Genomic DNA, 72,089 nt, shown 5'->3' with positions numbered 1-72,089 from the left:
ACTGGTAGAAGGGACAAAATTCTGGGACTTTCCTTCCTGTTTTGGTGGATTGGTTAGTTTGTCAGCTTTGTTGTTGTATTATGCCTCTTACATGTCTTGCTTAGTATGAGCCAAGATATGGTGCACCCAGCTTGGTAGAATGGGAACCAGTGTAGCTATTTTTCCCTCATATCTCTTTACCCCAAATGTCTTGGCCTTGTATTTTCCAGCCCTGATTTTGTCAAAGTCCCAATCAAGTACTTAGCCTGTTAGCCACCAACCAGGAACATATCTGTGAAAATACAAACCTTAAGAAAGTTTTTGTCAAGGGAATACTCCATTGCTAGGAGTATTGCATATATGGAAATTGGAGTATTTGAATAGGGGAGATAGGCTGCAGCTGCCATTGTGTGGCTCCCTTAAACCCACTGTTCACTCCACTGGTAAAGAATGACTATTGGTTTTCTTGTTTTAAGAGTGCTGACCATCTTCCCTTTAGCACCCCCTTGGGCAAAGGGTGGAGGCATTTCTGCAGTTTCATCAAGTTAACCTGAGTGGCAGGATATGTGGCTGTTTCCTCGTAGAGCATAACACTACAGTAGGTATGAGTTCTGCCCAATGCTGTAGATACCATTTCCATTTTAACAAGGAGACTTCTGATTCAGATCCACTTCTACAGGGAGCTTTTACCATTACCCAGGTCATAACAGAAATCTTGGTTCATAGGGTAATTTTCTCTGCCCCAGTAAGAACTTCAGCTTTGATCACTGAAAAGTGAAAAACTTACAGGTAACTTGATAAGACAGGGGACAGTGACTACTGGGGGAAATAATGTGCTGGTGCCAGAATGAACGTTCCTACCAAATGTTAGTTGGATCCCTTTAGCAATGTGAGAAATTAAAGTGCTAGGAGCTTGTCTCTTACTGGATTGGGGATAGTTCACTCTTCTGAATTGTAAACGTAACCTAACATTTTAATAGACTAGGAGGGGCCTTGTACTTTAGGGGGATACTTGTCCATCCCCTGTCAGTGAGTTGTTCACTCATGGCTGTACTGGCCTATGAGACATAGTCTTGGGCAAGTTCAATGAGGAGGATGTCATCCATATAACGCCAAAGCTGAGTTTCTGATGGAAGTGTCGGGCAGGCATCCAAGCCCTGGCTGCAAAGCCCTTGTGTAATTGCAGGGCTATTTAAGAACTCAATAGGTAATCAGGTAAAGGTATATTCTTGAGCCTCAAAGGAGAAGGTGAATTGTGGTTGGCTGCAAAATTTGTACTGAATAGATCATGTTACCCAAGTCTATAATTCCAAACAATTTACCCATGTTGTTATGAATGTCATCCATCAAGGCAAGGATGGTAGAGGTACCCTAATAAAGAAAATAGCCTTGTTCAACTTTCTATAATCTATACTTCACCTCCAGTCATCAGTAGTGGCTTTAAGCACAGGAAATACAAGGTAACTGAAAAGTGAGATGGTGGGAATCAATATCCCTTCTTACCTAGGTCAGCTCTGATAGCCCCTTATCCTTCAGTGCCTTACCTTAGCTAGCTAGTACTATGACATATTTATCACCTGTACTGGTAGGGAAGATTAATTTGTTCCCACTGAATGATACCAACCAATAGCATAAAAGCCTTAGGCTTGTTTCCTGAGGTTACCTGCTGCTGAGTAATAAATGGAATATTTATAAATGGAATGGAATATTTATAAACGGAATATTTCCTGCCATATCAATAAACAAAGGATGTCACAGTGATCAAAGACTGCAACCCTCCAATGTGAGCTGGTGAGCCCTGAGGAAACTCAGGGCTGAAAAGAATACCTGCCATCTAGCAGCCATCAGACTGCAGCCACTCCCTGCGATGAGCCCTGAGGAAACTCAGGATGTGAAAATACAGGATACTGGCCCCAGATAGCTGAGGTGCATGTCAAAGGAATGATTTCAGTGAGCCCAGATTCTTGCATCTTCCCATACATAGAAAAGCGCTAAATTCCTTAACTTGAGATATCTGGTTTTCTTTAATTAACAATAATCTTTTGATGTTCCTGACTACCTGCCCTTTGTTGCCAAACTCCTATTGATCCTGGCTCCTCCCCTCGCCTCCTTGGAGCAGTTTCTCAGAGTTATCTGAAACACTGTCTCCCGAGCTGCAGTCCTCATTTTCCCCCAAATAAAACTTAACTCGCAACTCTCACGTTGTGCATTTTTTTAAGTCAGCATGAGGGAGGTGTATTCTAATAATGGAAAAATAGGGCGTCTTGGAGGAAACAAGAATAGAAACATCTTTTTAGCAAAACTGGGCCAATTTTAATAAAGTTGGTAATTAACCATTATCAATCCTGCTCCCAAGGCTGTCACCTCCTCGAGGTGTCCCTTTAGGGAAAGAGTGCTTCCTGGGAATAGGGAGATTTGGGCATCTGTGTCCAACAGAGCCACCAGCATTGTTCATTTTTGAGCCCAAACCACGGTTAATGTAGGTGGTTGTTTGCCAGAAGGGGACTGCTTCCATGATGGTGGGATTCCCTATGTGGTGTAGGTCCCTGCCACTGGTAGAGATCAGGGTTAGGCACAGAAGGTGGGGATGACCCCAAAGGTGATGCCTGTCATCAACTGTAACTTAACCTTAGTATTGTAACTGCTTACTGATTTTCTAGAGGCCATCCAAACTGGCACCCCCTGTCCCTTAGGTTCCAACACAATATCTCTTGTCATCTTGGGGTTGATATTTAGGTATGGTTGTAGGTGGCTTGTTTGGCCTACAATGGGGGCAGCCTCACTGTTGGTGTAATTTTTAGGCCGGGCAGGATATTGCTGTAGAATTAACAGGAACTTGACTCTGAGTTTGTCTCTCAAGAGCTTCTTTTAAGTGTAGGGCTGGTACGGCCTCTTGAATTGTTTCAGCATTCACCGTCATTGTCAGTAAAGAGGACTTTTATTTGTGAGGGGGCACCCCTGAGAAACAACTGGGTGGACTCAGGACTCAATTCAGCCTCCTTCAACTTGCCAAGTCATCATGATGCACATCATCTGTTGCCTGACAGGCCCACTCCAATGTCCCCAACTGGCAGAGGCGATCTTTGGCCTCAGCTAACATTTTCCATTGACAATCTGCCGGGCTGTTATGAGGCCTAATGTAGGGCAGGTGGCCTTACAAGCCATGAAACTCCACACCCACAAAATACATATGGACCAGGGTCCAAAGCCACCTCTGGGGGTCATTCCCACCTTCCACACTAATTGTGTGGGATCCTTTACTGGGATACCATTTTACATCCCATACTATGGCAGCCCCTGTTAGGTGAATCTTGCTCCCCACCAGATACATTCTAGACAGCCAGGAAGCCCTTTTTCATTTGGTTCCTGGGCAGGGTCTTTCAAAGGAGAGACTGGGCCTCAGGACAAGGGAGTGAATGTGTCTCCTCCTTCAAACAAGGGAAGGCCCCCCTTGGCCCTTCCCTTTTGTCTTCTCTGTCTGTATTACTTTGCAGGTGATTACCAACAAAGCAGAGGGTAAATTATCCCAGTCACTATCAGGAGGACACTGTGCTGCATCTTCCTCCCCAGGGCTCCAGTCAGTCTCCCCAGGGTCCTCCCCTCCATTGGGTCTGCCCTGGGACTTTGGGATCTTGCCTCCTCTCCAGGCAGTGCCTGGGTGAGAAGCAGCGGTGAGCAAGCCCTAACACATATCTTGTGGTTTGGATCATCTGCTCAGCAAGGTGTCCACCTCCTTCAGTGTCCTGGGAAGGGCTGGGCTATAAACTTCCTTGACTTTGGTCCTTTGAGTAATGCTTTAGCCAGCTCAGCCCAAGCACTGGGGAGGGGCTAGAATGACAACATCCATAACAGCATGATAGATTATCACAAGAGAAGAGGCATGCTAGCTGCTTGCAAAGGTGTCTCCCCACCTGACATCCAGCATCCACCTCTGCCTTATCAGTTTCTTTACCTGCCATAGCAGTCACCAGGGATGAAGACATTCTCTTATCTCAGAGTACTCCAAACTACCAACACACTATGGGAAGCTTCTACTGTGATGGGGCCAGGGTTAGGGGAGCCCACCCTCAGTCCAGAGGGGTGCATCCCTCCCCTTTTTTCTATCCAAGCCTATAGGTCTTACAGTGTCCCCTGCCTGCCCAGTGGGGGACCCAGGCAGATGGGTTAACCATCTGTCTCTGGATGACTCAGTGTTTCTAACCCCCAAAGTCAGTTCTAATAGTGTGGGTGCACTCAGATACTGGTGCTACCTCTTGGCCAGGCTAATGAAACAGAGGAGGAGACTGTGAAAAATGTAGAGAGCAGTACACAGGAGTGATTCCAACCAAATTGTTGCAGAGGCATTCCAAATTTTGAGTCCCAACCACTTAAGACTATTCAGGATCAAATTGCCAATTGATTGTCCTACTGACTGGGTAGACCCCATACCAATTCCTTGATCATAACCAAATTTTTGTATTCAGTGCCACTTGTTATGAGTTCGAAGTTTGGTGGGGGGAGTGGTGATCAAGGAAAAGACAAAACCATGGGATGGCAGTAGCACATGGCAAGCTTTCTTTGGGCATTACTTTGAGAGGTTGCCCGAGAGAGAAAGTCCCTCGCAACAGGAGACCTTCCAGAGACAGCACCACCAGCACCCAGAAGGGGAAGAGGGCAAGGAAACTCGTGGGGGAGAGAGAAATTAGAGAGGTGTTTAGGTGATGTTGCTTAGCAGCAAGATGGAGAGTCTCTGGTTCAGAGAGCTCCAAAGAGCAGCAGCAGCTTGGGGCTTTTTATATCCCAGGATTCATCTTATCTATGGCTAGCTAATGTTGGGTGCAGTTTCATGGGGCATGCAAAGCAGGCAGTCTCTAAAAGGTGAAAGTAAACTTATTTTGGCTATATTTAAGGCAATTGTATATGTAAAAATTTGAGTTTGGTGCTGCTGGACCTTCAGCTAAAAGTCAGCCTGCTATGTTGAAAAAGACTATTGAAGGACCGATATACAGGGGTATCTTTAGCTAATTTATATTTTGTGTGTGTGTGTTTTAATAATAGGAACAAAGCCTCCTTGGAATAGTGGCTGATTCCGTACTGGGGGAGTTCAAGTAAAAAATGAGCTGGAACATACTATAGTGCCAGAAAGTAATGAAATGATTATTGATGGGAACATAGTGAAAGGACACAGGAGAATGAGTGATATCAATGAAAATGGAAGAGTAAGAATGTCAGAAAACTCCCTTTTCTGTAAAAGAACAGAGAAAACTGGCCCCCAAATTTGTCACAATCATGTTTTCTCAGAACTCTGGAAATTAAGCAAAGATCTGCAGAAAGCCAAGGACTGTCTATTCAAGGAAGATTACTGAATCTCAGTAAAAATACTTTGTTATCTTTTTTTTCATTCCAACAGTTTATTTTTTTTCTTTTCCATTATAGTTTATTACAAGATATTGCATATAGTTCCCTGTGCTATACAGTAGGACCTTGTTATTTATCTATTTCACATATAGTAGTTTGTATCTGCTAATCCCAAACTCCTAATTTATCCCTCCCCACCCCCCACTTTCACCTTTGGTAACCATAAGTTTGTTTTCTATGTCTGTGAGTCTATTTCTGTTTCGTAAATAAGTTTACTTGTATCATATTTTAGACTACACATATAAGTGATTGCATATGATATTTGTCTTTCTCTTGTCTGACTTATTTCACTTAGTATGATAATCTCTAGGCCCATACATGTTGATGCAAATGGTATTATTTCACTCTTTTTTATGGCTGAGTGATATTCCATTATAGGTATGTATATGTGTATATATATATATATATATATACATATATATATATATACACATATACACACATACATATACATACATACCACATCTTTATCCATTCATCTGTCGATGGGCCTTTAGGTCGCTCCCATGTCTCGGCTATTGTAAATAGTACTGGTATGAACATTGAGGTGCATGCATCTTTTTGAATTAGAGTTTTCTCTGTATATATGTCCAAGAATGGGATTGCTGGATCATATGGTAACTCTATTTTTAGTATTTTAAGGAACCTCCATATTGTTTTACATAGTGGCTGTACCAATTTACATTCCCACCAGCAGTGTAGGAGGTTTCCCTTTTCTTCAAAACCTTTCCAGCATTTATATTGGTAGACTTTTTAATGATGGCTATTCTGACTGGTGTGACGTGATTGTAGTTTTGATTTGCATTTCTCTAATAATTAATGATGTTGAGCATCTTTTCATGTGCCTGTTGGCCATCTGTATGTCTTCTTTGGAGAAATATCTAGTTAGATCTTCTGCCCAGTTTTTGATTGGGTTGCTTGTTTTTTTGTTATTGACTTGTAGGAGCTGTTTGTATATTTTGGAAATTAAGCCCTTGTCAGTCTCATCATTTGCAAATATTTTCTCCCAGTCCATAGCTTGTCTTTTTGTTCTGTTTATGTTTTCCTTTGCTGTGCAAAAACTTTTAAGTTTGTTTTGTTGTGTTTTAACTTGCACGAGTTCCATCCTCCACTCTCCATGGTAGAGAGCTTTGAAAACTAACAACCCCCAATTACAGTGAAAACCAGCAGCCTGCCAGCCACTGGAAGGATCAGAACAAATTTGGAGATTTTTCAAAGCTCCATTACCAGAGAATTATCATTACTTGATCTGACCAGTGGTTCCCTGGAAACCCTGCTTTGAGGACTAAGTTTATTTGACCTTAGAGCTCAGTGTGAAAAGCCTTCTTTGGGGGTGTTTGTCAAGAACAATTACAGGCAATTGCTTACATTTGCAGTGACCTGAGGCAGTGAATAATAGTGGGGGCCAAAAATAGACCAGCCAAATAGTGTAAAAGGAAAAACTGGGTAATGAGATGTTCATAAGGGTTTGAAAAGTTGCTAGGAAGCTAAAAGTCCCCTAATGCCTAAGAATAAAAAAAGGAAAATAAAAACTTCTCCCAGTTTTCTCAGATTGATTCTGTGTTTAGGCACTCCTTTATTGCATAGCCAGGCCAATTACAACTCTGCCTTCACCTTCACTTCTTGTTTGTGCTGAGCCTAGAGATCAGCCAGAGATGAAAGCTCAGAATCTTCTCAGGTCTTTTCTGAGCATGTGTCATGCCTAGGTTATATGCATGTCTTTCCAAATTACCCACTATACACAGGCACTTATGAAAGCCCTAATTTCCCAAAGGAAGTCTTTCCCTAGCTTTTCTTCCCAGGCTTTTGCGTATTTATTATTTTCCTCAACTGTAATCCTTTGCCCTGGGCTGAAGAAGTTTGTTCATTTGCCTTACAATGTTTCTGAGGAATGCCATCTGTGTAGCCAATTTTTTGGCCTGAGAGAATTCCAAATTAGATGAAACAGACAGGCACCTTCTATCAGTCTTTCAGGTCGTATCCAAGACAGGTCAAAGCAGACAAACACAATTCTTTGCAAATAAGGGCTTCTCTGCTCCCTCTAGAACCAGGGACCAGGGTCCCATGCTGGGAATGAAAGCTTCTTTTCTCAAGACCACTGCCAAGCTGATGAAGGGTGTAGGTCAAGTACAAGTAAAAATGTTGCAATGCTTTCCTACCATTTTAAAGTTGACCTTTTCTTGATTCAGCCTTCTCTTGGTTGCTATGAACCTCTGTTTTCAACAATTCTAACTAAGTTGATTCTTATCATTTTTACTCGATTTTTCAGTGTTTCTATTGAGGGGTAGGCCCCTGGAACTATCTACTCTGACATTTTTGCTAATGTCACCCCTTTAGTGAGGTAGGTCTGTTACCAATGAATTCTTTGTTTTTGTATAGCTCAAAATATGTTAATTTTTCTTCATTTTTGAAGAATAGTTTTGTTGGATATAGAATACTTCATTTGACAAGCTTTCTTTCCTCTCAGCACTTGAATATATCCTCATACTGAGACAAGATGGAAGGAGGCAGGGCACAACCATTAAAAGAATGACATAGCCACTGAGAAGAATGGGATACGACAAAAAATGGTTAGAACTGATTAGGTCCAAGATGGCAGAAGGTTCAACTTCCAGTAGACCTTGAGCCTCATTATATGCTCATTGTAATACATTAGCATGCTAAGTGACACACCCACAGGTGCCATGACAGTTTCAAGGCTGACCATAAAAGGCCAAAAAGTGGGCAGTGGCCCATGTCATGGAAATCCCTGCCTCTTCCCCAAAACAGTTGGAATAATCCTCCCACTTGTTAGTCTATGAAATTACCCAGCCCATAAAACTAACAACCCCATACCTCGGGGCCACTCTCACTTTCTTAGATGGCCTGCGTTCTGTCTGTTGAAGGTGTATCACTTTAGATAAACTCACTTTCACTTTACTATGGCTTGCTCTTGAATTCTTTCCTGCGTGAAGCCAGGCACCCTTTCTTGGCAGCCCATCCCAGGAACTCACCTGAGACCTGAGACATGACCATCCTCTTATGCCGCATTTTCCTGCAATACTACTGCATCTGACCTCCATGGTTTCCAATGAGAAATTAGCTGTTAATATTATTGAGGATGAAAAAATTGAACTTCATCAAAATTAAAAACCTTTGTGCACCAAATGAGATTATCAAAAGGTGAAAAGATAACCTTATAGAATAGAAGAAAATATTTGCAAATCACATAACTGATAAGTGTTTGGTATCCAGAATATATAAATAACTTTCATAACTCAACAACAAAAAGCAACTCTATTAAAAAATGGGCAAAAGACTTGAATAGACATTTCTCCAACATGAAAACTGTTCAACATCATTAGTCATTAGGAAAATGAAAATCAAAACCACAATGAGATACCACTTCACACCCACTAGGATGGCTAAAATTTTTAAAAAAAGAAAGAAAAAAATAACAAGTGTTGTTAAGGATGTGCAGAAATTGGAACCTTTGTACATTGCTGTAGGCAGTATAAAATGGTTCAGTCATTGTGTAAAAACAGTTTGACAGTTCCTTGAAAAGTTAAAAACAGAACTCCATACAACCCAGCAATTCCATTCCTAACTATAGACTCAAACTAATTGTAGACAGGGGTTCAAACAAAAACCTGAGCACAGATCTTTACAGCAGTATTATTTATAATAGCCAAAAGATGGAAACAACCCAAATGTCCATCAACAGATAAGTGGATAAACAAATTGTAATATATACATACAATGAAATGTTATTCAGCCATAAAAAGGAATGAAGTACTCATAAATGCTACAATGTGGGTGAATAGTTAAAAGCTAGCTAGGGCCTTCCCTGGTGGTGCAGTGGTTAAGAATCCACCTGCCGATGCAGGGACACGGGTTCGAGCCCTGGTGCAGGAAGATCCCACATGCCATGGATGCAACTAAGCCTGTGCACCACAACTACTGAAGCCCGCATGCCTAGAGCCCATGCTCCACAACAAGAGAAGCCACCACAATGAGAAGCCCGTGCATTGCAACGAAGAGTAGCCCCCACTCGCCACAACTAGAGAAAAGCCCATGCACAACAACAAAGACCCAATGCAGCCAAAAATAAAAATAAACAAAATAAATAAATAAATAAAAATAAAAGCTATGCTAAATGAAAGAAGTCATACACAAAAGATGATGTAGTTTACAATTCCATTTATATGAAATAGCCATAGGTAAACATATAGACACAGAAGACGGATGGTTATGAGGAGTGAGAATAGGGGAGAATGGAAGTGACTGTGCAGTGGGTATGTGGTGTTTTTTGAGGTGATGAAAATGTTTTGGAACTTATAGGTACTGGTTGCACAATATTGTGAATGTACTAAAGGAAACTGACACATGAGACCACATAGACTTAATTGATATTTATAGAGCATTCCATCCAAAAGCAGCAGGATACACATTCTTTTCAAGTGCACATGAAACATTCTCCAGGATAGATCACATGCTGGGCCACCAAGCAAGCCTTGGTAAATTTAAGAAAACTGAAATCTTATCAAGCATCTTTACTGACCACAACACTATGAGGCTAGAAATCAACTATAAGCAAAAAAACTGCAAAAAACACAAACATGTGAAGGCTAAATGACATGCTAATAAACAACCAATGGATCACTGAAGAAATCAAAGTGGAAGTCAAAAAATACCTAGAGACAAATGAAAATGAAAACATGATGATCCAAAACCTATGGGACACAAAAAAGCAGTTCTAAGAGGGAAGCTTATAGTGATACAAACTTACCACAGGAAACAAGAAAAATGTCAAATAAACAACCTTATGTTACAACTAAAGCAACTAGAGAAAGAACAAACAAAACCCAAAGTTAGTACAAAGAGAGAAATCATAAAGGTCAGAGCAGATATAAATGAGACTAAAAAAACAATAGAAAAGATTAATAAAACTAAAAGCTGGTTCTTTGAAAAGTTAAACACACTGACAAATCTTTAGCCAGACCTATCAGGAATAAAAAGGGAGAGGGCCCAAATCCTTAAAATTAGAAATGAAAAACACACAGAAGTACAAAGGACCATAAGACACTACTACAGGCAACTATTCAATATATGCCAATAAAATGGACAACCTAGAAGAAATGGACACATTCTTAGAAAGGTACAATCTCCCAAGACTGAACCAGGAAGAAAGAGAAAATATGAACAGAGCAATCACCAGTAATAAAATTAAATCAGTAATTTAAAAACTCCCACCAAGCAAAAGTTCAGGACTAGATGGCTTCACAGGTGAATTTTACCAAACATTTAGAGAAGACTTCACAGATATCCTTCTGAAACTATTCCAAAAAATTGCAGAGGAAGAAACACTTCCTAACTCATTGTATGAGGCTACCATCACCCTGATTGCAAAACCAGACAACGATATCACAAAAAAAGAAAATTACAAGCCCATATCACTGATGAACATAGATGCAAAAATCCTCAATGGAATACTAGCAAACCAACTCCAGCAATACATTAAAATGATGATACATCATGATCAAGTGGGATTTATCCCAGAGATTCAAAGATTTTTCAATATCCACAAATCAATCAATGTGATACACCACATTAACAAATTCAAGAATAAAACCCATATGATCATCTCAAAAGATGCAGAAAAAAATTGACAAAATTCAACAACCATTTATGATAAAAAACTCTTCAGAAAGTGGGCATAGAGGGAATATACATCAACATAATAAAGGTCATATATGACAAACCCACAGCTAACATCATACTCACAGTGACAAACTGAAAGCATTCCCTCTAAGTTCAGGAACAAGACAAGGATGCCCACTCTCGCCAATTTTATTCAATATAGTATTGGAAGTCCTAGTCCCAGCAATCAGAGAAGAAAAAGAAATAAAAGGAATCCAAATTGGAAAAGAAAAAGTAAAACTGTCACTGTTTGCAGATGACATGATGCTATACATAAAAAATCCTAAAGATGCTGCCAGAAAACTCCTAGACCTCAGCGATAAAGTGCTGGATACAAAATTAATATACAAAAATCTGTTGCATTCCTATACACTAACAATAAAATACCAGAAAGAGAAATTAAGGAAACAATCCCATTTACTATTGCATCAAAAAGAATAAAATACCTAGGAATAAACCTACCTAAGGAGGCAAAAGACCTGTACTCCAAAAACTATAAGATGCTGATGAAAGAAATTGAAGATGACACAAACAAATGGAAAGATCTACTGTTCTTGGATTGGAAGAATCAATATTGTTAAAATGACCATACTACCCAAGGAAAGCTACAGATTCAATGCAATCCCTATCACATTACCAATGGCATTTTTCACACAACTAGAACAAAAAAATTTTTAACTTCTATGGAAACACAAAAGATCCTGAATAGCCAAAGCAATCTTGAGAAAGAAGAACAGAGCTGGAGGAATGACACTACCTGACTTCAGAAAAGCTACAGCAATCAAACAGTATGGTAGTGGCACAAAAAACAGACATATAGATCAATGGAACAGTATAGAAAGCCCGGAAATAAACCCATGCACTTATGATCAATTAATCTATGACATGGGAGGCAAGAATATACAGTGGAGAAAAGGCAGTCTGTTCAACAAGAGGTGCTGGGAAAACTGGACAGCTACATGTAAAAGAATGAAATTAGAACATTCTCTAACACCATATACAAAAATAAGCTCAAAACAGATCAAAAACCTAAACATAAGACTGGATACTATAAAAGTCCTAGAGGAAAACATAGGCAGAACACTCTTTGACATAAATCACAGCAATAATTTTTTAGATCCCTCTCCTAGAGGAATGGAAATAAAAGCAAAAAGAAATAAATGGGACCTAATTAAACTTAAAAGTTTTGCACAGCAAAGGAAACCATTAAATAAGTTCAGTGAAGTTGCAGGATAAAAAATCAACACAAAAATCAGATTTCTCTGCACTAACAATGAACAATTTGAAAGATAATTGAGAAACAATTCCACTTACAATAAATAGCACCAAAAATAGTAAAATATTTAGAAATACACCTAATTAAGGAGGTGAAGGTCTAGTACACTGAAAACTATAAAATATTGATGAAAGAAATTAAAGAAGACACAAATAAATGGAAAGACATGCTATGTTCATGAATTGAAAAATTTAATGTTGTTAATAGGTAAATGCTTGTCAAAGAGATCTATAGATTTTATGCAATCCCTGTCAAAAACCCAACAGAGGTTTTTGCAGAAATAAAATTCATATGAAATCTCAAGGGACCCCAAATAGCCAAAAAAATCTTGAAAAAAGAAGACCAAAACTAGAGAAATCACCATCCCTGATTTCAAAATATACTAAACAGTTACAATAATCAAAACAGTGTGGGGCTTCACTGGTGGCGCAGTGGTTGAGAATCTGCCTGCCAATGCAGGGGACATGGGTTCGAGCCCTGGTCTGGGAAGATCCCACATGCCGCGGAGCAACTGGGCCCATGATCCACGATTACTGAGCCTGCGCGTCTGGAGCCTGTGCTCTGCAACAAGAGAGGCCGCGATAGTGAGAGGCCCGCGCACCACGATGAAGAGTGGCCCCCGCTTGCCACAACTAGAAGAAAGCCCTTGCACAGTAACGAAGACCCAACACAGCCATAAATAAATTAATTAATTAAAAAACAAACAAACAAAAACAGTGTGGTACTGGCATAAAGATATATATATATATATATATATATATATATATATATATATATATATATATATATATATATATATATATGGAACAGAATAGACAACCCAGAAATAAACCCTCACATATAGGATCAAATGATTTTTGACAAGAGTGCTGAGACCATTCAGTGAGGAAGGGCCAGTCTCAAGGACCCAAAAAGTTGGAGGACTCCACATTACCACATTTCAAAATATACCATAAAGCTACAGTAATGAAGATTCTGTGGTACTGGCATAAGAATAGACATAGAGATAAATGAAATAGAATTACGTGTCCAGAAAAAATTCATACATTTATGGTCAATTGGTTTTCAACAAGGGTGCCAAGAAAATTCAATGGGCAAATAGTGCTAAGAACAATTGAATAGCCACATGCAAACGAATGAAGTTGGACCCTTATCTCACAGCATACACACAAATTAATAGATCATAGGCATAAATGTAAGAAGTAAAACTATAAAGCTTTGAGAAAACAGATGTAAATCTTCAGATTGGGCAATGTTTTCTTAAATATGCCAACTAAAGCACAAGCAACCAAAGAAAAAAATTGATAAATTGTACTTCATCAAATAAAAGTAAAAGCTTTGGGTTTCAAAAGACACTATCAAGAAAGATAAAAGGAAATGTACACAATAGGAATTTTTTTCAAATCCTGTATCTTAGGGATGTGTATCTGGAATATATAAAGAACTCTCTTACAAATCAATAACAAATAAATAATCCAATTTAAAATGGGCTAAGGATCTGAGTAGATATTTCTCCAAAGAAGGTATATAAATGGCCAATAAGCACATGAAAAGATTCTCAACAACAGCAGACATTACGGAAATACAAATTTTATTCACATATTATTTATTTATTTATTTATTTATTTTTGGCTGCATTGTGTCTTCGTTGCTGTGTGCAGGCTTTCTCTAGTTGCGGCGAGCGGGGGCTACGCTTGGTTGAGGTGCACGGGCTTCTCATTGTGGTGGCTTCTCGTTGCAGAGCACAGGCTCTAGGCACGCAGGCTTCAGTAGTTGTGGCACACAGGCTCAGTAGTTGTGGCTCACAGCCTCCAGAGTGCAGGTTTAGTAGTTGTGGTGCACAGGCTTAGTTGCTCTGCGGCATGTGGGATCTTCCCAGACCAGGGCTCGAACCCATGTCCCCTGCATTGGCAGGCAGATTCTTAACCACTCTGCCACCAGGGAAGTCCCAAGGAAATAAAAAATTTAAAAACCAATATGACACTGATGAACATAGATGCAAAAATCCTCAACAAAATACTAGCAAACAGGGCTTCCATGGTGGCACAGTGGTTGAGAATCTGCCTGCCAGTGCAGGAGACGCGGGTTCGAGCCCTGGTCCGGGAAGATCCCACATGATGGACAGCAACTAAGCCCATGTGCCACAACTAGTGAGCCTGCACTCTAGAGCCCGCGAGCCACAACTACTGAAGCCTGCACACCTAGAGCCTGTGCTCCGCAACAAAAGAAGCCACCACACTGAGAAGCCCGCGCACCACAGCGAAAAGTAGACCCCCTCGCCACAACTAGAGAAAAGCCTGAGCACAGCAACAAAGACCCAACGCATCCAAAAATAAATAAATAAATTTATTTTAAAAAAAATACTAGCAAACAGAATCCAACAGCACATTAAAAGGATCATACAGCATGATCAAGTGGGGTTTATCCCAGGAATGCAAGGATTCTTCAATATATGCAAATCAATCAATGTGATAAACCATATTAACAAATTGAAGGAGAAAAACCATGTGATCACCTCAATAGATGCAGAAAAAGCTTTTGACAAAATTCAACACCCATTTATGATAAAAACCCTCCAGAAAGTAGGCATACAGGGAACTGACTTCAACATAATAAAGGCCATATATGACAAACCCACAGCCAACATCATTCTCAATGGTGAAAAACTGAAACCATTTCCTCTAAGATCAGGAACAAGACAAGGTTGTCCACTCTCACCACTATTATTCAACATAGTTTTGGAAGATTTAGCCACAGCAATCAGATACAAAAAAGAAATAAAAAGAATCCAAATCGGAAAAGAAGTAAAGCTGTCACTGTTTGCAGATGACATGATACTATACACAGAGAATCCTAAAGATGCTACCAGAAAACTACTAGAGCTAATCAATGAATTTGGTAAAGTAGCAGGATACAAAATGAATGCACAGAAATCTCTTGCATTCCTATACACTAATGATGAAAAATCTGAAAGACAAATTAAGGAAACATCCCCATTTACCATTGCAACAAAAAGAATAAAATACCTAGTAATAAACCTACCTAAGGAGACAAAAGACCTGTATGCAGAAAACTATAAGACACTGATTAAAGATGATACAAACAGATGGAGAGATATACCATGTTCTTGAAATGGAAGAATCAACATTGTGAAAATGACTATAATAACCAAAGCAATCTACAGATGCAAAGCAATCCCTATCAAACTACCAATGGCATTTTTCACAGAACTAGAACAAAAAATTGCACAATTTGTATAAAAACACAAAAGACCCCAAATAGCCAAAGCAATCTTGAGAAAGAAAAACGGAGCTGGAGGAATCAGACTCCTGGACTTCAGACTATACTACAAAGCTACAGTAATCAAGACAGTATGATACTGGAACAAAAACAGAAATATAGATCATTGGAACAGGATAAAAAGCCCAGAGATAAACCCACACACCTATGGTCACCTTATTTTTGATAAAGGAGGCAAGAATATAAATGGAGAAGAGACAGCCTCTTCAATAAGTGGTGCTGGGAAAAATGGACAGCTACATGGAAAAGAATGAAATTAGAACACTCCCTAACACCATACACAAAAATAAACTCAAAATGGATTAAAGACCTAAATGTAAGGCCAGACACTATCAAACTCTTAGAGGAAAACATAGGCAGAACACTCTATGACATAAATGACAGCAAGATCCTTTTTGACCCACCTCCTAGAGAAATGGAAATAAAAACCAAAATAAACAAATGGGACCTAATGAAACTTAAAAACTTTTGCACAGCAAAGGAGACCATAAAGAAGACGAAAAGACAACCCTCAGAATGGCAGAAAATATTTGCAAATGAAGCAACTGACAAAGGATTAATCTCCAAAATACACAAGCAGCTCATGCAGCTCAATAACAAAAAAACAAACAACCCAATCCAAAAATGGGCAGAAGACCTAAATAGACATTTCTCCAAAGAAGATATACAGATTGCTAACAAACACATGAAAGGATGCTCAACATCACTAATCATTAGAGAAATGCAAATCAAAACTACAATGAGGTATCACCTCACACTGGTCAGAATGGCCATCATCAAAATATCTACAAACAATAAATGCTGGAGAGGGTGTGGAGACAAGGGAACCCTCTTGCACTATTGGTGGGAATGTTAATTGATACAGCCACTATGGAAAACAATATGGAGGTTCCTTAAAAAACTAACAATAGAACTACCATATGACTCAGCAATCCCACTACTGGGCATATACCCTGAGAAAACTATAATTCAAAAAGAGTCATGTACCACAATGTTCATTGCAGCTCCATTTACAATAGCCAGGACATGGAAGCAACCTAAGTGTCCATCGACAGATGAATGGATAAAGATGTGGCACATATATACAATGGAATATTACTCAGCCATAAAAAGAAACAAAACTGAGTTATTTGTAGTGAGGTGGATGTACCTAGAGTCTGTCATACAGAGTGAAGTAAGTCAGAAAGAGAAAAACAAATACTGTATGCTAACACATATATATGGAATCTAAAAGAAAAAAAAAGGTTCTGAAGAACCTAGAGGCAGGACAGGCATAAAGACGCAGACGTAGAGAATGGACTTCAGGACAAGGGGAGGGGGAAAGGTAAGCTGGGACGAAGTCAGAGAGTGGCATGGACTTACATATACTACCAAATGTAAAATAGATAGCTAGTGGGAAGCAGCCGCACAGCACAGGGAGATCAGCTCAGTGCTTTGTGACCACCTAGAGGGGTGGGAGAGGGAGTGTGGGAGGCAGACGCAAGAGGGAGGAGATATGGGGATATATGTTTATGTATAGCTGATTCACTTTGTTATAAAGCAGAAACTAACACACCATTGTAAAGCAATTATACTCCAATAAAGATGTTAAAATAAAAAACCAATGTGATAGCACTTTACACCTATATGGATGGATATATTAAAAAGGCAGACAGTATCGAGTGTTGGCAAAAATGTGGAGAAATTGGAATCCTCATTCATTGGTAGTGGAACTGTAGAATAGTGCAGCCAACTTGGAAAGCATGAAGTTACCACATGACCCTGCAATTCCACTCTTATGTGTATACCCAAGATTATTTAAAACATCTGTCTACACAAAAACTTATTGAATGTTCATAGCAGCACTATTCACAGTAATCAAAAAGTTAACCCAAATGTCCATCAACACATGAATGGATAAACAAATTGTGGTGTATACATACAATGGAATATTATTCAGCCCTAACAATAAGGGGGGTGAGGAGTAACTCCTCAGTGAGTATGGGGTTTTCTTTTGGGGCGATGAATATGTGATGAATGTTTTGATAGAGACAGTGTTTGCACAACATTGTGAAAATACTAAATGCCCCTGAATTGTTTGCTTTAAAATGGTTTGTTTTGTGTGAATTTTATGTAATGTTGTATGAATTTTACCTCAACTTTAAAAGTAAGAAAATGAAATAAAATTGTAATGTGTCACCAAAACAATGAATAAATAGCCCTAAGCTTTAAAGAGAATATTGATGTTTAGGAACTTAAAATGGAATACTTTGTTTATCATAAACCACCACAAAAAAAGTGATCAGCAGTTTACACTGTAAGTATCAAACAGCTCATTGAAAGAATATATAAACAACTCTTGCAAATTAATGAAAAATAGGCAACATGGCAGAAAAATGGGAGAGTTGGACAAAAGTACAGATGAGTAACTCCTATCATGACATGGAGACTTACAATCTCAGATTCATAGCTCTAAAGGTATAGTAAAACATTCACAAGGGCAGTATAATTGCTATCATAAGGAAGATAATGTTTAATCTGAAGTATTTTTAATACTGAGGTTCAGTAGCATGGAAATAACAAATAAAAATATAATCTTACCTCACTAACCTGTTCTTCACCTCTTTATTTTTTTTATCTTCTCAAGTTCAGCAAGAAAAGCAGTTGCCATCATCACTCTCCTTCAGTACACTAATCATCCCTCAAAATAAAATGGTTATGGTTCAGGTAACTGTGGAAATAAAAAAAGAAAGATGTGTATTAACTTTTCTCTTTGAAAAAATCTCATGCAGTTTTACATATCTATGGTGGGCTGGATAAATTTGTACATGGCAGGAAGAAAAGTGGCTTTCCATTTGCACAGCCCAACCGAAGAAAGAATGTAAATTCCTAAAGAATTTCATGAATAATAATGACAATAAGACATAGAGTACATTTCCAAAATCATGACAAAGGCAGTATACAAATGAAATGGTTTGATTCAGGAAAATTATTAACAACCCTAAATTAAGGAAATTAAATAACAAACCTCATACCACATACCTATCCTATACTGTACTCTATACTTCAGCACTTTCCAAAGTAAAAATAATTATATTTTTTAGGAATTCCAAGCAAGTATCATTAGAAACATAAAAGGCACGATACTCAGAAACAAGAGAATTCTTTCAAATGACCAATACTTAAAGCTTGTATAAACTGTTCACTTACTTTAGGTCAGCAAAATTCAAATTGCTTTACTAGAGCAGCCAATGAAGGGTCACATGGCGAGTTTTTCTATTTGGGAGAATGAAAACTAGTGATCTATATCAGAGTCCTGTGAATTGTTGACATTACTCCACCTGCAATTTCCTGAAACCCTAAGCCTGGGAAATATCCTTTCAGCTTAGTTCCTTAATGTCAGGGCTTCAGAAATGTGGCATCCACCAACTCTTGTGATTATTTCAAGTATGAAAAAAGAATTTAATAAATTATATGCTGGAATTCAAAGCTCTGCATTTGTGGGGAAATCTAATTTCTTAAAGGATGGCTTGAAGAAATACTTTGATATTGAGCAATTTTTAAACCTGTTAACGTGAAAAGAATGTTTGTTTGGTAAAACAGCATCATCCTGATCGCAGGTGGCCTTGGCCTGTAGCGGCTTGAAGCAGGATTTCGGTTTCCAGGCAGAGATTGAGGTCGGGCAATGACAGTGAGAGCGCTGAATCCTAGCCACCACACTGCCAGGGACCAGTGGCCAGTGACAAGTCCCTGGCCCGTCAGCTGTGTGGAAATGAATTTCCACATAGAGACGGAAAGTAGTGAAACAAGTAAAGTGTTTATTAGGAGGAAAAGAGTACAGTACATGTGGATGGACACACAGGTGGGCTCAGAGAGAGAGTCGCACCCTCGTGGTAGTTTGTATCACTTTTATGGGGCATTTCTTCTGGGTTTCCTTAGACCAATCATCTTGCTTTGCCTGCTTCTGAGTCTGTATTTGGTTTATCTCAGGGTCCTCCCATGTGTGCGTGCGCATCTCTTAGCCAAGCTGGATTCTGGTGAAGAGGCCTATAGGTAGTTGACATCACTTACTATGGGGTGGCCCCCCCTCCCTTTTTGACCTCCATGGAGCCTTTCTGTGCATGTATAGTCGAGAAGGTCTCCTTGACTTCAAGAATGAGGAACATGTGGTCTTTTATCTCTTATCTGAGCAGGGCCCAACCTCCTCCATCATCCTGCTTTTATGGGGTTCCTGCTATTATGGAGTTCCTGTCCACAGGGGAGAAACTGTTCAGCCTGGGACCCATCTACCTCCTGCCTCAATCCCTGAGACAACTTGAAGCCTCAAAACCAACACCATCATTTTATTTTTACTTTAAAATGAAGTAAAATATTAATAATGGCTTAGAGTTGTATAATACAAAATGAGAATACAAACAAATTTAGGTCACTTCTGAAAGTTGAAAGCCAACCCCTCTGTCTCTATACACACACACACTTTGTATATAAATATAAAATGTGACACAATTTTTCATAATAGAAGAAAAATTGGTGAGAATACATCTGTTAGAGGATTATCAGTATTGAGTATTTCCATAAGAATCTAATCAAACCAAGGCTTCTTTGACACAGAATTAATTTTTTGTTCTGGTAGGAAAGAATATCACTAGGATTAGAAAGCAAATATGATGTCCCATAAATTATTAATAGTTCATGAGTAAATAAATATATGTAATAAATTTCATGAAGACACCATTAACAATGCCATACAATCAGCCTAGTATGGTGTTTGTCATAAAGTTCCTTGCAAAAACATTGTTGAAGTTTATTAGCCATTATAGTCAAACAACCACAGTGTGTGAACTTCGGCATTTCTGAAAATATCCACAGGGTACCCATATCCTCAGTAATTAACCTCAGTGCAGGTTATGTCCTAATTGGGGGTGGCTTCCAGCATGTCCTGAGAGCAGAGGCTCACCCCATGGAGCCAGCTTGGGGCTTGCCAGCTTGGCATCTGTAAACCCAGGACATCTCCATCAGCCCCGAAATGGCTGCCAGCTTCCCTTGTGCTCTCTGGTCAGGGAGACTAAAAACCTTGAGATGCAATGGACTTCAGAGCTCCTCTAGCTCAGCACCTTGTTCAGGAAACTAAAAACAGGCCAAGATATTTTGGCAATTCGAAATCCACCTCTTCCAATTTCCCCTTGAGGATAGCCATCGTAATTTCAAAAAGTGGCGAATATGATCATTTATTTATGGTATTATATACCTGAAGAGGAACCTGTCCTTTTGTTTCTTCTGCAGTAGTGGACTCTCACTTTTCCAACTCCATCCTGAAATCACATCTGTGAAACCCTTCAGAGAAAAATTTGTAAAATGTTAGCCAACAGAAAAGGTATTATAGTAATTCACTTCTCACTGTAGTAATACTTCCAATCTGAAATCAGTTCTAAGAGGTCTCACAGGAGAACCATTAAACTGCTACCAGTCAGTTGTTCATTGGGCATTTCTATGAAGTCGAATTTCTAGGAATTGGAGATGCGGTGAAATGAACTATGGTACTACAGCTATCATTATCTCATGACCGTTATAAATAAAATCAACTTAAATGTGCCTTTACTAGTGTGAAACGTAGAAAAGTTGGCATTTTAAACGAAAGTATGTAACTTTCTGACAACAGTAATATCTGACTAAACAAAGTGCTCTATTTCCAGACCATACCAAATGCAAGGTTTACATCTTATTGCTGGAGTAGAAGGAATGAGCATCTGTATTATCATCTCTCATTCTTATGGGAGAAGGCAGGTCTCTAGTCGACCTTTTCTCCTCCCCCCCATCTCAGGATCAAAAATTAAGTTTCCCTGTAGTTGTCACTGTCAATGCTGGAGAGAGTCATTTCAGTAAAATATAACCTTATTTTATTAAATGTTGAAAAAAGTAGCCCTGTGAAGAGAGCCAGAATCCATTCCACAAAATTTCTGCTTCTTCTGGTCTACTCATGAATTTCTTCCCTTGCCCAAGTAAGTCAAGAAATTCTTATGAAATTGCCCTGACACTAACAGAAGGAAAACTGGAAAATTCACAAATATGTGCACACTAACAACACACTCTTAAACAACGAATGGGCCAAAGAAAAGATCGCAAGAGAAGTTAGAAAATACCTTAAGACAAATGAAAATAAAAACATAAACATGCTATACCAAAACTTAATGGGATGCAGTGAGATAAGTTCAGAGGGAAATTTATAGCTTTAAATGCCTACATTAAAAAATATCTCAAATCAGTCACCTAACTTTGCACCGTAAAGCACTAGAAAAAGAAGAGCAAACTAAACACAAAACTAGTACAAGGAAGGAAATAATAAATATTAGAGTGGAGATAAATAGAGAATAGAAAAACAAGAGGGAGGGGCTTCCCTGGTGGCGCAGTGGTTGAGAGTCTGCCTGCCAATGCAGGGGACACGGGTTCGAGCCCTGGTCTGGGAAGATCCCACATGCCGCGGAGCGGCTAGGCCCGTGAGCCACAATTGCTGAGCCTGCGCGTCTGGAGCCTGTGCTCCGCAACGGGAGAGGCCACGATAGTGAGAGGCCCGCGCACCGCGATGAAGAGTGGTCCCCACTTGCCGCAACTAGAGAAAGCCCTCACACAGAAACGAAGACCCAACACAGCCATAAATAAATAAATAAATAAAAATTTAAAAAAAAAAAAAAAAAAAAAAAAAAAACAAGAGGGAAAATAAAGGAACCAAATTTATTTTAAAAGAGCAACAAAATTGACAAACCTTTAGCTAGAGTGACCAAAAAAGAGAAAAACTCAAATTACTAAAATCAGAAACGAAAGTGAGGAAATTACTACGGACCTTAGTACTAACGATAGCACTGAATTGTACTCTTAAAAATGGTTAACATGATGAATTTCATTTCATGTAAATTTTACCTTAGTAAAAAAGCCTGTATTTGTGTGGATTCATACCTGGAATCTCTGTTCTGTTCCATTGATCTACGTGTCTATCATCTCACCATTACCACACTGTCTTAATAACTGTGACTTTACAGTAAGTCTTAAAGTCAAATTTTTTTCTTTTCAAATTTATTTTGGCTACTCTAATTCCTATGACTTTCTATAAAGAGTTTAAAGTTAACTTGTCAATATATAGAGTGAGTGATGCTGGGATTTTTATTGGAATTGTGTTAATCTATAGATCATTTTTTAAAGAATTGACATTTTAACTATATTGAGTCTTTCAATCCATGAGCATGATATATCTCTCCATTTATTTAGATTTTTTAGACATCCTTTGATTTCTTTCATTAGCTTTTTTTAGTTTTAAGTGTACAGCTCCTGCACGTTTGTTAGATTTATATCAAAGTATTTCCTTTTTTAAAAAGAAGCTATTGTAAATGGTATTTAAAAAACAGATTTGGTTTCCTATTTTTCATTAATATTATATAAATTACATTTTAATTTTTGTGCATTGACCTTTTATTATGCAACTTTGCTACATTCACTTATTCATTCCAGTAGCTTTTAAAATAGATTCTGGAGATTTCTACTTTAACAATCATGTCATCCTTTCCAATCTCTAAGCTTTTTTCCCCTTGCTTTATTTCACTGGCTTGTCAACCAACCTATGGTGTTGAATAGGAGTGGAAAAAATATATATCTTTGCTTTGTTCTTGATCCTGGGGTAAAACATTAAATCTTTCACTACTAAGTATGATGTTAGCTATAGAATTTTTTTGTAGATGCTTTCTGTTCCTAATTTACTAGAGTTTTAATGCTGAATGGATGTTGAATTTTTCAAGTTCTTTTTCTGTATCAATTGATATAATCATGTGGTTTTAATTATTTTAGTCCAGGGGTCAGCAACTGTGACTCACAGGCCAAATCCTGCCCATTGACTGTTTCTTTAGAGGCCACAAGCCAAAAAATGATTTTTTCACATGTTTAAAGTATTGTAAAAAGAAGAAGAATATGCTATAAAAACTGTATGTCACCCACAAAGCCTAAACTATTTACTATCTGGTTCTTTACTGAAAAACAATTGCCAAATCATCCTTTAGTTGATTAATATAGTGGATTGCATCAATGATCTCTGTCTGTTTAACTAGCTTTGCATCACAAGAAAACCCCCACTTGGTTGTGATGTATTATTCCTTTTATAAATTTCTGGATTTAATTTGCTATAATTTTATTAGAAAATTTTATGTCTATTTTCATAAGGGATATTGATTTGCAACTTTCTTACAAGGCCTTTTAAGGCTAATACTAGCCTCAGAAATGAGTTAGGAATCTCTCCTTTTCTATTTTTTAATTTGAAAATATTTTCTTAAGAAGCTCTATTTATTTTATATTCATAGGAAAATTGAGGAGACAGTATAAAAGTTACCCCCTGCCCCAACACACACACAGCTTCCCCCACTACCAATGTCTCATACCAGAGAGTACATTTGCAGGTTATTTGATAATCAACCTACATTGACACATCATTATCACCAAAAGTTCATCAAGGTTCACCCTGTGGGTTTTGACAAATGCATAATGACATGTATCACCATTATAGTATCATACAGAACAGCTACACTGCCCTAGAAATCCTCTGTGCTCCACAAATTTATTTATTCCTCCCTCCTTCTGAACCCCTGGAAACCACTGTTCTTTTTTACTGTCTGCATAATTTTACCTTATCTAGAATTTCATATATTGCAACCATACAGTGCGTAGCCATTTCAGATTGTCTTCTTTCACTTAGTAATAGGCATTTAAGTTTCCTCTATGTCTTTTCATGGCTTGAAAGCTCATTTCTTTTTAATGCTGAATAATATTCCATTGCCTGGATGTTTCACAGTTTATTTATTTATTCACCTAATGAAGGACAACTTGGTTGCTTTTAAGTTTTTGCAATTATGAATAAAGATGCTATAAACATCCACGTGCAGGTTCATAACTTTTCAATTCCTTTGGGTAAATGCCAAGTAGTGCAGTTGCTGGATCATATGGTAGGAGTATGTTTAGTTTTGTAAGAAAGTGCTTAACTGTCTTCCAAAGTGGTGGTACCATTTTGCATTCCCACTAGCAATGAATGAGAGTTCCTCTTGCTCCACATCCTTGTCAGCATTTGGTGTTGTCAGTGTTACAGATTTTGGCCATTCTGATAGGTGTGTAGTGGTATCTTACTATTGTTTTAATTTGCAATTTCCTAATGACATATAATGTTGAGCATTTTTTGTATGCTATTTTGGTATCTGTTTATCTTCCTCAATGATGTATCTGTTCAGTTTTTTTGCCCATGTTTAAATCAGGATGTTCATTTTCTTATTATTTAATTTTAAGAGTTCTTTGTATATTGTGAATTACAGTCCTTCATTGGATAAATCTTTTGCAAATATTTTCTCGCAGTTTGTGGCTGTTTTCTTATTCTCTTGACAGTGTCTTTCACAGAGCAGAAGGTTTTTCTTTTTTTAATTTTTTATGAGTCCACCTTATCAATTATTTCTTTCACAGACCATACCTTTGGTGTTGTATCTAAAAAGTTATCACCATACCAAAAGCCATCTAGAATTTTTCTGTGTTAACTCCTAGGAGTTTTATAATTTTGCATTTTATATTAAGGTCTATCATCCATTTTCAGTTAATTTTTTTGAAAGGTCTGTCTCTAGATTCTTATGTTTTTTAATATGTGGCTGTCTAGTTGTTCCAGCACCATTTGTTGAAGAGAGTGTCTTTTCTCCATTTTACCATTGTATTTCATCAAGATCAGTGATATTTTCACAGAAATATAGTGATATTTATGTGAGTCTCTTTCTGGGCTCTTTATTCTGTTCCAATGGTCTATTTAACTGTTCTATCACCAACACCACACTTGGTTCCTATAGCTTTATTGTAAGTCTTGAAGTCAGGCAGTGTCAGTCCTTCTGCTTTGTTCTTCTCCTTCAATACTGGCTATTCTGGGTCTTTTGCTACTCCAGATATACTTTAGAATCACTTAGTTGACATCCACAAAATAACATGCTGGCATTTTAATAGGGATTGCGTTGAATCTATAAATCAAGTTACGAAGAACCAACATCTTGACAAAATTGAGTTTTCCCATCCATGAACATGAAATATCTCTATACTTATTTAGTTCTTTTTAAAATTTGTTTCATCAGAATTTTGTAGTTTTCCTCATATAGATCTTGTACGTATTTTGTTAGATTTACACCTAAGTATTTGTGTTAATGTAAATGGCAATATGTTTTTAATTTAAAATTCTACTTGTTTATTGCTGGGATAAGGAAAGTGTTAACCTTTTGTACATTAACCTTACATCTTTCAAATTTGCTGTAATAACTTATTAGTTCCAGAAATTTTGTTGTTAATTCTTTTGAGTTTTCTATATAGACAATCATGTCATCCATGAACAAAGATAGTGTTATTTCTTCTTTTACACTCTGTATAACTTTTATTTCCCTTTTTTGGTATTATTGAGTTATCTAGAACTTCTGGTATGATGTTGAAAAGGAGTGGTGAGAGAGGACATCTGCCTTGTTCCTGCTTTTAGTGGAAAAACTTAGTTTCTCATCATTAAGTATAATGTTAGCTATCAATTTTGTATAGATGGTCTTTATCAATTTGAGAGAGTTCCCCTCTATTCCTAGTTTGCTAAGAGTTTTTATCAAGAATGAGTATTGGATTTTGTCAAATACTTTTTCTGTATCTATTGATATGATCATGTGATTTTTCTTCTTTAGACTGTTGATGTGATAGATTATATTAATGGATTTCCAAATGATAAACCAACCTTGCATACCTGGGATAAATCTCACATGGTCATGTTGTATAATTCTTTTCATACATTTTTGGGTTTGATTTGCTAATGTTTTGTTGAGGATTTTTGCATTTGTGTTCATGAGAGATATTGGTCTGTAGTTTTCTTTTAAAGACTATCTGGTTTTGGTTTTAGGGTAATGCTGGCCTCATATAATGAGTTAGGAGGTTTCCCCTCTGTGTCTATCTTCTGGAAGAGATTGTATAAAATTGGCATAATTTCTTCCTTAAATGTTTGAATTCACCAGTGAACCTATCTGAGCCTGCTGCTTTCTGTTTTGGAAGGTTATTAATTGTTGATTCAATTTATTTAATAGATACAGGCCTATTCAGCATCTCTTTCTTCTTGTGTGAGTTTTGGCAGATGTGTCTTTCAAGGAATTACTCCATTTAATCTCGGTTATCAAATTTGTGGCCATAGTGTTGTTCATAGTATTCCTTGATTATCCTTCTACTATCCATGGGATCTGTAGTAATGTCCCTCCTTTATTTTGGATGTTACTAATTTGTATTTTCTCTCTTTTTTTCTTAGTTAGCCTGGCTAGAGGCTCATCAGCTCTATTGATCTTTTCAAAGAACTAGTTTTTTTTTTTTTAAATTGAAGTATAATTGACCTACAACACTATGTTAGTTCCAGGTGTACAACATAGTGATTCAATATTTCTATACATTAGAAAATGTTACTATGATAAATCTAGTTACAGTACATTACTATACAAAGATATTACAATATTACTGATTATATTCCACATGCTGTACATTTCATCCTCACGACTCATTTATATTGCAGCTGGAAGTTTACACCTCTTAATCTCCTTCACCTATTTTACTCAACCCCCCACCCCCTACCTTATGGCAACCACTATTTCTTCTCTGTATCTAAGAGACTGTTTCTATTTTGTTCATTTGTTCATTTGCTTTGTTTTTTACGTTCCACATATAAGTTAAAATCATACATCATTTTTCTTTCTCTGCCTGACTTATTTCACTTAGCATAATAACCTCTAGGTCAATCCATGTTGTCACATCGAAATCAAGAGATCTCATTCTTTTTTATGGCTGAGTAATATTCCACTGTGTATAATATACCACATCTTTATCCATTTATCTATTGATGGATACTTAGGTTGTTTCCATATCTTGCCTCTTGTAAGTAGTGCTGCAATAAACATAGGGATGCATATATTTTTTCTAATTAATGTTTTTGTTTTCTTTGGAAAAATACCCAAAGTGGAATTGCTGGATCATATAGTAGTTCTATTTTTGACTTTTTGAGGAACCTCCATATTGTTTTCCATAGTGGCTACACCAATTTGTACCACCAACAGTGCACAAGGGTTCCCTTTTCTCTACATCCTTACCAACACTTGTTATTTCTTGTCTTTTTGTAATAGCCATTCTGACAGGTGTGAGGTGATATCTCATTGTGGTTTTGATTTGCATTCCCCTGATATTTAGTAATGCTGAACATCTTTTCATGTGTCTGTTGGCCATATGTATGTCTTTGGAAAAATGTCTATTTAGGTCCTCTGCAAATTTTTCAATTGGTATTGGGTTATATGAGATCTTTTGGGTTATATGAGTTCTTCGTATATTTTGGGTATTAACCCCTTATTGGATATCATTTGCAAATACCTTCTCCTATTCAGCATGCTGTTTATTCATTTTGTTAAAAGTTTCCTTTGCTATACAAAAGCTTTTTGGTTTGATGTAGTCCCATTTGTTTATTTTTGCTTTTGTTTCCCTTGCCTGAAGACACATATCCAAAAAAATATTGCTAAGACCAATGTCAAAGAGTGTACTGACTATGTTTTTCTAGATGTTTTGTTTTCAGGTCTTACGTTTAAGGCTTTAATCCATTTTGAGTTTTTTTTTTTTTTTTTTTTTTATGGTGTGAGAAAGTAGTCCAGTTTGATTCTTTTTCATGGAGCTGTCCAGTTTATCCAACACCAATTAGTGAAGACACTATCTTTTCCCCATTGTATATTCTTGCCTACTTTGGCATAGAAGAATTGCCCATATAAGTGTGGGTTTAATTCTGGGCTCTCTATTCTGTTCTAACGATTTATGTATCTATTTTTGTGCCAGTACCATACTGTTTTGATGACTGTAGCTTTGTAGTATAGTTTAAGATCAGGGAGCATGATACCTCCAGCTTTGTTCTTCTTTGTCAAGATTGTTTTGATTATTCTGTGTCTTCTGTGTTTTCATACACATTTTAGAATAATTTATTGCAGTTCTGTGAAAAATGCTGTTGGTATTTTGAAAGGGATTGCACTAAATCTGCAGATTGCCTTGGGTAGTATGGTCATTTTTACCAATATTAATTCTTCCAATTCATGAACACAGTGTATCTTTCCACACAAAAGACCCAAATAGTCAAAACAACCTTGATAAGAAAACAAAGTTGGAGGTATCATGGTCCCTGATTTCAAACTATACTAAAAAGCTATCATCATCAAAATAGTATGGTAAAGATGGATCTTTTCAATAAGTGGTGCTGGGTCAATTGAATATCCATATGAAAAAATAAGTGTGACCTGACACTTACCTCATACCATACATAAAAATCAATTCCATATGGATTGCATACCTAAATGTGAAGAAAAAACAATTAGGCTTCTAGAAGAAAATCTATGAGAACCACTTCATGACACACATCCAAAAGCTGAAATCTAAAACATGGAAAAAGCAAGTGTTGGTATGAATGTGGAACAACAGTAGATCTCATACACTCTTACTGGGAGCATAAATTGGTCCAACCACTTTGGAATACTGCTTGGCAGAGTCTACTAAAGCCAAACACATGCATATCCTATGACCCAGCAATTCTGCTCCTAGGTATATATCTATCAGAAATGTGCACATTTATTTACCAAAAGACATGTACTAGAATATTCATAGCACTAATCATAATAGTCCCAAGCTGGAAACTAAATACCTGTTAAAACTGGTGTGGATAAATGAGTTGAGACACAATAAAGTACTATGCAGCAATGAGAATCAATTACCTATAACTACATGTAGTATGGATGAATCTGACAAATAGAATACAAAGGAAAATAAAACTACAGTTGACCCTTGAACAACATGGGAGTTAACCCATGTATAACTTATAGTCAACTCTCCATATCCCTGGTTCCTCTGCATCTGCAGATTCAACCAACCACCGACTGTGTAGTACTATACTATTTACTATTGAAAAATACCCACATATAAGTGAACCCACAGTTCAAAGCAGTGTTGTTCAAGCGTCAACTATATAATATACCACATAACATACTATATGATTTCATGCATGCAAAGTACCAAAAAAAGCAACATTAATCTATGTTCTCAGATGTCAGGATAGTGGTTACTCAGAGAAGTTTGAGACTACAAGGAAGCTGAGAGGGCTTTGGGGGTTCTGACATTGTTCTCTTTCTTGATTAGAATGCTGATATCATGAGTATGACCAGATAGTGATATTTCTTTGGGCTTTATGCATGCAATATTGCACTTTTCTGTATGTACACTATGTGTCAATAGAAAGTTTAAAAAAATGTTTTCACATCATGGATGTGTCATAATGTATTCAAACATTTCTGTACTTATTGGTCATTCCATTTGTTTCAGCTTTTTTCTTCTACAAATAATGTAAAATAAACATCTCCATACATATTTTATACATATTGGTCCCTTTTCTTTTTAAACATCTTTATTGGAGTATAATTGCTTTACAGTGGTGTGTTAGTTTCTGCTTTATAACAAAGTGAATCAGTTATACATATACATATGTCCCCATATCTCTTCCCTCTTGCATCTCCCTCCCTCCTACCCTCCCTATCCCACCCCTCTAGGTGGTCACAAAGCACCGAGCTGATCTCCCTGTGCTATGCGGCTGCTTCCCACTAGCTATCTATTTTACGTTTGGTAGTGTATATATGTCCATGCCACTCTCTCACTTTGTCCCAGCTTACCCTTCCCCCTCCCCGTATCCTCAAGTCCATTCTCTAGTAGGTCTGTGTCTTTATTCCCTTTTAAAGAAATAAATTCTTTGTATATTAAGTGGTTTAAGTCTCCACACTAATATACAATATATGTGACATTTCTTCCAGAAAAGCTGTAAAAACTCAGATTTTCATTTTCACTAGCATTGTTTATATTTTTCCTCTTATATGCTCATTAGAATTTTTTCATGTCTTTTTTCAGTGTGTATATTGAGTTCCTATCCTCATTTATAATAGATTAAGTCATTTTGCTTTCCTATATGTTGCAAATACTTTTCCTAATATAGGTACTCTACATTGAATTCGTTTATAGTAGACTTCTGATAAAATTTATGGTGATTTAAAATATGTCCACAAATACTCTGATACCATTCCCTTGAAGAGATGGAGTTTAATTCCTCTATCTTCATCATGGACTGGACTTTAATGACTTCCTTTTAATGAATAGAATGTGGCAAATTGACAATGTTTGACTTCTGATACTAGGTTATGAAAGGCATTGCTCTCTTCTCTTTCTCTCTTGAATCATTCACTCTGGAGGAAGTCCGCTGTCATGTGGTAAGGAAACTCAAGCAGCCCCGTGAAGTGGCCCACATGGTAAGGAGCTGAGGCCCCCAACCAACAGACATGTGTGTGAACTTTCATGGAAGTGGATCCTCCGGCCCCAGTCAAGCCATATGACTACAGCCCTGGCCAATGGCTTGACCCCAAGGCCACCCGGCTAAGATACTCACAAAGGCCTGGCCTTCAGAAAATATGTGAGATAATAAGTATTTGCCTACTTAAACTGCTGAATTTTGTGGTAAATCTTTTTATAACATATAAGTAATATATAATTAAAAAATTTTATTGTTAAACACAATGTATGTGCAAAAGCAAACAAAACATAGATGTACAATTTAACAAAGTATTATAAAGCAAACACTAATGTAATTACTACCCAGCTTAAGAAATTAAAAATTGCAGGTCCCCAAAAAGAATATGAGTGTTCTTTCATGATCAAAACCCTCTTGCTCCAGTTTATGTGCAATCACAATCTTGATTGTCATAGTGATCATTTCTCTGCTTTGCTTTATGATTTTATCTCCTATGTTTACATCTCTAAACAATACAAGTTAGTTTTGCTTATTTCTGAGTTGCATATAAATGGAATCTATGGAATCATAGATTTACTTTTTTATGCCTTCTTCTGTTCAACCTTTTGTAAGATTCATCAATGTTGTTGTATGGAGCTCTAGTTTGTTTACTTGCATTTCTGTAGAATATTTCCATTGTATGACTCTACTGCAGCATATTTATCCATTTTACTATTTATGAATACTTGGGTTGTTTCTAATTTGGGACTACTATGCTTGCTTTTATGAACAATCTTGTTCATACTGTCATGGTTCATGTGCGCATGAGCTTCTCAAAGTTATATATTCCTAGGGGTGGTGATAGGAATATCACCACTTTACCATTTAATAACAACTTGTTTTCCAAAGGGACGGATTAATATGCACTGCCTCCAGTGCTGAATGAGTTCTTGTTGTGACATATCCTCAACAACACTCATAACTCTAAAGGTTTTTAATGTTTGCCAGTCTGAGGGGATAGAGTGGTATCTCACCATAGTTTAATATGCACTTCCTTGAATAATAATGATTTTAAGTAAATTTTCATATCTTTTTGGCCATTTTTATTTTCTCTATTATGAAGCACCACCTATTTTCTATACATTGCCTGCCTTCCTATTGAATCAGAGATTTAAAATTATATGTTTAAATTAAAAAAAATATATATGTATATACATTTTAATCCTTTATTGTTTATAACTTTAGAAAATATTCTCTGACACTCATTACTTTATCTTTCAATTTTTAAATAGTGTTTTAATGTACACAACTTTTACATTTTAATGTAGTTAAATTATAAATCTATTCCTTATGGGTAGTTATTTTCTGACTGCTTTAACCAATTTTATACCACAAAGTATATATATTTTTATATATAAAAATATATATATTAAATAATATATTTATATATATATAATTATAATATAAATGTATTTATTTTATATTTATTATATAAATAACATAATTATGATATATTATATATTTATAAATATATCTAACTCTAATATATTATATATGTAATACATACATATATAATTATATTACTCGAGATATATCATGTTCTTGGACTGGAAGAATCAACATTGTGAAAATGCCTCTACTACCCAAAGCAATCTACAGAGTCAATGCAATCCTTACCAAACTACCACTGGCATTTTTCACAGAACTAGAACAAAAAAATCTCACCATTTGTATGGAAACTCAAAAGACCCTGAATAGCCAAAGCAATCTTGGGAAAGAAAAACGGAGCTGGAGGAATCAGGCTCCCTGACTTCAGACTATACTACAAAGCTACAGTAATCAAGACAGTATGGTACTGGCACAAAAACAGAAACATAGATGAATGGAACAGGATAGACAGCCCAAAGATAAACCCACGCACATATGGTCACCTTATCTTTGATAAAGGAGGCAAGCATATACAGTGGAGAAAAGACAGCCTCTTCAATAAGTGGTGCTGGGAAAACTGGACAGCTACATGTAAAAGCATGAAATTAGAATGCTCCCTAACACCATACATGAAAATAAACTCAAAATGGATTAAAGACCTAAATGGAAGACCAGATACTATGAAACTCTTAGAGGAAAACATAGGCAGAACACTCCATGACATAAATCACAGCAAGATCCTTTTTGACCCACCTCCTAGAGAAATGGAAATAAAAACCAAAATTAAAAAATGGGACCTAATGAGAGTTAAAAGCTTTTGCACAGCAAAGGAAACCATAAACAAGACCAAAAGACAACCCTCAGAATGGGAGAAAATATTTTCAAATGAAGCAACTGACAAAGGATTGATTAATCTCCAAAATTTACAAGCAGCTCATGCAGCTCAATATCAAAAAAACAAACAACCCAATCCAAGAATGGTCAGAAGACCAAATAGACATTTCTCCAAAGAAAATACACAGATTGCCAACAAACACATGAAAGAATGCTCAACATCATTAATTATTAGAGAAATGCAAATCAAAACGACAATGAGATATCATCTCACACCGGTCACAATGGCCATCATGAAAAAATCTACAAACAATAAATGCTGGAGAGGGTGTGGAGAAAAGGGAACACTCTTGCACTGTTGGTGGGAATGTAAATCGATATAGCCACTATGGAGAACAATATGGAGGTTCCTTAAAAAACTAAAAATAGAACTACCATATGACCCAGCAATCCCACTACTGGGCAGGTACCCTGAGAAAACCATAATTCAAAAAGAGTCATGTACCACAATGTTCATTTCAGCTTTATTTACAATAGCCAGGACATGGAAGCAACCTAAGTGTCCATCAACAGATGAATGGATCAAGAAGATGTGGCACATATATACAATGGAATATTACTCAACCATAAAAAGAAACAAAACTGAGTTATTTGTAGTGAGGTGGATGGACCTAGGGTCTGTCATACAGAGTGAAGTAAGTCAGAAAGAGAAAAACAAATACCATATGGTAACACGTATATATGGAATCTAAAAAAAAAAAAAAAAAAGGTTCTGAAGAACCTAGGGGCAGGACAGGAATAAAGACGCAGATGTAGAGAATGGACTTGAGGACATGGGGAGGGGGAAGGGTAAGCTGGGACGAAGTGAGAGAGTGGCATGGACATATATACACTACCTAATGTAAAACAGATAGCTAGTGGGAAGCAGCTGGATTACACGGGGAGATCAGCTCGGTGCTTTGTGACCACCTAGAGCGGTGGGATGGGGAGGGTGGGAGGGAGATGCAAGAGAGAGGGGAAATGGGGATATATGTATACATATAGCTGATTCACTTTGTTATACAGCAGAAACTAACACCTTGTAATTATGCTCCAATAAAGATGTTTATAAAAAAAAAGAAATTAGATTTACTCTAAGTGCTCAAAACACACACACACACACACACACACACACAAAGAATTAATATGTAAATTTAGCAAGGCAGTTGAATACGGGTCAATATACAAAAATCGAATGCATTTCTATTTATATTTATACACAAATGATTTCTATGTATGCTACATATAGTATGCACAGAAATTTTTTTGTAAATTCCAAACTATACAAAGCCCTATGTATTACTGTTGCGTTGCACCCTACAGGCCTGCAAGCCCTGCACTTGCCCAGCCTCGACACCGAAGAAAGAGCCTGGAGTCAGCGACATAGACATCAATGGTTTAATGGATGGAGGAGCTTACATGTCCTGGAGCTACACTCCACGGTGTGCGGCAGACAGCGGGCAGGACATGGTAGTAGTCTTTGCTCCCAGAGCTCGGGGAGGTTACCGGTTATAGGGGGAATTGACATCAGGTTGGCTCATCGGTTACCAGGGAAACAAGCAGAGGGGCACGTCCCTCACCGTCCCTTTGATAAGCTATCACAGTGGAGGTGCTCTGATCTAAAGATTAGAACAATCACTAGCTGGGGCCGGGGGCAAGTATGTATTAGGAGGGAAGCTTGGTGATGTGAGTAGTGTGTAGATGAAGGAGGACTGGTCGGGCAGGGGTTGTACAGCGAGCAAGAGAAGAGCCATCTTGGGTGGCTTGATCATACAATTATTTATGTATTTCTATATATGCTGTATACTAGCAATGAAAATATTGGAAAATCAAATTTTAAAATAACATTTAAATCGTATAAAAATACTTACGAATAATTTTAACAAAATATGTGCAAGCCCTGTTCACTTAAACCTACAAAACTTTGTTGAGAGAAATAAATGAAGGCCTATATAAATGGGGTCATATATGCCATGTTCATGGCTTAGAAGACTAAACATTAAGATGTCAGTTATCCCCAAATCAATCTATAGATTCAAAGTAATCAAAATCCCAGTAAGCAGTTTTGTAGAAATTTCCAAGCTGACTTGACAAATTTTATGGAAATGGATATATTTTCCAAAAAAGAAAATGCTGGAGGTCATGACTTAACTGTAATCTGCGGGAAACAAGACCCTGTGTTACTGTCATGAGGACAGACAAACAGATCAGTGGAGACTGACCCACATGTTCAACATATAACACATATAACACATACAGTCATTTGATATTTTGACAAACGAAGGTGATGATATAATTTGATGAAGAAAGGATGGTCTTTCCTACAAATTCTGGATACCCATTTGTAAATAAAAATGAACCCTGACGCTGACCATGCACACAAATATAATTTAACTTGAAATGAGCCACAGACCTATATGTAGATCATCTTCCCAATAACCCGTGAGACGAAGTCACACAAAGCTAAGCCAAGGCGTCAAGGTGCTGGGTTCTCATTGGGGCCCCATTCAGGTTGTTGGCAGTCCAGGACATTGTGGCTACAGAACTAAGGTTTCCCTGCCTGCTGGTTGGTGGCAGAGACTATTCTTGTTCTCAGGCCCACCGACAGCCTGGCAGCCAGCACGTGAGGCCCCCACACCCGTGAGTCTCTGACTTCCTCTTCTGTGACCAGTCAGAGAAAACTCTCTGCCTTTGAAGCACTCATGGAATTAAAGTGGGCCCGCCCAGATCATCTCTCTTTAGCCAGGTAACAGAAATTTCTCGTGATGCTTGTAACGTTAACAATTTCTCCTTGAAATTCCACACATTTTTGTTCCATATATATTTTAGGCCATACTTTAAAGTGCATTCAAAATTAGCCTCGCTGTATCTTTCTGGGAGGCTGATCAAATTATTATTTTGAAATGACCCCTAAGATCTAGTAAAAACTTTGATCTTCCGGTCTTCTCGTCTAACATTACCAGCTGTGTGAGCTTGCTTCTGGTTGGCATCTCCAACGCCTATCATTTTCCCATCCTTTTAATTCCATCCTCCTTAAGTGTTCTGTTTTAGATGAGTCTTGTATTAATTTCCTAGGGCTGAAGTAACAAAACAGGGTGGCTTAAAAAAACAAAAATTTACTCCCTCACAGTTCTGGAGGCTAGAGGCCCAAAGTCAAGGTACCAGCAGGGCTCTGCTTCCTCTGAAGGTTCTAGGGCTTTCCTTGGCGTGTAACAGCACACTCCAATGTCTGCGGCATCTGCACATGGCTTCTCTGTGTCTCTGTGCCCTCTCCTCTTCTTAGCAAGATACCGTTAGATTAAGGGCCCAGACTAAATCCAGGATGATTTCATCTTGAGATCCTTAACTAAATACATCGCAGAATAGGAAGGGTGGCAGGGAGGTGCAAGAGGGAGGAGATATGGGGGTATATGTGTATGTATAGCTGATTCACTTTGTTATAAAGCAGAAACTAACACACCATTGTAAAGCAATTATACTCCAATAAAGATGATAAATAAATAAATAAATAAATAAATACATCGCAGCAGCACCATTTCCAAAGAAGGTCACATTCTGAGGCTCTGGGTAGACCTGAATTTTGGGGGGATACCCTTTTCCGTACCCCACTGGTGCATGTGTAAAGTCAGCAGTCTCCAAATCTGAGCCAAATTTTGTGTAGGGGGTTGATCCTGCCCCATCCTCCGACAGGGCAACCTCAAGAAAATCAGTGCTTCTGATACAAAACCTACCGACCTCAGCCCCGCACAACACACCATCAAAGTGAAAGCTGCAGGCTACATCTGGGCCCTAGTGGTGACAGAGGTGATCAAAGGTTCAGGTTCAGATCACAGGTGACTCTCTGTTCCCAGGTACGTATTATGCCTTGGGACGTGGAGGTAGCATCCTGCAGGCTCCGCACAGCCACTGGAGCCTCCTTGCTAAGACAGAAATGACATCTTCAGGATGAAGGCAGGCCTGGCCATCTGGTGCAGGAGGAAGTAGCTTCCTGTTGTCCTCAGACCCTTGCCACAGGCAATGACACTGGAGCAGGCCACCCTCTGAGTAGACATGAAAGGGAATTCTCTCGTGGTATAGAGAGCACTGCCACTGTCCCATGCCACACGGCCCACCAGAGCACTGCTGCTGCCCGTACCTTACCGGGTGTCCCTGATAAAGGACAGACACAACAGTCCACACAAATGGTTGACCTTCAGGCTGTCATCTCAGTCACCTTAGCCCTTGATGCCCCAGCAAACAACCAGCATGTTTACACTCTTTGGCCACTGCCAGTGGCATGGCCATGTGGCCAGCCAATGCAGAAACTAAATTCTCATCCAAGCTTTCCCATTTGGGAGGAAGACCTCAGGACCTCTTGCCCCCCAAACACCCCAGATATAAATGATAGTCACACATGTCTGCACATAGCAGGCACTCCTATCCCCTTTGGAGACCCAGACATTACCAACAGTGACCAAGACTCTCATTTCACTTTAAAAAACACACAACACCAAGCTCTTGAGCAAGTCATTCAAGAGAACTTCCCTTCATCTGCCAATTTAGAACGCAGGCCTCACAGAGGACCATATGGCCTACTTATACAAGTTCAGGTTCGGGGAAATGAAACATGTACCTGTCAGTCATCAAACATCAGAAATGCATCATAATAACTTACTCCATTTTTGATGTTTGACAGCTGATAGCCTTTAAGGACCACCCCCCTCTCTTACCCCAGGGCAAGCTGATAAGAAAGGGGCACCTGCAGAGAATTCACACCAGTAAACCCTGGCCCAGGGTAAGAACCCCACCTCCCAAACCACAGGGAAAGCCAGAGTCAGTAACTCCTCCCTGCTTCCTCAAGCCATTTCCAGAGCTGCCTCCTGGGAGCCCACACTGCTCTCCCAACAAAGTCTCATTATGTGAAAAATTGACCTTTTCACTCCCACTCGCTGCATGTGTGGCATCATCAGTCTTGATAATGAGAACTAAAATGTTGCCTGCCATATCAGTAAACAAAGGATGTTGCAGCCATCAAGCCATCATATTACAGCCACCGGAGGGTGAGCCCTAAGGGAACCCAGGATGTAGACAAATGGGCTGCTCACTGCCAAACCCTCAGCCACTGCCGCACCCCCTGGTTCTGCCAGTGTACCCTGAGGAAACACAGGATGAGAAAACACAGGATACTGGCCCCAGATATTTAAGGTGCATATCAAAGGAATGATTTCAGTGAGCCCAGGCTCTTGCATCTTCCCAAACATAGAAAAGTACTAAATTCCATAACTTGAGAAATCTGGTTTTCTTTTATTAACAGTAATCTTCTGATGTTCTGACTACCTGGTCTTTTGTTGAGAATCTCCTATATATCCTGGCTCCCCACCCTTGCCTCTTCGGAACAGTTTCTGCAATGTCATCTGAGATGCCATGTCCCGGGCCTGCAGTCCTCAGAAAGTCCACCCAATAAAACATAACTCTCAACTTTTAGGTTGTGCATTTTTTTTTTTTCAGTCAACAATAACCAAGCCACATTTTGGGTCAGGTTGATCCTGCCCCCTATGGTGCAACCACAAAACACATTCATCTTCCTCTTATGATTTAGAAGCTATATGCTGTATACTATTCTTCTAGGAGTTAGACGAGAGATTACTATTTGCAGACTGCCTTATAAAGTATACTGCTAATTGGTACATTTAATCTTCTCCGACAATTCAAGGAGCTTAGACCTTTTAGTTCCTCATAAACCTCCCCTAGCCTAAATGCTAAAGTCATGCATTTTATTTCTACATATAGTTTAAAGTCCACAAGGCATTGTTGTTGCTGTTTTATACAGTCAATATTTAGATTTCCTCATCAAAGGTGAGGTGGATTTCCTCACTGTTGCGGCTCATCGATCTTTCCTGCTTCTCTGACATTTCGTCTGTGATCATTTTCCCTCTGCCTGAAGAAGTCTCATTAGTATTACACCGAAGGTCATTTTACTTCCTCTCGCTGCTATTAAATACATTTTTCTTAGTCTTCAGTTATCTCAGTTCACTCTGATGGGTCTATATGCAGATTTATTTTTATTTACCCTGCTTGGGGTTTGCAGGGCCTTCTTGATTCCATGGAGTACTGTCCTTAGTCTATTTTGGAAAAATATCTACCATCATCTCTTCAAATGTTTCCTATGCGCCCCTGCCTCACCTACTCCTAGGATATAAAATAAACAAATACTAAAATTTTTTCATGGATCCTTTATGGCCTCGCCATTCAAAGTGTGGTCTATGACCTGATAGCATCAATATTCTCAAGAAGCTTCTAAAAACTCAGCATCTCAGGCATCCCCAGGGATCCACTGAATCAGAATCTTCATTTAAACAAGATCCACAGGTGAGTCACATCCCATTCAAGTCTGAGAAGCACTGGTCTCCATCTCTCAGCCTCTCTTCCACATTTACCACTCCTTGTCTCCCCATTCCATTGTAGATAATTACTTTTATCTTCCAGTTCACTAATTCTTTCATACTATTAACTTCTTAATTGATGTATATAATACACATAGAAAATTGCACAAGACATAAACATAAGAGCTCAGTACATTTTTACAAAGTAAATATTCATGTCACCACCGAAGTTAAGAACACTGCCAGTGGCCCACAAGTTCCCCCCACCCACCCCAGACTTTTGTGGGATTCAATTGTCCACTCTGCTATTAAATTCATCCGCTGAGTCCTAACGTTTGTTATTCAGTTTTGCTACTCCAGAATTTCTTTCTACTTGGTTCTTTTCCAAATCTGTATGTCATTTTTCACGGCTTTAAGTTCTCTGTTGAAATTTATCTCCTTGAGCAGGGCAACCACAGGTGTGCTAGTGTTTGTGTCTATTAACTACAATATCCAAATCCCCTGGGGCTCTACTGACATTGTCAGCTGTTTATCCTGCAGGTTCTAGTTCATGTTATCTTTTTTTCTTTTTTATGGAGTATAGTTGACTTACAACATTGTGTTAGTTTCAGCTGTACAGCAAAGTGATTCAGTTATACATATACATATATTCATTCTTTTTTACATTCTTTTCTCATGCAGGTTATCACAGAATATTGGGTAGAGTTCCCTGTGCTATACAGTAGGTCCTTGTTATCTATCTTATATATAGTAGTGTGTGTATTCGTCCCAAGCTCCTGATTTATCCCTCCCCACCACGTTTCCCCTTAGGTAATCATAAGTTTGTTTTTGATATCTATTAAGTCTGCTTCTGTTTTACAAATGAGTTCATTTGTATCTTTTTTAAAAAAAATTAGATTCCACATATGAGTGATATCATATGATATTTGTCTTTGTCTGACTTACTTGACTTAGTATGATAATCTTCAGGTTCATCCATTTTGCTGCAAATGGCATTATTTCATTCTTTTTTTATGGCTGAGTAATATTCCATTGCATATATGTACCACATCTTCTTTATCCATTCCTCTGTTGATGGACATTTAGGTTGCTTCCATGTCCTGGCCATTGTAAATAGTGCTGCAATGAGCACTGGGGTGTATGTATCCCTTTGGATTATGGTTTTCTCCAGATATATGCCCAGGAGTGGGATTGGTGGATCATATGGTAGCTCTATTTTAAGTTTTTTAAGGAACCTCCATATTGTTCTCCATAGTGGTTGTACCAATTTACATTCCCACCAACAGTGTAGGAGGGTTCCCTTTTCTCCACACCCTCTCTAGCACTTACTGTTTGTAGACTTTTTGATGATGGCCATTCTGACAGGTGCAAGGTGATACCTCATTGTAGTTTTGATTTGCATTTCTCTGATAATTAGTGATGCTGAGCATCTTTTCATATGCTTTTTGGCTATCTGTATATCTTCTTTGGAGAACTGTCTGTTTAGATCTTCTGCCCATTTTTTGATTGGGTTGTTTGTTTTTTTGACATAGAGCTCCATGAGCTGTTTGTATATTTTGGAGATTAACCCCTTGTCAGTTGCATTATTTGCAAATATTTTCTCCCATTCTATGGGTATCTTTTTGTTTTGCTGATGGTTTCCTTTGCTGTGCAGAAGCTTTTAAGCTTAATTAGGTCACTTTTGTTTAGTTTTGTTTTTATTTTCATTACTCTAGGAGGTGGATCAAAAACGATATTGCTTTGATCTATGTCAAAGAATGTTCTGCCTATGTTTTTCTCTAAGAGTTTTATAGTGTCTGGACTTACATTTAGGTCTTTGATCCATTTCCAGTTTATTTTTGTGTATGGTGTTAGAGAATGTTCTAATTTCATTCTTTTACATGTAGCTGTCCAGTTTTCCCAGCACCACTCATCAAAGAGACTGTTTTTTCTCCATTGTATATTCTTTCCTCCCTTGCCATAGATTAATTGACCATAGGAGCGTGAGTTTATTTCTGGGCTTTCTATCCTATTCCATTGATATATATTTCTGTTTTTGTGCCAGTACCATACTGTTTTGATTACTGTAGCTTTGTAGTATAGTCTGCAGTCAGGGAGTCTGATTCCTCCAGCTCCATTTTTCTTTCTCAAGATTGCTTTGGCTATTCGGGGTCTTTTGTGTTTCCATGTAATTTAAAAAAAAATTTGCTCTAGTTCTGTGAAAAATGCCAATGGTAGTTTGATAGGGATTGCACTGAATCTGTAGATTGCCTTGGGTAGTTCATATCATCTTACCTCATGTGCCTACTTATCTCTAAGTGAGTGCTGAACACTGTATTTGAAAAGAGAGGCCTTGGGAGTTGTTAACCTTCTCCAGAAAGGATTTTCATTTACTCCCAGCCAGTAACTGGGCAGCTGCAGCCAGTTCAGGGACTGTTTACTTTCAGACCACCCTCCCTCTTAGGTTGAAACTTGATAACCCACCCAACGTAAGAGGATTCACAGGGCTCCATTCCTTGGTGGCCCTGCCGTCCAACTTTTGTCTACTTGGCTATTAAGCTCTGCTCAGCCCCTTAGCTTTGTAGTAAACATCTCCAGGGCAAAAGCAGCCCCATTGTTAGGCTCAGCACTTTGATTTCTGCCATCTTCTGAATCTTGGCCTAGAAACCGTTTGCTCTTTTTAGCTCTCTGACTTGATATATATTCTAATTTTTCTAATTGTCCTTCACTGACAAGTATGTGTGAATCATGTGCTCTACCATTCCCAGGAGAGAAACTTAGTGGCTTCCTCTTCATCTACACAATATATTCTCAAATTGCTCTGGAGATGTTAATTACACTTATTCCAAAGTCTTCTTTAAACAACTAGAGTTGTTTATGTGAAATCTGTTTCATCAGGTTTTACTTTTTTTGTTTACGAGCTTAGTTCTTTTACAGAGTTAGTTCTGTTTACATATGAAACTGTTCCTGGATGTCTGCTCATCTTGATATTTGGGATGCCAGTTTGCCCACACTTGCAAAGACCTCCTTCCCTCCAGGAGGAGGATACTGCCCCCAGGTGAGAGCTACTTCCTCAATCTGCCAGCTAACACCCACTTTTGCCATTTCTCTCTGGCCAAATGCTCCCTCCCAATGCCCAAGAATCACCTCTAAAACAAATGTCCTGGCAGCAGAAGGCCTTCATCATCTGAGGCAAATGCTTGCATTCTGTCGAACATGCCTCAGTTTTCCTTTGAGTTGGGCCCTCGTGGAGACTTGAAAAGGGGGAAAGAAGGGTGAGAATGCAGTAGTGAGAAGGAACTGCAAGGGGAAGAAAGACTATGAGTAGGACCAGGAGACAGGAAAGCAGGGGCCCGTGGACAAGAAAACACAGGCAGCCCACAGGGCTGGACCTCACTCTGAAGGGGTGAGAGGCTGCAGAGATGGGGCCAGGGAACAGGCTGTGGCACACTAGAGCCGAAGGGGGATGAGGAGTCTGCCCTCCACGTGGCAGGCAAGGAGGAGCTTGCGGGACCGAGCAGAATTATGTGGTCACTTGGTCTGCCATGTGGAGGGCCTGGCTTGAAGTGCCACCTGGCACAGTGGTCTGGTGCCAGGTCCACAGACCCTGGGAAACAGCAGAGGTTCCTGAGAGCTGGGTCACTCACCAGCAGGAGGGGGCCTTCTGGAAAGTCACAGTATGTAGGCAGGCAGGAGGCTTGCTCACACCCGTTCTCTGCTTTCCATACTTTGATCAGTCCCTGCTCGTCCACGGTGACAACCAGTTGCAGCCGAGGGTAAGTCACCAAATTCACCAGAGCTGCAGGCTGTAGAGGGCTCGACAGATCTCCGTGCCCTAGGCAACAACAAAATTAATGTAACAACTCCCATAGGGCCCATTTATTTCCTAAACACTTATTATTTTCATTCATTCGACCATCACCCAGTGCATACTGGGGACATGTAGGTGTAAAGGATATGATCCCCATCCTCACAGGCTGCACAGCATGGTAGGGAACACAACACAGAAGCAGTGTTCCACCATAGAGGAGACAGGTGTGTCCTGGAGGAGAGCAGTGGCTGAGCGTGGGTGTTGAGACTGCCTGGGGTTGGTGCCATTGCAGGGGGATTGAGGGTGGGGTTCTTCATGTGCACTGGGCACAGGATGTCTGAAGCACTCCCAGTGGTTACCTATGGCTCAACTGAAGAAGGCTGGGCAGGGAGGCAGGACCCAACACTACCCACCCTGCCCGGGATCTGGGCTGTGCTTGGGACCTAGGCTGTGCTGGGGACCTGGGCCGTACTCAGGACCTGGGCTTTGCAGGGCTGCATAAAGTGAACTTCCACGTGGAACGTCTCACTTGGTCCCCAAGGAACCCAGGTTTACAGATAAACTAATTCAGCCTTGTGGTTGTAAACAGTTTCTGTTGCATATCTGCAACTGCCCTGCTCAGAACATGCCCTTCCCAGTGGTGTACCCAGCAGTGCCACCGCGGGCCAGGCCTGGCGAAGGCCCATGCCCTGTCACGGCCATTAGCACAGAGGAAAATGACTGGTCTGAGATGGGCTGATTCCCAGATACATGGTCTCTCCCAGGATTCTGAAAGCTAGAACAGCGAGGTAAAGAGCCCGGGTCCAGCAGGCCCACGGCACATTAGGATAGGGCGTCAGAGAACCAATCCTCTAATTGCTGTTTCTGAGTTTCTCAGAGTTGCCACATGGGGTTTCTTTCCAATTTGGAGTTATTACGGTTCTTTTTCTATCAGGTGTTATCATGTTAGCATGATCTTTTTCCAATCATGATATCCCAGTATTCTTCCATTCTTTTCTTTCTTCCCCCTCACATCAACAAATCAACAGTTGATTTCTGTTGCTTAAACAGCTAACAAGACTATTACTAGTAGGAACTCGGCACCGGTGACTGGGTCATGTCAACTAGGTCTCGGAGAATACACATTATTCACCAGTGGCTAGTAGTATGGAAGTGGGCAAAGAAGCAGTGAAACTCCCCTTCCCATTTCAGAATAGAAAGTAGCAACCAGGGGAACAGAGCGCAGAAACAGGCTACATACTGCATGACTCCAACAAAATGATTGAGCTTTCTAAAAATAAAATAAGATTGGAGATGTGTTCACAAAGAGGATTAAGGTTGGCAAGCCAGGCAGAATGAGTGCAGAAGGGTCTAGCCCTGTCTAACAGTCCCACACTGTGACCAACGGACCACACTAGAGTTCAACAAACCACAGCCTGCAGCCAAACCCAGCCCACTAACCATTTTTGTATTTTCGTTAAAAAAAAAAAAAATCAAAGAATATTTCATGACACATGAAAAAAACAAGAAACTCACATGTGAGGGTCCATAAGTACAGTTTTATTGGAACACAGCCACTCCCTTTTTGTTTACTTCTTGTCTACAGCTGCTTCTGCTTTTCAGCCACATAGTTAAGTAGTTGCAACAGGACCATGTGGTCTGCAAAGCCTCAAATATTTGCTCTCTGGCCCTTTACAGAAAAGGTCTGCCACCCCAGCACCAAAGCTCTTTATGTTCAAGTCAAGACCTTTTTGTTTTGGCAACTATGGAACCTCCCAGCCTTCAGGCCTTCTTCCTGCCCAAGAGCCCCTCATCTAAGCCTGTGTGGTCTCATGTCCACAGCCTAAGGTGGGTCTCTTTCAGGGCAACACAACTGCAATGAAACAGAGACCAGCCACCTGCACCCATCAGTCACCAGAGCCCTTCACTCGAAATTATAATGTCAAACATCACTGTATATGAGGAAAATAAAGCACGTGGAAGAGAAAAAAAAAACATGATAAACAAATGAAAAACTGACCATGGAGGAAAGACATATGATGCAAATAACTGTATCCTTTAAACAACAAAAAAGAGCAATCAGAGAATATGAAAATGGATAGGAAAGCTTTTTAACAATTAGTACCAACCAAGTCCAAAATACTAATCAAGTTATCGAGGTTGTAACACTTAAGTTTGCAAGTGGGGTGAGTAAAAGCTGCATTATCTGGGCAAAACCACCCAGAGGCTGGCATTGGCTCCAATGTGGACATCACAGAACTGGGCATGGCAGCTGTCATCCCCTTGCATAAACAGCCTCCATCAGGCACTGCAAAAATGCCCATCTCCCTGAGGCAGGACAGCAGAGAGTCAAGGGCATTTGCGATCAATCAGACTCAAGTCTGAAGTGTGACCTGGCACAGCGACTGAGCCTCCTGCAGCTCAGATTTCTCATCTGTACAATGGGGCTCCCACTCCTCACCTCACAAGTTGGCTGTGATGGTTAAAGAGAATAAAGGCAAAGGGCCTCGCTAAGACTGAGGACATAGCAGCATCTGGTCACTTCTCATCCTGGCCCCCTCCTGGACAGCTCACCTCTTGCAGATCCCAGGCACACACGGTGCCATCTGACGACACGGTGCACGCCACGGACTTCTCCCGCCCATCAAACCAGTACTCTTTGGTTGAGATGTAGGCCAGCTCATCTATCTCTCCTGAAAGAGAACACAGACTTGCCTTAAGCACACACATGGATGCCTGGCATGTGAACATTCAACTTGGTGAAGGGGAGGCAGGCAATTCATTCCTCTTCTCTCTCAGGAGCATGACAGGTGCTGATTCTGGGGACAGTGGTGGACAGAAAGAGCTGGGACTTCAGACTTACGATTTGGGTATCATGCCCAGGACTGCCTACCACCCACCAGCCATGTTACTGTGAACAACAGTTACAACATCCTTATCTCTTAGTTTCTGTTTCTTTCTACTCTGAAATAGATGTAATGATCTCTGTGAGGATCAAATGATAACACAGGTATAGAACATAGCAGGGTATGTCCTCATTATGTGGCATTTTCCAACTAATTGGCTGAAAAACCAAATCCCTAGAGATCTGACCAGGGAAAGAGTGGGAATGCACAGAGTTACCACCTTCCCCACCCCGTACCTTTGTGCCCAGCAATGGCTTTGCAGATAAAGTCCTTCTCTGGCCACCCAGATTCCATTCGGAACTCCAGCTCGGATCAGCAGAGATAGTACTGTTTCCATGTCTGTGTGCCCAGGGTCGTCTGGGAGGCTTTACAGGAGGACCAGCGTCTCAGACACAGCTGCCTGAAACAAAGACCCACAGTCCCAGGCAGAAAAGGAGTCATTAGAAGGTGTTTTGGCATCAATAGGCCTAGCTTTGATTCCCAGCTTCACCATCTACTAGCTTGGACAACTCACTTTGCCTATGTAGGTCTCAGTTTCCTCCACTGTTAAATGGGGATAATGATATGACACTGAACGAGTGCTCACCACGTGTCAGGAATAGGTGCTTTTCGTGTTTCCAGTCAAACTATATAACAACCCCATAAGGTAGGTCCTCATCTCCATTTTAGACATGAGAGAGAGGTTAAACAACTAACCCAGGGTCATGCAGCCTCGGTCATGCAACTGGAACTCAAGAGTCTGCATTTTTTTGAAGCCGTCAACTATTGTTGAACTATTTCTCCCTTCAATTTTGTCAGCCCTTCATGCATTTTGTTGCTTTGTTATTAGGTCCATTTACATTTATAATTTTTAGATCTTCTTGATGGATTGATCTGTTTATTATTATAAAATATCCTTCTTTGTCCCTAGTAACACTTTTTGTCTTAAAATCTGTTTTGTCTGATATTAGCATAGTCATTCTAGCTCTCTCTTGGTTGCTGTTTGCATGGTATATGTTTCCATTCTATTATTTTCAACCTGTATCTTTGAATCTAAAGTGTGTCTATTGTAGACAGCATATACTTGGATATTTTTAATCCCTTCTGCCAATCTCTGCCTTTTCATTGGAGTGTTTAATCCATATATATTTAATACAACTACTGATAAGATAGGATTTACATGTCATTTTGCTTATTTCTATGCATTTTTCCTTCTATTCCTCTATTACTGCCTTCTTTTGTATTAAGTATTTTCTTGTGTCCTATTGCCTTGTCATTTCTTCAACTGTATATTCTTTTAGTTCTTAGTGGTTGCCTTGGGGATTACTGGATAAAAATCTTAATTTATGACAATCTAGTTTTGATTAATATCAACTTAATAGTATCAAAAAACTTAGCTCCTGTGTAGCTCCATTTTATGCCCCTCTCATTCATGCTGTTATTGTCATACAGATTACATCTTCATACGTTATGTACCCAATGGAGAGTCACAATTATTGTTTTATGCAGTTGTCCTTTAAATCACATAGGAAAAAAGGAGTTACAAACAAAAGAATTCATTTATGTTGCCTTTTATATACACCCATATGGTTACTTTACTGGTGCTACTTCTTCACGTGGATTCAAGTTCCTGTCTAATGTCCTTTCATATCAATCTGAAAGACTCTCTTTAGTATTTTTTGTAGGGCAAGTCTGCTAGCAACAAATCCTCAGAGCTTTTGTTAATCTGGGAATGTCTTAATTTTCTCCTTCATTTTGCTAGATATAGAATTATTTATTTATTTATTTGTTTATTTATTTATAATCAGTCATCAATTTTATACACATCAGTGTATACATGTCAATCCCAATCGCCCAATTCAGCACACCACCATCCCCACCCCACCGTGGTTTTCCCCCCTTGGTGTCCGCACGTTTGTTCTCTACATCTGTGTCTCAACTTCTGCCCTGCAAACCAGTTCATCTGTACCATTTTTCTAGGTTCCACATACATGCGTTAATATACGATATTTGTTTTTCTCTTTCTGACTTACTTCACTCTATATGACAGTCTCTAGATCCATCCACATCTCAACAAATGACTCAATTTCATTCCTTTTTATGGCTGAGTAGTATTCCATTGTATATATGTACCACAACTTCTTTATCCATTTGTCTGTTGATGGGCATTTAGGTTGGTTCCATGACCTAGCTATTGTAAATAGTGCTGCAATGAACATTGGGGTGCATGTGTCTTTTTGAATTACGGTTTTCTCTGGGTATATGCCCAGTAGTGGGATTGCTGGATCATATGGTAATTCTATTTTTAGTTTTTTAAGGAACCTCCATATTGTTCTCCATAGTGGCTGCATCAATTTACATTCCCACCAACAGTGCAAGAGGGTTCCCTTTTCTCCACACCCTCTCCAGCATTTGTTGTTTGTAGATTTTCTGATGATGCCCATTCTAACTGGTGTGAGGTGATACCTCATTGTAGTTTTGATTTGCATTTCTCTAATAATGAGTGATGTTGAGCAGCTTTTCATGTGCTTCTTGGCCATCTGTATGTCTTTGGAGAAATGTCTATTTAGGTCTTCTGCCCATTTTTCGATTGGGTTGTTTGTTTCTTTAATATTGAGCTGAATGAGCTGTTTATATATTTTGGAGATTAACCCTTTGTCCGTTGATTCGTTTGCAAATATTTTCTCCCATTCTGAGGGTTGTCTTTTCGTCTTGTTTATGGTTTCCTTTTTTGTGCAAAAAAAAAAAAAAAAAAAAACAGAGCGGGAGGAATCAGACTCCCTGACTTCAGAATATACTACAAAGCTACAGTAATCAAGACAATATGGTACTGGCACAAAAACAGAAACATAGATCAATGGAACAAGATAGAAAGCCCAAAGATAAACCCAGGCACCTATGGTCAACTAATCTATGACAAAGGAGGCAAAGATATACAATGGAGAAAAGACAGTCTCTTCAATAAGTGGTGCCAGGAAAACTGGACAGCTACATGTAAAAGAAGGAAATTAGAATACTCCCTAACACCATACACAAAAATAAACTCAAAATGGATTTGAGACCTAAATGTAAGACCGGACACTATAAAACTCTTAGAGGAAAACATAGGAAGAACACTCTTTGACATAAATCACAGCAAGATCTGTTTTGATCCACCTCCTAGAGTAATGGAAATAAAAACAAAAATAAACAAATGGGACCTAATGAAACTTCAAAGCTTTTGCACAGCAAAGGATATAGAGTTCTTGATGACAATCTTTTTCTTCCCACACCTTCAACAAATCAGCCCACTCCTTTTTGGGCTCCATGGTTTTTTATGAGAAATCAACCGTTACTCTCATTGGGGTTGTCCCATACATGATGAGTTGATTCTCTCTTGATGCTTTCAAGATTCTGTCTTTGGCTTTCAAGTTGGATTATAATGTGTCTCGACATGGAACTCTTTTGACTTTATCCTACTGGCAGCTCACTGAGCTTCTGGATGTGTAAATTAACATTTTTCATCAAATTTGGGAAGTTTTCAGTCATATCTTTTAATACTTTCTACTTTCTTTCTCCTCTCATCTGGAACTCCCTATTATCTGTTGCTTGCATGCTTGATGGTGTCCCACAGGTCTCTTAGGCACTATTCATTTTTCTTCATCTTTAGCTTCATTGCATTCCTCAGACTGGATAATCCCAACTGACCTATATTCCGGTTTACTGATTCTTTCTTCTGCCTGCTCAAATCTGCTCTTGAATTTTTAATTTGATATTGTACTTTCCTACTCCATAATTTCTGTTTAGTTTTTTTTTTTATAATTTCTCTTTATTAATATTCTCTATTAAATGAGACACTGTTCTCATACATCCCTTCAGTTCTTTTCACGTGGTTTCCTCTAGTTCTTTGCACATACTAAAATAGTTGATTTAAAGTCTTTGTCTAGTAGGTCTGATGCCTGCGCTTCCTTGGGGACAGTCTTTATTGTTTGCTTTGTTTCCTGCATACTAGCGACACTTTATTTCTTTGCATGACTTATAACTTCTGTTGAAAACTGAACATTTTAAATAACATAATGTAGAACTCTGGAAATCTGATTCCACCCCACCCCCGGTTTGTTATTATTGCCCTTATTATTTTTTGTTTGTTTAGTGAAGTAACTGAAAAGTTTCTGAAGTAACTCTGAAAGTCTGTATTCTTTGTTATGTAGGGCCACTTATGTCTCTGCTCAGTTAAATTAATGTGCAGTAATGAGAGGACAGAGATTTCCTAAATTTCTGGAACCACTAAGTTTCCTAGTCATTGCCAAAGGCTCTATGTGTAGGTTGGGGCATGTGTGCAACACTCAGCCAGGCAGTTGACTTCTCTGCCTTAGTCTTCACTTCCTGCTTCCACAGAACCTCAAGGTTAACCAGAGGTAAAAGTTTAGAGCCCTTTTATATCTTCCCTGAGTTAGCACACAGCCCTGCACAAGCACTTGGCCTTCTAGATTCCTAGGAATGTGTTGGAGCTTTCCAAAACCCCTAAGGACATCACATTCCCAGCTTTTCCTTTTAAACTCTTTGGTTAGCCTATTGTTTCCTTAACTATCATTCATCAACTCTGATTAAAGACTAATTAAAAAGTTAATCAATTCTCTTTAGTTGTTTTGACAAATGCCCCAAGGTAAAGGTTTTTCACATTGGATGAACACCAAGCAAGGTAAAATAAAGACAGCTTACACGTGAGCTCTTCCAGGAAACACCAGACAGGTTGAACAATGACAATTCTCTGGGAATAAGGCTTTGAAGAATCTCTCATCCCATTCTTACCCTTCCAGTGACTGCGGCTCCTGCTTTCACTGTGATTGTGAACTGTTGGTATTCAAGGCTAACACAAAGCTGGAAGGTTGTTATGGGAACAGGGCAAGTGAACACTTGCTGCTCTTACTGAGAATAAGCCATTTTTTTCTTGAATAAACATTTCCCAGACTACTGTAAGTCTCTGGTTAATTTCCAGAGTTCTGTAAAAGTTGATTTTGACAATTTATGCCAGTTTTCTCATTGCTTTTACGGAGGAGAAAATTTTCAGAAGTCATTAATCCACCATTTTCCAAGAGTCTGCATCCTTAACTTGTATGTATCAGTAACTACTGTCAATTCTATGATAGCAACTCGCTTATAAGGTTGTTGAAGATAAAACATTAGCTCATCCACACTATGGAGAATACTGAATCCCCACCTAGTCTGTGGACCCCAAAGTGAGTGAGACATGGTCCTTGCCCTATGAGTACTCGCAGCTGGTGGTTAGGAGGATAAGTAAAACTAAAATTCTGGAGAGAAATGCTAAGTTTCAGAAGGGGCAGCCTATGGTGCCATGGGAGTAAAACACAAGGAGAGTGAACATCTGGGAGAGGATTAGGGAGGCCCCATGGACAAAGGCTTTCAAAATTTACAGTCACCAGAGTTGATACAGCATCAGAGGACTCCAGTCATATCTCACAGAGGAGAAAAATGAGGCTGGGTGGGAAATAAGTAGCTCACAGCGCATGGTCCCAATAAGTACAACGCAAAGAGTTTCTCTCCATTCAAAGCCTGTACACTCACCGAGCACCTATGTGTCAGGCTCTGTACTAGGCACCAGTGACCTTCTAACACACTGTGAAGGATCCAGTGCTTATGTTGGATATGGGTTTTCCTGTACCCTCTGAAACCCTGTTCCTTCTACCAGAAGTAGCATACTCACAGCCTGCAGGCAGAATGGGCATCCAGATTACCTTGTCTGGCCTGCATAGGATTGGCCTATGTGAACTAGCTGCCAATACTTAAAAATCAAGAGATTTCACATACTAATTCGGTAAAAGAAGAAGATCTAACTATACTGAAATCAAATTCTCACCTGGAAAAATTTATCTGGGGCCACACAGAACAGTACTCTTCAGACAAGAATGAGCTTTCAGGGAATTCCCTGGTGGTCCAGTGGTTAGGACTCTGCGCTTTCACTGCTGAGGGCCTGGGTTCTATCCCTGGTCGGGGAGCTAGGATCCTGCAAGCCGAAAAAGAATGAGCTTTCAGCTCCACCGTGGCCTTCACCATCCCTTTTATCTCTTGGACTAAGAGGCTGAGTATCAGCTGCCTCACATCATCATTCTTATGTTGTTGATTTTCTTTTAGTTGAAATAATCAGAAAGGGAAATTTCTTGTACCCATATCTCAACCTAAACAGTGTGAAAATAAAAGCTAGACTAAGAAGATAATGTGGTTTAAGAAAAAGGGGGGATAACATTTCTTTGTGGAAGTGAAGTCTATTTCTACATATTTAAGGCCATTATACATCAAACCATAAGTAGGAACCATGACCAATATTCAGAAGAAATAACACCAAGTGATTTGACCAAAAAAAGGGCAGACTGTCAACAAGGCTAAAGTGTGCACATGAGTAAAGTATGAGAAATACAAGCCTCTGAAATACAAGGATGTATCAAGTGAAAAAACACCATGGCACCAAAACCTTTCAGATAGCAATTAACAGCAAAACAATCTACTGTACACAAACAAAAAAAAAATATTTGTACCTTAAACAAAAGCAAATATTTGCAATTTTCCTTTTAACCAAAAATCTAACACATAGTGTGTTAAAGAGATGGCAGAATTTAAAAGGTCATGAAGCATTTTAAAGAAGTAACTTGAAGTGTTTTAAATTAGAATTATAGAGTACATATTAAAAACATATGACCGGTTAACCATGTTCATTTACTGTGTCCGTAAGAGTTCCTATGGGCCTGGAGAGTTTTGGGGCCCAGTACCCATGACAGGTACAACATTAGAAATGACACGTGCATGTGACAATGCTCCTGGAATGCTGTTGCAGTTGTCCCAGTTCCAGAAACATAAACCCAGTGTTTTTTATATGAACATAGGTCAAGGATACCATCCCAAAGAATGACTGTATGCTAAAAAGAGTTTAGCACCAAAAACTATAAAATAGTAATGAACCGAAAACCCATTCGTGACTTGGCTTGCAGACAGCTGAAGAATCTGCTTGAGGAACCTGGAGGTACACACAATATGGTAACCCATGCATACATGTGGGGGTTAGGTGATAAGCTGCTCAAGAGATTTTTTGAACTGCTGAAAGAAATATATTACTTATGTTACTCAAAGGGAAATTCCTACCCCAGTTTATCAGTAAAGATGAGAACAAAGACTAGGGTTTAGGGTTGGCATCCTACCCATTCCAACTGTGAGAATTGCCCTCCAAGGGCTTCCACAAATAGTTACACCAATCTATGAGTCAACTCATTTATTTCTAGTGACACAGTGTCTTTGAGAATCACATTTGGCAAGACATTCTCTTGTCCACTTATCTACAGAGAAATCAATTTCCAGAATTGAATGTTCTATCTAGAGTACATCCCCCAAATTGTAGAGATAAAGACTGAAATCCAATAAAAGTTCCCTTACTTCAAAATTGACTAGAGATTAACATCATTTTTCTAATTAATATTATTAGCAATAAAAAAAATGAATAAAAAGCAACAAACAGAACAGTGCTGTATGATACTGAAAAATAAATATGGCAAGGTTGGCATTCCACAATTCTCAAATATATCAATTCACAGTTATTCTAAAAATAAAAACCATCAAGCAAAGATTCCCTCCATGTTTGGAGGAAACTACATGTGAACAGTTGTTTTCCATCAGGAAAGACTAAAACTAAATATAGCTCCTAGTTGATAGTCAAGGCTATGTAGTCTGTCCTATATTCTGCAAGAGACAGAAGATCTGACACTTACCTCTTGGGACAAAAGAAAAGATGTCAGGTTCCAAAGGAGGAATGAACAGAAAAGAAAAATTTAATAATTTAATGATTAAAATATTTTTTATTTTCTACTTTTAATTTTTTGAATTTTATTTAAGTTCTCATATCAAACATGCTTATATAACTATGTTGTTACACCAAAGTTGAAATCAAATAAAAGTGGTTTATTTGTCTATTGATTTGTCTATCAGCCAGCTGCATTCAATTTGCTGTACATTTCTGCCCCTGAGTTTGGTACCCCCACCTACATCAACCTCCACTTGATTAACAAAATCGCTTATATTTCAATACACTATACTATACTACCTCACACCCCCAACTAGGGAGGAGTTTCCTGCTGGTAAGGGCTGTGGATTGTCGCTTCTTGTCTACTTAACAGAAACGCAGTGAGTGCTGAAAAGTACACCCCTCTCTCCTTTGAGGGATACTCTCCTGAGCAGGCCTGGCTCTTCCTCCACTCACCTCCACAGTTCCTTGGTCCTTGAAGCCTCATTCCAGACCTAGAAGAGTATCTGGTCAGTCAACATGCAATTAGTGCCTAGCCTGCCAGGCCCTGTGGAGGGGACAGAGAGCTAAATGAGACCCAGTGCTTGCACTCAAGAACACTCACCCTGGGGAGTTACAGACAAATTCAGACCATCAAATAAAACACACCAAATAATGAATGACAAAGGAGAGAATGACCAACTCAGTTGGAGCCAAGGGGTTCAGAAGTAACTACTGATCAACTCCTGAAGGATGAGTAGTTATCCTCTAAGAAAACGGCTGAAGCACGTCAGGGAGAGAAAGATCCGCTTGGGCAAAGATTCAGAAGTATGAAAAAGATGATGAGTAAGTTGCCTTAATCAGAACATAGAGAAAGGAGCTGAAGACAGGCTTAGACCAACTCTTGGAAGTCAGAAGGGCAAAAACAGTGAGAAGTCACTTGAGAACTGTGAATGGAAGAGTGGCAAGTCAAACTGTGTTTTAGGCTGCTATGAGAAGGAAGGACTTGGAGACTTCCCTGGTGGTCCAATGGTTAAGAATCCGCCTTCCAATGCAGGGGGCATGGGTTGGATACCTGGTCGAGGAACTAAGATCCCACATGCTGGGGCAACTAAGCCCATGCACGCTCTAGAGCCCATGCGCCACAACTAGAGAGCCCGTGCACTGCAACGAAAGATCCCACGTGCCACAACAAAGATCCCGTGTGCCGCAACTAAGACCCGATGCAGCAAAATAAATAAATAAATATTAAAAAAAAAAAAAAAAGACTCTGAGCTTCCACTGTAGGGGGCACGGGTTGGATCCCTGGTTGGGGAACTAAGATCCTGTAAGCCACGTGGTAGGGCCAATTGAATAAAAAAGAGAGAGAGAAGGAAAGACTGGAAACGAGGGCAGAGCAGCAGGACCCATAAGAAAGTTGCTGCAATGGAGTAAATTAAGGCTCTGGCTAAAGGGATGTCCCAGAGATGCCAAGGTGCAGGAACAGAACTGCTACCTGGGGAGGGCACACAGGCCGTATTCCCACAAACTGCTCTCTGCAGAAGTATCTGGAAGAGGCTCAGGTGGCCCTGGGAAGGGATCACAGTACCCTGCCTCCCCCTCTCTCAGGCCCACACCTGCATCCTGGAACTTCTTGGCCTCTCCAGCTGGGCCACCCTGGGTTCTGGAGCCTATACAGCTTCAGTAGAAACCACTCTGGAGCTTTCTGTGGCCCAGACCTACTGAGGGTCCCAGCCAGATACGTGGCTTTCCAGGCCCTGGCAGAAATAACAACCACCCTGTCTGAGCCCAGGTTCCTACTTCCACAGCCCTCACTCACCCGAGATCAAAGTTTCTCAGTCCTTAAGAAATCTTTTTGGCTAGTAGGAATGTAAAGTTGATACTTTGCAATAATCAAACCAGGTAAGAAGATTTCCGCATTCTTTTTTTCTATAGTTCCCAGTTCAAAACCCAACTGAGATGTTCTTACTTCCCTAACATAAAATTATAATATGTAATATAACCTGCAAAATGGGTGTTACCCACCTTGGAGAATGCCTCTGTTAGATGCTGATCTTCATGATGACACTGTGAGGCAGGGTTTATTGACCTCATTTTACCTAACAGGGAAACCAGAACCTGGAGAAGTTGCTGCTATCAAAGGGTAAAAGGCACCTCCCTTTCAAAATCTGCTGGGAGACTACCTGGGCGACCTCAGCCAATGCACTCTCGGCACGATACTCACTTTCCCTATTGGTAAAAATGGGGATAGCAACCCAGTATTTTACTTGATACATTTAAGTTATAATTACACAATTCAGGTAAGAGTCTGTTTATTAATCTTTCTGTAAAATGATATAATAATGTATTTTAAAAGTAAAGAAATTCATTTACTCAACAAACATTTACTTAGAGTACACTAAATATCAAGCCATACGCTGAGTGTATACACACAGTGATCATACAGTGGTTATACACACAGTGATGCAAGAGACAAAAGAATGAGTCTAGCGGGGGTGGGGGGGAAGCAAACATTTAACAAGCACAGTATGTGATCATTTAGTCACAGTTGTGCTGAGTAAGAGCACAGAGGAGGAAGAGCTCGGAGCACAACAGGGGCAGAAGCGCAGATCAGACTAACGCACCAAACAGGCACTTAGGGAGCACAGCCAGTACAGGAACTCGACTGGCTGGGAAGGGACAGGCGGAGCCCGCAGGAGGAGGTGCCACTCACAGGGAGGGCACGGCTTTCCAGGCAGGCCCCAGAAGGGGAATTCCAGAATATTCCAGAAGAGGTGGGATCCCTAGGCCAATCTTAGGGGTGAACCCTGTTCACAGGTGCCCAGTGCAAGCCAACCGCGCAGGGGCTCTGGACACACCGACAGACGGAGGAACAGAGGGATAAGAGGTTTCCACAGCAACCCCTTCATAGGTCGCCGAGGTCGCCACCCCGGGGGCCAAGAGCGTCCTCTGCAGATTGCGGATTCAGGGCCGTCCGACGCTCCCTCCCAGATTTGGGAAACGGAGGCTCCGAGGGGACGGGCCGACCATGGACACGCCAGTGACCAGGAGCCCAGCCCTGCCTACCGCCTGGGACAGGACGCGCTACCTTATCCACCTGGGCGACGCAGAGCATGTCTCGGCCTTCCAAGAAGGAGAAGACGTGCAGCAGCTCGGGCAAACCCATCTGCGGCTCCACGGCGCCAGCCCCCATGGTTGCCTGGGTCGGGCTACGCCTTCGCTGCGCTTCCGCCCCCGCAGGCCGAGCCCCGCCCGCTCGCTTCATCCTCTCCCAGCCTCCGCGCTTCCGTTCGGAACACCCACTTCTACTAATCCGCTCACCGGCCCTGCTTCTACTTGGCCTTAGACTGGCTTCTAACCCTTGTCCTGACATTCGCTGAGACCCTCGCCCACCCCCTTATACTGACATTCATCCTCGTTCTGACCTTCGCCCTGACCCTCACGCGGGACCCTGTGGTGCCCCTGAACCCAGCACCTCCCGAGCCCTTGCCCTGGTGCTGGCCCTTATCCAGACCTTGACCCTCTTCCTCAACCTCGCCCTAATCATCACCCTTGATTTCATTAGCATCTGACATCTACCACACTCCTGTCCCTACCCTCACCTGACCCTGACTCACCCTAATACACACCTTCATCCTGAGCTTTGCCCTAGCCCCGACCCTGGCCTTCACAATCACCTTCAGAATGACCCTCAGCCTCCGTCTTACACTGGCACTGGCCCTTGCCCAAGCCCTGGCTCTAACCTGGTACTTCCCTCATCATGGCCCCTGCCCGGGCTCTCACCCTACCTAGCCTTAGCCCCAACCCTGGACCTCACCCTGGTTTTGGTCGTGGCCCTGGCCAAGATCAGATCAGAGTTAGTGTAAGGGTGAAGGTCATGATCAAGCTCAATGTCAGAGCAGCCAGGGTCACAGTCAGGATGAGGGTAAGATCAGAGACAGAGTGATGAAGATCAGAATCAGCGTGAGGGTGAGTGTCCAGTTCAAGGTAAAATTCTATGTCAGGTTAAGGATCAAGATAAGACAATGGTCAGGGTCATGGTGTCAGAATCAGGTTCAAGGACAAGATCACTATGAGGGAAATTTTAGATCCAGGGTTAGGTTCAAGATCAAGTTCAAGATCAGTGTGAGAGCCAAGGTTAGGATCAGGTTGAGGCTCCATTCGAGAGGATCAGTGAGAGGATGAATGTCAGGATTAGGATGATGGTTATTGTCAGGGTGAAAGTAAGATTGAAAGTTGGATTCAAGTTGACAGTGGATGTCCAGTTCCGTGTAGGATTCAGGGTCAAGGTGAGGGTGAGGTTGATGTTCAGGATTAGAGTCAGTGTCAGGTTCAGGGTCAAGATCAATGTGAGGTAGTGTCAGGGTCAGGGTGAACATGATGTTCATTGTGAAGGTCAAGGTCAATTAAAAGTCAAGGTGGGTCCCTTTTCTATTGCTGCTGGAAGGAATTAAGTCCTCCTCCTCCAACTCTCCCTCCCCCCAACCCCCATTACATTGGCCCAATCTGCATAATCCAGGACACTCTTTCCATCTCAAAGTCTGTACGCTTTAATCACATTTGCAAAGTCCCTTTTGTGTGTAAGGCAATGTATTCATAGGTTAGGACATGGGCATCTTTGGTTGGGGGGGGGACATTATTCTGCTTACCACAGAGGGTCAGAGTTTGGTTTATAGTCAAAATCAAGTTCAAGGTTAAGTTTCAAAGTGAGGATGGGTCAAGATGAAGGTGACGATCAGGCTGAGGACGAGTCATCATAATAATGAAAGTCAGTGTCAGTGTGAAGTTCAATTCAGGGTCAGGGTCTAGATTAGGTTCAAGGTCATGATGGGATTAGGGTGTCAATGGTGACAGCCAAGTGTGAGTCCATGTTCTGTGTGAGGTTCAGCATTAGGATGAGGACCCAGGTCAGGATGAAGTTGAGGTCTAGGTCAAGATGAGGGTCAGGATCAGGATCATGGTCAGGCTTGGTGTGCAGACTAGTTCCAGCTTGAGTGTACAGTGTAGTTCAGCATCAAGGTGCAAGTTCAAGGGCAGGGTGTGTCAGTATGATGGTCCTTGTCAAGGTGAGGATTCAGTCTAGGGGCAGAGTGAAGTTGAGGGTCAGAATCAGATTGAAGGTGGTGAGTATCTCATTTATCACAGTATTCACAATCAGTGTGAGAGAAGCTGTCATTGTCAAAGATAAGTCAAGCTCAGGACAAGTGTCAGGGACATGTTAACGGTCAGGATCAGGATCATAATGAGCATCAAGGTAAGAGGAATGTCAATTAGAGACCCAGGGTTAAGGTTAAGATGAGAGCCAAGTTCATGGACAAGGTTTAGTTCTAGGTCAAACGGGGTCAGAGTTTGGGTGAGGGTCAGAGTCAATGCCAAGATCAAAGCCAGGCATGGGTGGGGAAGGGGCTGGCAAAGAATTGAGTGAGGGTGAGAGTCAGTGTATATGTCAGGGTCAGGGTGATAGGGTCAGGTTAAGTGTAAGGTTTAAGGTAAAGGTGAGGGTCAATGTCAGGGTGGAGTAAGCGTTAGAGTCTTTGTGAGTGGAACTGGCTGAGAGTCAGTGGTCAGGGTTTGGGTACAGACTTGCGTTCATACGAAGGTGAGAGACACCAGAAATTGAGCTAGACTGAAGCTTAGAGTCTACAGATGTGGCTGGACAAACAGGCAGAGGCCAGATCCTTAAAACATCTTTAAAGACATATGGGACACTCAGACTCTTCCCTGAAAGCAACAACTAGAGTTTACTGTGCTTTGCCCTCTAAGAGCTTGGAGAGTAGTGACTGTGGCACTGTTAGTCACCTCTGTGACTGCAGTGCTTACAGAATTTTAGCCACATGAGCACAAAATGAATATTTTAAGAATACAAGATTGCTAAGAATAAGTTTCTCTGACTTCTCTGTTTTTATCTATCTGTGAACCAATACCACATTGCTTATTTATTACAGCCCTATGATAGTCTTGGTATCTGATAGGGTAAGTCCTTTCATCATTTTTTGCCTTTTCTTCTGCTTCTGCCTCCTCTTAACCCTTTCATTTCCGCATATATTTTAGAATTGGCTTACCAAATTATTTAATAAGAAAAACAAGAGCCAGTTCAGATTGTATTGGGATTTACTGAATTAACAAATGAGTTCCAGGAATGTCTGTCTTCTTATTTGCCCAGTATCTCTGAGTAAAGAGGAGGCCCATGTGGTCCAGGCTCACCCGTATCCTGAGGGTGATGTTGGTAAACCAGCTTAAGGTGTGGAGGGTCACTTATTGGGTCCCCAACTTGAGCCATTCCTGGGTCCTGATTTCTGCCAACTCACCTCCAAAAGGGAGCTCTGTCACATGAAGCACCTAGCAATCTCCCAAGACTAAAGTAGCCATGAATGGGGCCACTTTCCCAGTGACCACAGAGAAGCAAGGGCCAGGGGATGATGCTACCTCAGCCACTTCCCTCAACTGGAAAGGAAGAGGGGCATACATCACGTAGAACTACCGGGCGTTTTTATAATAAATCTCAAAAGTGAACTAGTGTTTAATGTCTCTGAGAACAAAATCAAACCAAACTTTCCTTGCCACTTGGATTTCCGACATGAGGACATCCTACACTCAGCGCTCCCCCAAATGGCTCTACCAGGACTGTCCCTGACCAGGAAGGCAGCAACTAGAGAACCAGCCCCATGGCAGGCATGGCAGCGGAACTCACTGCCTCCTTCTGATGGATCTGTTACCAGCAACAGATGGGAGGCCGACAGCACAGGCCGAGGGTCCCCTCTGCTGAGGCTGGATGGCCTGGCCAGGAGCAGGACCACTGTGGTCGAATCAGGCCGGAGCAGAAGAACAAGAGGCCTGGCTTGTCCTGGGGAGGGAAGGGGGCGACACGCCTGTGGGGCCTGGCCCAACGTCTCAGCCCTCCAGGATGAAGGGCCGAATCAGCTCCGGGTTCAACAGTGACTCCTCGAGAGGCCGGTCCACGTGGAGGTCATGGACGTGGGGGGGGTCCTGGGAGGGGCCTTGAGGGCAGGTCCCCCTGGGCGCTGAGGAATTGGCAGCTCCGAGGGGTGGGCAGGCAGGGGAGCTGTGAAGAAGTACTGGTGCAGGAAGGCCTGAGGGTAGCAAGCAAGGGGCAGCAAAAGGAAACTGGTCACCTCCCCGTCCCAGCTTCAGCCACTTCCCTCCGAGGGGGAGATGTGAACATTGCCCTGGAGAGGATTTTGCCTTCATCTGCTCATCGTTCAGGTGACTCCAACACCTCGGAGTGTTCACTGTTTGAGCACTGCTCCAGAGACAGGAGATGCAGCGGTAAACAGAACAAAGAGCTCTGCCTTCAAGTTTTCCACATAGTGAGGGGTGGGGGTAATAAACACGATAAAGAAGTAAGACAAACAGGGCATCAAATGATTAGTGATGTGGGAAAGAGAAAGTATGAGGGGGGGATGAGGAATACTGGAGGGGCTGCAGGCCTGAAGAATGGTGAAGGGAGGCCCCTGGGAGGTGGCGCTCAAGCAGAGACCTGAAAGGTGAATGAGTGAGGCCTAGGGACAGAAATGCACAGACCCCCAGGACATGGAGAAGCCCTGGGGCCCGAGGGGAGTGAGCAAGGGGAATGGGAGTTGGCAGAGTCACAGAGGTGATGGCCCCAAATGTGTGATGGCTGTGGGCCACTAGGACCTGGCTTCTCCTCTGAGGGAGCCCCAGGAGGGCCCTGCAGGCGAGGATGCGACAGCCTACCTGGACAAGGTCCCTCTCTTTGCCACGTGGAGGAAAGACTAAATGGGCAGGAGAAGCAGATTCTGGGAGGCAATGGGGGCGGGGGGGCGCTTAGAATGGGGGCAGCAGCAGGGGGCTGAGAGGTGGTCAGTTGGCCTCAGTACACTCTGAAGGTGCTGCTGACATGGGAACTCGCCAGGGGCATGTGTAAACACACACTGCTAGTGCCGAGGGCAGGGAGGGGAGGCTGCCATGAGGCCAGATGGACAGATACACCCGACAGAGGCCCTCACACCATCAGCCATCAGCCCATGGTCCTCCCCTCCTCCCCTGCCTTCTAGCCACGACCCACCCCTCCTGGGTCCTCCTCTCCAGGCCTCTGCTCATCATTTCTCTTGGGAAAACAGCTCCCCATGCTTAAACCTGCCCTTCTCCAGGAAGCCTTGCATGACCCCAAAGTCAGTCCCAACATCCCTCCCCTCAGCTCCCACAGACTGACGGCCCTGCCTCACCACAGGGTGGAGACCCCACAGGCACAAGCCACGTCTGTTCACTCTGGATCAGGGTCCAGGACAATGCTCAGCACGTGCCAGATGCTAGTAAATTCTTGTTGAAGGAATGAAGGGACGAAGAAGTGAGTCACCAATAACCCAAGACTCGCTCTTCTGCGACGTGTGCATGCCCTTCTAATGGGCCACCCCTGGCCACCTGCCCTCTAGGGTCCGCTCTAGGGTCCACTCAGGAGAGGAACACCTGCCCTGCACCCTCCTAACCCTGGCTCCAGGGGTTCTGGTCCCAGCCCATCACAGGTTCTGAGAATCTCAACCTGCCTGGTCAAAAGGACACGGACGAGGAGGGTCAGGGCAACGGGTGTCACCCTACCTGGGAGGCTGCAATGCGCTGGCGTGGAGGGTAGAGGAGGAAATGCCCCAGCAGGTCCAAGGCCTGGGGAGAGGCATCGGGCAGCACCTCCTCCAGGGGCATGGGAGCCTGCTCCTTGAAGGAGATCTTGTTGTAGTCAGGCAGGTCCTTGATCTCCTGGAGGAGAAGGGGGTCCATCAGGGCCGGCACCCACCCCGCCAGCCCCCTTAAGGTGTCAGTTCTCGCTCCCTGTCACCTACCTGCTCCCATTCACTCATCACTCCCCCATCCATGCACCCCTGCTCACATGTCACTCATGACATCACGTGCTCACTCAGTCCTTCAGTGCTTCCTCCACATCTCAGGCGCCTGCTCCATGCCCAGCTCGGTTTGGATGCGTGTGTGCTGGGGACGGGTGGGAAGGGATAGGGCTTGGGCCCTGGCCCTCGCACCTCCAGCAGGGCAGGGGAGGAGGAGACCCCACGCTGGGCCAGGACCGAGGTCCGGCAAGTCAAGGAGGCATGGGGCCACGAGAGAGAAGGTGCAGGGCAGGGGAGTCACTAGCTATTGGGGTAATAGAAGCCACCCGCCCCCACCCCTTCCCACTGTAGGCCCCTGCAAACCGGCCAGACTTGAGGACTGGGGGCGCCCAAGATTCGAAGCACACAGCAAAGCTGTTCAATGTCATTCTCCCCTGGGAAAAGGGGGGACCCGTTCAACAGCTCCCCCAGGATGCAGCCAACAGCCCTGCAGATACAGAACCCAAACAACTCAGAGATCTCACACCATGGAAACAGATCCCCCCACACCAGCACCCACACCTCACACTGTGGTCAAGATACCCACAAAGTAGCCTTCAGGCTTCATAGCTAAGGATACAGATCCCCAAACAGTCAAAGACTTCAAGCCTAGAACACAGAGCATATCCCCCTCTCTAAACAGCTCTCAGGCCTCAACTCTGGAACACACATCAACCCCTCAACAGTTCTGAGACTTCTCAGAGCCTCACATTCTGGGACACACTGCCACCTCCTCCCATTCTGGGGCAGACTCCAAAATGGCCCCCAAATCTCAAACTCTTAGGCATATACAAACCATCCTACCCCAAATAAAGGTTCAGGGCCTTCATATCCAGGGACCCAGGCCTCTAGATAACTCAGGAACATTGCATCCTGGGATATCACCCCCTGCATAGCAGCTTAGACGCCCCATGCCTCGGACCACCTCCCCGACCTCAGCCCAGAAGCTTCCTACTGGGACAACCACTCTGATCCCACTTGACCCCTCCCAGCTCAAAACTGTCATGGGGAGGAACACTGATCCCAAACTCCTCAGAGATACTCTAACCAGGGGAGACACCCCCATGGCAACCTAGAGCTCACAGCAGGAAAACACCCAAATGGCTTAGAGACCTCAATGCCCAGGAGGAAAAGGTGACCCAATGACCCACACTCCCCCTTGCCCAGTCCATAGGCGTCTCACCACAGGTCGACACCCTGATCATACTGGCGGGCACCATACAGGAGCTCAGGGGCTCGGTACCACCTGTGAGAGGAGGGCAGGTGGTCACAGCCAGGTCACCGGTCTGTCAGGAAGCTGCCTCGGAAGGTCATCCTGGCCCCCACACCAGCCCCAAGAGCACTGTTTGGACAGAAGGTCCAGAAGCATCTCTTCCCAGCAGGAGGGTTGGGGCCTGTCTATTGCCAGGTCCTGCTTGGGAACTGGTCCTCCCTACCTGGTGGCCACCTGGTGCGTGTAGAGACGGCTGCCATCTGGGGAAAAGACCCGGGCCAGGCCAAAGCCCGCTATCTTGAGCTGGCCCGAGGCACTGATAAGCAGGTTGGCTGGTTTCAGGTCCTGAGAGCACCCGAAGAGGCATCAGTCCCTCCAGAGCCCCCACAGGACCTCGGGACAGGAGGGCCTGGCAGGCTGGGCACCCAGGTCAGCGCAAGACCCGACCTCCTCCAGGGCCCCAGCCCTGGCCTCCTACCCATAGGCCCTGCCCCCTCTGTCCCTTTTCTAACCATGCCCTTCATCAAGGGCTGGCCTACCCACAGCCCAGCCACCCCCCCGGTCCCACCCCAGCCCATGCTGGAACTGACCCGATGTACAATGTTGTTGGCATGGCAGAAAGGGACCCCCTTGAGCAGCATCTGCAGGTAGCTCTTGACCTGCGCCTGGGTCAGCGGCCTCTGGGCGTGGCGCACCACCTCAGCCAGATCTGACAGCATGAACTCGAAGGCCAGCACGAAGCCTGTGCCATGCGCGAACACGGCCTTCAGCTGTACCACCTGCAAGCGGGGCATCCCGTCAGCCTCCAGACTCACATGGCTCAGACTCTCTCTGGGACCCTCAGCCCTTGCACCAACAGAGGACCAGGCAGGCAGAGATGGTGGCATGAGATCTGAGCTCAGAATCAGGGAGCTTAGTGATCTCTTGCTTCCCTCTCCCAGGAGAAGGCAAGTCCCTACTCTAATGCTCCAGTAAACACTCAGGGAAAAGGAGGTCTAAGAAAGGCGACTTAGGGCAGTGTCTGGTCCCCCACCCAGCCCACGAACTGGAAAATCACCTGGAAACACACACACACACAGGTGATCACAACTCCCAGCACTGGGAGAGCAGGAGACATGTCACATATACTTCCTGAGGGCCCACGAGGTCACAAGGGCAGGCTGCACAGTAGTGAACAGGAGCAAGGGCTGGTGGGTCCCGAAGGACTTGAAGGAGCTCAGGGGACAAATGACTGACAAATGACCAAACAACAAACGTATAGGGTATTTTGATGAAGATTCTGATGAAGAAAGAAGAGAAGGAATCTGGGAAGGAGCTCTGGGCCAGGGGACAGCAAACACAAGGCCCGGAGGCAAGAACAGGAAGGAGGCTGCTCTGTTCTGCACTCCTGGAGCCTAGACAGTGCTTATCACGGGCGAGACACTTAAGAAGTTGTGAATGAAAAAAGAGGCTGGAGCGGGGTGGAAGCAGATGGTGACAGTTCTTTCAGAGTGAAGAGAAGCCTCTGGAGCTTTTCAAGCCAGGGAGTGGATGATTTCATGTACATTTTTTGACTGTGGAGTGGAGGCAGTGGCGGGGGGGCGGGGGGGCAGGGGAGCCTGCTGTAGTTGTTCTGATGAGAGGTGAGGATGGCCTGGGCCAGGGTAAGATCTGGAGTGTTTTGAACGTAGACTCTTCAGGCCTGCTGATGCACAGGACATGGGACCGTATCACCAGCTTCCTATGGGCCCTCCACCTCTCCCACACACAAGCTGTCAGCAAAGCCCTTTTACTTTCCTCAAAAAACAAGAATGGCCATATTGCTGTTTTTCTGATGTTGAGGGTAGTAGACACTCATTTTACAGATTGGGACAAACAAATACATTCAGATAATATAATACCCAAAATTATAATGAAAAAAACAGCAAAAGAAAAATCCTATCACCTACAGTCAACCTTAGGAGTCTATTCCACCAGACTTTACAAGAGACATGGCACACACAGGCATGTATTCGTATATATATACAAAATATTTTCATACAAAACCAAGATGACACACACAGTTTTATAACATGCTTGTGTCACCCAATATATCAAGGACATCTCCAGAGAATAAGAAACAAGTCAGAGTATCACCCACCCTTAGGTGGGTGGACCTACCCTTGTCACTCCCTGGGAAGTTAAGCACATCCTCTACTCAGGACATGGACAAGAGAGAATACCACAAAGAGAATGAAACTGGGTGTGTGAGGTGTCTCTCCTCGTGTGCCCACAGCCCCTCCCAGGCCTGTCACAGCACAAACCACGCCAGATGGGCGCTGTAGCCTTTGGCCATCTCCCCTACCACACTTCAGTTCTCAAGAGCAGGGTAGGGGCTGGTTTCTGTGTTGCCAGTAGCCAGTAGAGGGTAGAGTCTATGGGAGGCCCCAGTGTTAAACCGTCCTGATTCTGCGATCAGACCTGGGCCAAAGCCTCCACAGACAAGCGGAACAAGCTGAGCACCGGTAAGCTGGTGGCTGCGCCTCCTCCCCTGGCCTGAGATAGGGAGGGCCTGAGCGTGCCTTGCGGAGCAGAGGACGAAACTCAGAAGGACAATATACATAAAGCAGTCAACCTGGCATGCAGAACATAACAGGAGCTCAATAGGTGGCAATTATCATTATCATCAGAAATCACCAAGTGTTTTGAGAAAAAAGGAATAAGTTAGTGAATGAGCGAACGAGTACGCGAAGAAATAAGCGAGTGAACGACAGGGAATGAATGAGTGAAGTAACTGAGTGAATGAGGGTGAACAACAAGTGGAGAAGAAAGGGAGTGAGTGAGGGGTGAGGAAGCAAATGGGTGAACAGAGTGACTGCAGGACCTCAGAGTGGGAGTGAGTGGAGGAGGGCGGGAACCAGCACCTCAGAACACCAGCCCCATTCACATACTGACTGTCCTCGATCTCCTGCAAGGCCTTGATCTCCCGCAGGGCCTGGTTGGGGATGCCATCCTCCAGCCGCCGCAGGGCCACCTTCTTGAGGGCAACGATCTCTCCAGTCTGTTTGGGACAGGACGCAGACACTGCAGGCCCATCCCCGGCTGGAAAAGGGGATGCGACGCCGAGGCCTGAGGCCCTCGTGGGGGTGGGACGCGCCCCCCACCCCGGGCTGGAGGGAAATCAGGGCCAGCAGGCGCAGCGCTGAGCAAGCAGCTCAGAGACATCCACGCCACGCTCCTAGGGGGCACTCGCCCGAAGAAAGCACCGCTGGTTGCTGGACGCCCTCCACTCAAGAGAGCAAAGGAGGCGGGAGCACGCCACGAAAAGCTGCGGGGAGGCAGGAGCCCAAGCGTGGGTCGGGACAACGGGTAGATCTCAATGGAACCGAAGGAGGAAGGGCTGGGTGCTCACCTCCACGTGCTTGGCCTTGAAGACGATGCCGTGCGCGCCCTCCCCAATGCGGCCCAGAATGCAGTACTGCTCCATAGCCCTCTGCCAGACACCCGGACCCTCTGCAATCACAGCCCCTCCCCGGCACCCGTACCTTTCCGCATTAGCCCGCCCTGCCTCCCGTGCCCAGATGCGGCTGCCTAGCAACGGCGCAGGAAAGAGCGCAGAGGCCGGGAGGCCGAAGGCAGCTACAGGCGGCGTCCAGGCCTGTCTGCGCCTTCCACTAGGCCCTCGCCATCATGCCTCAGTGCGCTTCATTCGGCGGGAATCACCCGTGCACAGACCGTGCCAGCAGGAGCGAGAGCCACCGCCGACCCCTCGCGGCACTGCCGGGCGTCACGTGACGAGTGACGCCTGGTTACGCAGAGGGGCGGGGGCATGCAGCCAAGGAGCAAGGCGGAACAGCCTTGGGAGCGGGCTACATAGGCGGGAGGGTGGAGCCGCTCTCCGGGGTGGAGGCGGGGCACTCAGCGAGGCAGGCGGGGCACTCAGCGGGGCGAGCGGGGGCACGGGGCGGGGCCGCACAGCCGGGGGCGGGACTGCGGCACCGAGGGCATGGCCGAAAGGTGACGGGGCGGGGCCGGCTACTCTGGCAGGCCAGGGTACCCTCGCCCCCATACCTAGAGGTGCAAGCTTCCACCTGTGAGAACCTACAGGTGCCATTTCCACCTATGAGCCCCAAAGCCAATGATGATTGAAGCGAGACGGGTTCGGGTCTGCATTGTGGAGGGAGCGTCAGTTGGCAACATGTAAAGACAACGTTTAAAGAGTAAAAAGTCTGACCCAGAAAGTCCATGTCTAAGGGCTTCTCATGAGGAAACATTTGGAGGCATTTGCAGCCTGAGTGATTTTTAAGAAGTTCATGCCATGAAAGGATGTTGACAAAAAACACAATTAGCTTTTTAAACTTCTGAAAAGGTGCTCAATCTCATACACAATGAGATAAATGTAAAACAATCTACAATTTTCCATCTTTGGGATAGCTAAAGATCTCAGATCTAACAGTCCATTTAATCTTGGAGAGGCAGCAGTGAGTGGTGGCATGAAGCAAGATCTTAATTCCGTGCCCAGGAATTGAACCTGGGTAGGCTAGATGAAAACCAGGAATCCTAACCACCACCCCTTGGCTCTTGCCCCCTGTGAAAAATGCATTTCTCATGGAGGCAAAACTGTAAAAACAGGTACAAAGTTTATTAATAGAGACACAGCACAACAACAACAAGTGGGAGAGCACACAGAGAAACAGTTTGTTTAGTTAAGATAGAAGCAAGGCAGAGATGCACACCTGGAGACAAAGGGTGTGGGTGTCCTCCCTAATGAGGAGGAGCACAGTAAAGAGGAGGTTAAGTCATTTATATAGGGCAGTTCTTCTGGGTCTTTGTGTACCTTTGGCCAATTATCTGGTTTCCTTTTCCACACCTGACCTGCCCTAGGACACTCCCCAACGTGCATGTGCAACTTTTTTCCAAGATGGATTACAGCCCAGAGGCCTATGGGATGACCTTAGCATCACATATTTTGGGGTGGTGCCCCCTCCCTTGTGACTCCCAACGAGCCTTTCTGCACATGTGCCCCAAGGGTGGGAAATGTATGACCCCTTGATCTTTTCACAGGGTTTAGTCCCACTCTGTCCCTGCCATAAAAATGTCCAGTGTCCAGTTATTTACCCTATTTCTGTTGCTGGTTTTTATACTGAGGTGCACATCTCAAAATATAGACAGGAGTCCAGTCATAAATACGTAGTCCTGGAGCCCATTTATCTCTTGCTTCAGGAAATGTAAACAGGGGGCTGGTTATGAATGTCTGGCCTGGAGCACAACTTCTTCTCACCACAGGAAGGGCAAACAGGAGGCCAGCTGTAAATGTCTAGCCTGGAGCCCCTCTATCTCCTGCCTCACATTGGCCATGTTGTGGGAAAACAGGAGCTTTCATATATTGCTGAAGCATTGGCACTGCTAATCAAATTACATCTGCATATCCCCTTGGACCCAGCAAGGTCTCTTCTAGAAGTACCTCCAACAGATATATTGCACACAGCGAAATGACATGTTCAAAGTTATTCATTGAAGCATAGTTTGAATAGCAAAAGATTAGAAACACCATAGATGCCAATCAATAGGAGACTGTCTAAATTCTGATACACCCATCAAATGAAAAATTATGCTCACTACCTTAAAAATGAACAAGGATGCTTTTTTATTACAATAATAGGAAGATTTCTAAGATGTATTGTTAAGTTAGAAAGGCAAGATGAAGAACAGAGCATATGCAGTACCGCTAGCCGTGTAAAAAGAAAAGAAGAAAAGAATATAAAGAATGAATTTTTGTGCATTACAGGATATCTGGAAAATACTCAAGATTTCATGACTGTGCTTACCTGGTGAAGGGACTGGGAGGGTTGTGGACAGGGTAGGAGGCAAATGTTTCACTGGGGCTCTTCGTATTCTTTGAGATGTGAACTGTATAATTTATTAATTCTTAAAAAAAGTAAGAATTTTCAGGCTCAGAAATTCTACTCTGTTCTAACAACTTCAGAAGAAGGCCTTGATGTCCATACAAAGATGTTCACCCTGTTTGATGATGGCAGAGACCAGACAATAACCCAAATATCCCATGGAAGAGTGGCTGAATAAGTTATGAGAGTAACTTAGAATGACATGCTTTACAGCTATTATAAATGGTGAGGGTAGACACAGTGGTGGAATTGGAAAAGATGGTCTTCAAAAAATAGTACGGGTCATTTGAAAAGTCATATGAGGAAGAAATGTCTATTGACCCAAATCTGAAATCATAAACGAAAACTGATTCCAGATGGACTGCATACCTAAATATAAAAGGTAAACAATGAAACTCTTAGAAGAAAACATGATATCTTAATGACTTTGGGTTAGGTAAGCCTTTTCTAAATAAGGTTACAGAGAATACTAAAAGGGAAATAAAAATTAGATGTCGGACTTCGTCATTAGTAAGAACATCTGTTCATCAAAAGAAACCATTTAGAGAGTGAAAAGCAAAGCCACAAAAAGGGACATGGTATCGTAACACATGTATCTGACAAAGCACTCATATCCAGAACTTATAAAGAACTCTTACAAAATCATAAAGAAGAAGCAAACCTTCAGAAAAATTGGCAAAACCTGTGATAGACACTTCACAAAAGGTGATACCCAAATGGCCCATAAGCATTTGAAAAGGTCTGTGCTAACTCCACTAGTCATCAGGAAATTTCAAATCAAAACTTTAATACAATATTACTATAATCACCAGAATCATTCCACTCCTAGGAATTTAACTTGGCAGAAATGTGTAATATATATATATATATATATATATATATATTCACCAGAAACACACAAGAATATTCATAGCAACACTCTTTTTAATAGCCCAAACCTGGAAACAACCCCAAAGTCTATAGTAAAATAAATAAATAAATTGTGGGATTTTTACCTAATGCAGTGCTACACAGCAATGAGAATAAACAAACCATAACTACTGGCAACAACATGGATGAATCCCAAACACAATGTTCAGCAAAGAAACTTGACAGAAAATAATGTAAAATGGTGCATCTGCTACGGAAAACAATATAGCAGTTACTCACAAATTAAAAATAGAATTACTCTGTGATCCAGTAATTCCACCTCTGGGTATATATCAAAAGAATTAACAGCAGGATCTTGAAGAGATATTTGCACACGCATTTTCCTAGTAGCACTGTTCACAATAGGCAAGAGGAGGAAGCAACCCAAGTGTCCATAGACAGAGAAATGAATAAACAAAATGCAGTATATACATGCAATGGAATACTATTCATTCTGAAAAAGGAAGAAAATTCTGACACTTTCTACAATGTGAATGAATCTTGAGGACATTATGCTAAGTGAAATAAGCAGGTCACAAAAAGAAAAATACTGTATGATTCCATTTATATGAAATATGTAGAGACGTCAAATTCATATCAACAGAAATTAGATTGATGGTTACTGGGTCCTGGAGGGAGGATGAAATGAGGTGCTGTTTTTTAATGAGTATAGAGTTTCAGTTTTACAAGATGAAAACTTCTGGATATTGGTTGCACAATACTGTAAATATATTTAACACTATTGAAGTGTACACTTAGAAATAGTTCAAATGGTAAATTTTATATGTGTTCTTTTCCACAATTAAAACTATTTAAATAAAAAAAAATTTTAATAAACAGAATATGAAGGGCTGGTAGGAAAATAGCAGTAGATCTAACATCTAGGAGAGGAGGAAGAGGGCAAGGCTGAAAAATAATATTTGAATAAATAATGACTGAAAGCTTCACAAATTTGGGGAAAGGCACAACCTACAGATTCAAGAAGCTGAGTAAGAATAAGCCCCAAAACATCATAGTGCCCAGAAACAACATAATCAAATTACTGAAAACTAAAGGAAAAAAAAGCAAAAACAAAAAAAAAAACAAAAAAATCTTCCTGAACACATCCATAGAGAGATGACACATTGCCTCCTGGGGCAGATTGTCTCTAATTCCTGTGATTTCTCATTAGAAGCCATGGAGGCCAGAAGGAAATACCACATTT

The 72,089-nt window shown here is 41.7% G+C and overlaps 1 protein-coding gene across 25 annotated transcripts; it reads right to left on the bottom strand.

The window, feature by feature from the left end:
* Positions 1-17,576: 17,576 nt before the first annotated feature.
* On the bottom strand, positions 17,577-67,616 carry LOC309654119 (cyclin-dependent kinase 20-like). 25 transcript variants are annotated; one of them, XR_014259888.1, is made up of 16 exons: positions 67,483-67,591; positions 67,018-67,131; positions 64,703-64,891; positions 64,336-64,457; positions 64,083-64,145; positions 63,224-63,347; positions 62,622-62,777; positions 60,736-60,888; positions 54,522-54,612; positions 52,137-52,283; positions 46,537-46,700; positions 45,969-46,087; positions 43,252-43,439; positions 42,752-42,858; positions 28,950-28,991; positions 20,888-20,944 (listed from the first exon to the last, which is right to left on the bottom strand). XR_014259888.1 is itself a non-coding variant. In XM_082478776.1 (9 exons), the coding sequence occupies exons 1-9, from the start codon at positions 67,555-67,557 to the stop codon at positions 18,302-18,304; spliced, it is 948 nt and encodes a 315-aa protein (XP_082334902.1). In that variant the 5' UTR covers positions 67,558-67,613; the 3' UTR covers positions 17,577-18,301. The 25 variants fall into 25 exon arrangements, 9 of the variants coding, with proteins under 9 accessions (XP_082334902.1, XP_082334900.1, XP_082334905.1 ...); XR_014259884.1 differs by lacking the exons at positions 28,950-28,991; positions 42,752-42,858 and adding an exon at positions 18,323-18,341 and having other exon boundaries at positions 20,859-20,944; XR_014259886.1 differs by lacking the exon at positions 42,752-42,858 and having other exon boundaries at positions 20,856-20,944.
* Between the last annotated feature and the right edge of the window lie 4,473 nt (positions 67,617-72,089).

Source organism: Balaenoptera physalus, assembly GCF_965194825.1.
Source record: "Balaenoptera physalus genome assembly, contig: HAP1_SCAFFOLD_2049, whole genome shotgun sequence".
NCBI classification, from domain to species: domain Eukaryota; kingdom Metazoa; phylum Chordata; class Mammalia; order Artiodactyla; family Balaenopteridae; genus Balaenoptera; species Balaenoptera physalus.
The sequence above is the reverse complement of the archived record's forward strand: the minus strand, read 5'-3'. Positions and strand labels throughout refer to the sequence as shown.

Coding starts and splice junctions, on each gene's coding strand:
- LOC309654119 (XM_082478772.1), bottom strand. CDS start 67,557: ATGGAGCAGTACTGCATTCTGGGCCGCATTGGGGAGGGCGCGCACGGC. Junction 63,348..64,082: donor GATCAGGGTGTCGACCTGTG/GTGAGACGCCTA, acceptor CTGTATCTGCAG/GGCTGTTGGCTGCATCCTGG. Junction 61,136..62,621: donor AGCGCATTGCAGCCTCCCAG/GTAGGGTGACAC, acceptor TGCTACCCTCAG/GCCTTCCTGCACCAGTACTT.